The sequence below is a fragment of the Nyctereutes procyonoides genome, unplaced genomic scaffold (genome assembly GCF_905146905.1).
Source record: "Nyctereutes procyonoides isolate TBG_1078 unplaced genomic scaffold, NYPRO_anot_genome, whole genome shotgun sequence".
Lineage (NCBI taxonomy): Eukaryota > Metazoa > Chordata > Mammalia > Carnivora > Canidae > Nyctereutes > Nyctereutes procyonoides.
In genome coordinates, this window is record NW_026575122.1 from 26,150,130 (window position 1) to 26,222,218 (window position 72,089).

At 39.1% G+C, this 72,089-nt stretch overlaps 1 protein-coding gene and 2 non-coding genes across 7 annotated transcripts; all 3 read right to left on the minus strand.

Annotated features, from left to right (window-relative positions):
- Positions 1-13,225: 13,225 nt before the first annotated feature.
- TMPO (thymopoietin) lies at positions 13,226-41,586 on the minus strand. 5 transcript variants are annotated; one of them, XM_055336477.1, is made up of 9 exons: positions 41,002-41,426; positions 33,591-33,717; positions 30,971-31,129; positions 25,647-25,744; positions 18,329-18,448; positions 18,134-18,229; positions 17,590-17,700; positions 16,461-16,549; positions 13,226-15,431 (listed from the first exon to the last, which is right to left on the minus strand). In XM_055336477.1, the coding sequence occupies exons 1-9, from the start codon at positions 41,278-41,280 to the stop codon at positions 15,146-15,148; spliced, it is 1,365 nt and encodes a 454-aa protein (XP_055192452.1). In that variant the 5' UTR covers positions 41,281-41,426; the 3' UTR covers positions 13,226-15,145. The 5 variants fall into 5 exon arrangements, with proteins under 5 accessions (XP_055192452.1, XP_055192453.1, XP_055192454.1 ...); XM_055336478.1 differs by lacking the exon at positions 18,329-18,448; XM_055336479.1 differs by lacking the exons at positions 18,134-18,229; positions 18,329-18,448.
- A 9,141-nt stretch (positions 41,587-50,727) lies between these two features.
- TRNAW-CCA (transfer RNA tryptophan (anticodon CCA)) lies at positions 50,728-50,799 on the minus strand. Its single transcript has one exon. It is a non-coding gene; the product is annotated as a tRNA-Trp (tRNA).
- A 619-nt stretch (positions 50,800-51,418) lies between these two features.
- On the minus strand, positions 51,419-51,490 carry TRNAD-GUC (transfer RNA aspartic acid (anticodon GUC)). The gene has a single exon. It is a non-coding gene; the product is annotated as a tRNA-Asp (tRNA).
- Positions 51,491-72,089: the final 20,599 nt, after the last annotated feature.

Consider the following 72,089-nt stretch of genomic DNA (forward strand, 5'->3'; position numbering starts at 1 on the left):
TTTTTACAGTAGACTCTATGCCCCACTAGTCACCATTTCTGAAATCCTTAGGTAAACAGCCTAAACAAAGGTCTGCTTATTAATCCTTAGATTACGGTGTAAAATGTGGTATTGTTTGGAGTTCTCACCAAACATTATTTAGTATAATAAAAAGATCCAAACAGCTCCAAAATGACTCATTTACAAAAACAAAACAAACCCATAAAATGACTATTTACGGATAATGCCATATAACTTTTTCCTGTCATGCTGATTTGGAAAGTCTTAAAAGTGTCCCCAGTAATAGCAATGATACCTGAGAAACAAACACCTTAGTGTTATGTCACCAAGCCAATGTAACTGAACAAACCTCCCTTGAAGCCCTTCTGGCTCCTTCACTGAAGGAAAAAATTGGACTTACTCCATTTTCTGATTATGACAGCCCTCATTTTATTAATCAAACCAAGTCCTCCCTTCACGAAGGAATTGAATCTGAATGTTTGGGGTTACCTGGTTGTGCCTGGTCTGACATTCCTTTGTTGTAATCACAAGTAAAATCATAAACCCTATAGTCAGCTCTGGGCTTTCACGACTTCAGTCTTGATGAGTAGCTGTGTGGCCTCCTGAAAATTACTTAATCCATTTGCACTTTAGTTTTCTCAGTGGCAAAATGAGGACTTACTCTGCTTCCTATAGATGAGCAAGTACTGATGAGAGTAAGCATTCTTGTTTAGTACCTGAAATAGCCATTTGGCAACTATTTTTTAAAGTCCTATTATTTTCTTTACTGTTACGTGTAATATATTTCTGTAGGTTTTTGATAGTTAGCCTTTATCAGTTAAGGGCCTTCCTTTCCATTGCTCTATTGCTAAATTTTTGTTTGTTCGTTTAAATAATGAGTGGGCCCTGAATTTTCTGGATCGGTTGTCCTGCATATTTTAAGATGATTACATAGTTCAGATCATAAGGAGCAACATGTTTAAAAAGACTCAGGATTAGGAGTCCGTGATTTATGGACCGTAACAAAAATAATTCGCAGAATCCGATGAAGTTTGAAAACATAGTATTGTCATTTGGAACTAAAACAAACATGGCACAATTCACACAAAATAACTGAGAATATTTAAGTAACATATTCTACATTTGCCCCACTCATTTTATTTAGGACACAGCTGACTTTTTTTTTAGAATTCTTAACTGTGGCAAAAAAATGAACATAGTGTTTGCTGTCTTAGCCATTTTTTAAGTATACAGCTCAGCAGTATTTAAGTATACTCAAATTGTTGTGCAATGTATCTTCAAAACTGTTTCATCTTGCAAAGCTCTATTCCTATTAAGTAATTCCTCTTACCTGCTCCCCCAAACAGCCTCTGGCAACCACCATTCCCCTTTGTCTATGAACTTGGCTACTTCAGGTACCTCGTATAAGTGGAATCACAGTATTTGTCTGTGACTGGCTTACTTCACTTTGCACCATTGTGCAAGCATCATCCACGTAATATGGGACATGATTCCTGGACTTTTCAAGGTGGAATAGTATTTCCATTGTATGAACATCACATTTTATCTATTATTCATCTGTCAGCGGACATTTGGGTTGCTTCTTCCGCAAGGCTGCTGTGAATGATGCTGTTATGAATGTGGGTGTGCAAATTTCTTTTCAAGATCCTGTTTTCAATCCTTTTCAGTATATTCCCAAAGGTGGCTAGATCATTCAGTTAACTCTAATTTTATGAGGAATGTCCACATGGTTCCATAGTGACTGTACTATTTCACATTCCTATCAACAGTATACATGGATCCCAATTTCTCCAAATCCTCACCAACACTTACTACATACTGGTTTAATTTTATCAAGTTTTTAATTTTAATCCCAATATAGTTAGCATACAGTGCTGTATTTGTTTCAGGTGTGCAATATAGTGATTCAATGATTCTATACATTACTCAGTGCTCATCAGGACACATGTGCTCTGTAATCCCATCCCTGTGCTCACATCCCTTCCTGTAACCATCAGTTTCTTCTCTATAGTTGAATCTGTTTCTTGAATTCCATGAGTGAAATTATGCATTTGATTATTTCACTCAGCATTATATTCTAGAGCCATCCATATCCTTGCAAATGGCAAAATCTCAGTCTTTTATGGCTGAGTAATAATCCACATTGTGTGTACACACATCTTCTTTATCCACTTGTTAGTGAGTGGACAGTTGGGTTGCTTGCATATCTTGGCTATTGTAAATAATGTTGCTACATACATAGGGGTACATATAGCCTTTCAAATTGGTGTTTTCGTATTCTTTGGGTAAATAGCCAATAGTGTGATACTAGATCATGCGATAGTTCTCTTTTTACATTTTTGAGGAACCTCCACAGTGTATTCCAGTGGCTGCACCAGTTTGTCTTCCCAGCAATTGTGCGGGAGGGCTCCCTTTCTCTGCATCCGCATCAACACTTGTTTTACATAGTGCGTTTTTTTTGATAGTGGTCATCCTGATGTGTGTGAGTGGTTATCTCATTAGACTTGCATCTCTGTACTGAGTAGTGACATTGAGCGTCTCTTCACATGCTTCCTGGCTGTTTGTGTATCTTTTTGGGAGAACTATCCAAAGTTCTTTGCTCATAATTGGGCTACTTGGGTTTTTTTGTTGTTGTTGCTGTTGGGTTGTAGCTTTAAAAAATATATATTTTAGATACTTATTAGATGTATGATTTGCAAATATTTCCTTCCATTCTGTAGGTTGATTGTATCCTTTGGTGCATAGAAGTTTTAATCTCATTTGCATACTTTGGTTGCCTATGGTTTTGGTGTAATTTTCAAGAAATTACTGCCAAATCCAGTATCATTCCTATGTTCTCTTCTAGGATTTTCATCTTATTATTTATTCATTCATTCATTCATTCAAGACACAGAGAGAGGAAGAGAAGCAGGCTCCCAGTACCTTCGCGTTCTGGTGTTAATTTGTGGATGCTACACTTTATGACAAAAGGACTTTGAAGATACACTTATTAAACTAGGGAGATTATCCTCAATTATCCAAATGGGCCTACTCTCATCACATGAAACCTTAAAAGCAGAACAAGGCAGAAACTAAAAATGTGAGGACTCATTAGCTTTTGCTGGGTTGAAGATAGAGAGGGGCCAGGTTCAAGTATAAGAAATTGGATTCTGGGGGCAGCCCCGGTGGCTCAGCGGTTTAGCATCGCCTTCAGCCCAGGGTGTGATCCTGGAGGCCTAGGATTCGGTCCCACGTCAGGCTCCCTGCATGGAGCCTGCTTCTCCCTCTGCCTGTGTCTCTGCCTCTCATGAATAAATAAATAAAATCTAAAAAAAAAAAAAAAGAAAAAGAAATTAGATTCTGTCCCAGTTGAAGGCATGTGAATGTGGATTCTTCTCTAGAGCCTCTCCTACTGAATACTTGATTTTGGTGTTCTGAGACTGTAAGCAGAGAACTCAGCTGGGCCATGCTACACCCAAACTTCTGACTCATGGAAACTGTTAAATACTAAATGTTTATTATTATTTTTTTAATCTCTACATCCAGGGGAACACCTGGGTGGCTCAGTGATTGGGCGTCTGCCTTCAGCTCAGGTCATGATCCTGAGGCTCAGCAGGAGTCTGCTGCTGCTTCTCCCTCTTCGACTCCCCCTCCTCCCACTTGTATTTTCTCAAATAAATAAAATCTTAGAAAAAGATATTTCCATTTTCTTCTAGAAGCTCAATTTACTTTTATTTATTTTTTTATTTTTTATTTTTTAAAGATTTTATTTATTCATAAGAGACACAGAGAGAAGGCAGAGACATAGGCAGAAGGAGCAGCAGACTCCTGCAGAACTCCACGATCATGCCCTGAACCAAAGGCAGATGCTCAACCATTGAGCCACCCAGGCATCCCTAGCAGCTCAACTTATTAGGTCAATGATCCACCTCAAATCAATTTTCTGTTCATAGTAGGAGTCAGGGGTTAATTTTTTCCTATGTAGAGATCTTATTTCTCTGGCCCCCCCCCCTTTTTTTTTTTACTTGGCAGTGCTTAGTTTGTATTTACTGAAAAAGCATAATGGGGGTGTAGGATCAGCCAACTGAAGTTCAGAAACAAAAATACACTGTGTACCTGGGTATTTGTGAACATTTACAACTGCTCTAACAGAAGTGTTAAAAAAGGTTTTGTGATGTGAACACAATACCATGTGGTTCTGCTGATGCTTGGGTGATAACATTTTTTTCTGTATCTCAAATTCCCCTGGGAAACTTTCTTCTAGGGAATTTTTTTTTTTTTTGGTAGTTGACAATGTTACATTAGTTTTCAGGTATACAAGTCTACGTGTGTGCTAGGCTAGCTCAAGTGTAGCTACCATCTGTCATCATACAATACTATCACAATATCACCGACTATCTTCCCTATATCTTTAAATCCTTTCATGGATAGAACCGCATGAACAAATTATGAAGTGACTCCTATTTCTGTGTTAATTGCTATAACTGTATTATAGCCTAATTCTCAAGTTACTCTTTCAGTTACCTAGTTAGTAACTTTAATAATTTTTTAAAAAAGTAGTCTCTATCCCCAATATGGGGCTCAAATTCACAACCCCAAAAGAGTCATGCACTCTACCCAATGAGCCAGCCAGAAACCCCCAATTAATAATTCTTTAAATTAGGGCCCCTGGGTGGCTCAGTCAGTAAAATGCCTTTGGCTCATGGTTTTTCTCTCTCTCAAAAGAATCTTCAAAAAAATTCTTTACTAAATTTTTTGTTCATGTAACTGGTATCATTTCTGCCTCCTGATTAGAATCCAGTACACTGACAAAGGGCTAGTATCCAGAACATTTAAGAACCAGAAATCAATACGAAAGTTGTCACTGGTACATTAGCAGACCCTACGACCAACAGAAATACACACATATATAACCACCAAAGGACACTAAGAAAGGTTCATAGCATTTTTTGTTAATAGCCAAAACCTTGGAACAACCCAAATGCCCATTAAAAGTCAACTGGGTGGGAGGCCTGGATGGTTGAGCCATTTGCCTTCAGCTCAGGGTGTGACCCCAGAGTCTCGGGATCAAGTCCCACATCGGGCTCCCTGCATGGAGCCTGCTTCTCCCTCTGCCTATGTCTCTGCTTCTCTCTCTCGGTGTCTCTCATGAATAAATAAAATCTTAAAAAAAAAAAAAAGTCAAGAGGGTAAGAGTCGGGATCCCTGGGTGGCTCAGTGGTTTAGTGCCTGCCCTCTCAGGGCAGGATCCTGGAGTCCGGGGATTGAGTCCCACATCGGACTTCCTGCATGGAGCCTGCTTCTTCCTCTGCCTGTGTCTCTGCCTCTCTCTCTATGTATCTCTCATGAATAAATAAATAGAATCTTTAAAAAAGGAAAAAGTGGGTAAGAGTCAAATGGGTCAGTTAAGCATCAGGTTTTTTATTTCAGTTCAGGTAATCATCTCAGGGTCGTGAGATTCAGCCCCACATAGGGCTCCACACCAGGCATGGAGCCTGCTTAAGATTCTCTCTCTCCCTTTGCTGTCCTGCACCCTCACTCGCATTCTCACTCTGTAAATAAAAATTTAAAAAGTTAAATGGATAAATTATATCTACGTAATGAAATACAACATAGCAATGACAACAATCTACCATTGCATGCAATTATATGGACTAATCTCACAATGTTAAGTGAAAACCACATAAAGGAGTACATAAAATGTATGACTTTATTTACAAAGCAACAAAAGAAAAAAACAATCCATGCAGTGGTTACTCTAGGTGAGGAATTGCTGAGGGGTAGACACAAGAAGGGAGAGGAGTCTGGGGGATTGGAAATACTGTTTCTCAAACTGTGTGGGGGTGTATGGCCTCATTTTAGGCAAAAACCAAAATCCTCAACATATTGCCAACTTTCAAACCACTGTCCTATATTCTTGGAGCTGTCTACACTTCTGCCCCTGCCCTAACACTGAAATTCTCACGAATTTTCACTGATGGTTAACTTAGAATTCATTCCTCTGCCCACATTTATTCAGCAGAACTATGGACCACTCCTCCTAAAACGCTCTCTTCAGTGACTGCATTCTCCTGGCCTACATCTAGTCCTTACATAGACAATTCACCCTTAGCTCTTTCCCAGTTCCAAATTTGTGGACGGTATTATGTACTTCCATCCCTTTGAATTTATAGATTTCTTAGGACTCCAGATTATTCCCAGTTTCTCTCTTAAGCTTCAGATCCTGCCTGCCAACAGATGATCTCCATTTGGAATTTATTCACATGATATCTGGTGCTTACTAGGTGCCAAGTATTGTATTAGGGGCTAGAATTTCTCATAGGGAAATCAAATTCAATGTATTCAAACCCAAAGTCTATCTTCCTTTCCCCATAGTCTTCCTTTAAAAAAAAATTATTTATTCATGAGACACACACACACACACACACACACACACAGACACACACAGACACAGAGACACAGGCAGAGGGAGAAGCAGGCTCCACACAAGGAGCCCGACGCAGGAGTCAAATCCCGGGACTCCAGGATCACACCCTGGGGCCGAAGGCATGTGCTAAACCGCTGAGCCACCCCGGGGATCCTCTCCCACAGTCTTCCTTTAGAATTTTTTCAGTGACTGGCACCACCTTCCACCAGGTCAACCAAGTAAAAGATTTCTAGGTAATTTTTCAATCTTTCTCTGAACATCTTATTAACCAAGTGTGTTGAATTTACCTCTGAAAAATAAGTCTACTTATCTCCCCAGTCTCATTGCTATTCATTCATATTTAATTCTATAATCAATTTTTGGGATGATGAACAGATGAAAGCGAGGAAAGAAACGAATTCCAAAGCAATATTTAACATTGTTTCCAAGTGGTATAGCATGGCTAAATTATTCACAGAACCCATTAGTTCAAGACAGCTGTGGTAGCCAAGCTACAACATCCTGGTACTCGGGGGATCCCTGGGTGGCTCAGCGGTTTCATGCCTGCCTTTGGCCCAGGGCGTGATCCTGGAGTCCCGGGATCAAGTCCCGCGTCGGGCTCCCGGCATGGAGCCCGTTTCTCCCTCTGCCTGTGTCTCTGCCTCTATCATAAATAAATAAAAATAAATCTTAAAAAAAAAAAACCAAAACAAAACATCCTGGTACTCAATCCTTGGCAGTACCTTCTGCATTTTCAGTTAGCTGTAAGACCAAGAGAATATACAGCAACAGTAATGATGTGTCATTTCCAAGATAATATTATATAAATGCTATAGCTTGAATCACAGGTACGCTTTCCCTTTTGGATTGCTTTGGGAGAAGTTAGCTGTCATGTCATGAGGGGACTCAGATAACCTAAGGTCTTTCCCCAGCAGTTGGAGGAACTTGAGTATGGAACCTCAAAGGCCTACAACTATCCTTTTTTTTTTTTTTTTTAGATTTTATTTATTTATTTATTTTTTTGAGAGACAGAGACAGAGAGAGACATAGGCAGAGGGAGAAGCAGGCTCCACACAGGGAGCCCGACGCGGGTCTCGATCCCGGGTATCCAGAATCACGCCCTGGGCGGAAGGCAGGCACCAAACCGCCGAGCCACTCAGGGATCCCAGGCCTACAACTATCTTATGAGCTTGAATAAGATTCTACCCTAGTCAAGCTTTTAGATGATACTGCAGCCCTAACAGTTCAACTACAGTCACGAGATCTTAGTCATAATCCTACAGACAAGTCATTCCCTGATTTATGATCCATAGACACGGCAATAATTAAGTTGCTAAATCTTGAGGTTACGTACTAACAGAGAACTTATTTCCTTTAATTAAACCATAGCTGTGATAAAACTATAATTTCTGTTGCTAAGACAAATTAAACAGGTACATTTTATACTGTTTCACAACTTCAAATTATGTTATTATCACAAGATAAATATGTTGAATTTTCCACTACAAAATCCATAGTGATCTAGTACATTAGTGCTTGATTAGTATTGTATATTCATAATTTATTCCCAACAAGCTCTGACAAATTTTTGGTTGACTTAGAAGGGTTAAACATTATTAATTGGCCACAATAAGGTAAAGAAAATTGGCAACAGTATTTAAACTGCAGGTAAACCTACACTGCTATTAGTTAATTAAACATATATATTTTTTTCTTTTAAAAAATCACTTCTTGGGACACCTGGGTGGCTCAGGGCACAATCCCGGCCAGTCTGGGGATGAGTCCCACATCAGGCTCCCTGCAGGAAGCCTACTTCTTCCTCTAGGTCTCTCTCTGTGGGTCTCTCATGAATAAATAGTCTTTAAAAGAATGCCCAAGTCAAGTTCAAAGATTTTTTTTTTTTAAGATTTTATTTATTGGGATTCCTGGGTGGCTCAGCAGTTTAGTGCCTGCCTTTGGCCCAGGGCGTGATCCTGGAGTCCAGGATAGAAGCATGGGGCCTGCTTCTCCCTCTACCTGTGTCTGTGCCTCTCTCTCTCTGTGTCAGAGATAAATATAGATAGATAGATAGATAGATAGATAGATAGATAGATAGATAGATAGATAGATAGATAAAAAAGGTTTTATTTATTTATTCACAAGAGACAGAGAGAGAGAGAGAGAGAGAGAGAGAGAGGCAGAGACACAGGCAGAGGGAGAAGCAGGCTCCACGCAGGGAGCCCGATGCGGGACTTGACCCCAGGACCACACCCTGGGCCAAAGGCAGGTGCTAAACCTCTGAGCCACCCAGGGAGCCTCAAAGATATTCCTAAAACTGCATCCTCTATTGCCAAAAATTATACTTGGCACAGAGGCATCAAATAAATATTTGTTCAAGTGGACAGTAAAATTTTATAAGCAATCAATTTCAAAATACTGTGATTATGGCATAAATGCCATCAAATATCAGCTAAACTAATGATTCTATACCGGAGCACAATAGAATCAACCTGCTGGAGTTGCCCTGCACTCAAAATTCAGGGTCTCCTCTACTTCCTTCCCAAGTCTTTGGTAGGAGGATGGTATATAAATTCTGAAAAGCACTCAGTGACTGCTAACTCAAGGTGACAGGCTGGCCACATAGTCTCTTCCTGTTGAGGCTCTATTATTACTGAAAAGGGAGACTGATGTCAGACAATCCCAGGACCCTGGAATCAAGACTTGGGCTGAAGGCAGACATGTATCCAACTGAGCACCCAGGCACTCCTGAGAAGGGAATTTATTTTTTAAAAAGATTTTTATTTATTTATTTATTAATAAAAGACACAGAGAGGGATCCCTGGGTGGTGCAGCGGTTTAGCGCCTGCCTTTGGCCCAGGGCGCGATCCTGGAGACCCAGGATCGAATCCCACGTCAGGCTCCCGGTGCATGGAGCCTGCTTCTCCCTCTGCCTGTGTCTCTGCCTATCTCTCTATCTGTGTGACTGTCATAAATAAAAATAAATAAATGAAAGAAAGAAAGAAAGAAAGAAAGAAAGAAAGAAAGAAAGAAAGAAAGAAAGAAAGAGAAAGACACAGACAGAGAGAGGCAGACAGGCAGAGGGAGAAGCAGGCTCCATGCAGGGAGCCCGACATGGGACTCGATCCCGGGTCTCCAGAATCACACCCTGGGCCAAAGGTGGCACCAATCTGCTGAGCCACCCAGGCTGCCCCTGAGAAGGGAATTTAAACATGTTTACCACAATGACAGAATGAAAAAGAAGTGAGGGATCCCTGGGTGGCGCAGTGGTTTGGCGCCTGCCTTTGGCCCAGGACGCGATCCTGGAGACCCGGGATCGAATCCCACGTCGGGCTCCCGGTGCATGGAGCCTGCTTCTCCCTCTGCCTGTGTCTCTGCCTCTCTCTCTCTCTCTCACTGTGTGCGTATCATAAATAAAGAAAAATTAAAAAAAAAAAAAAAAAAAAAAAAAAGAAAAAGAAGTGAGATGTCAAAGACAATGCATTTCAAAAAACAGTATAAAGATGGAAAACATTAATAGAAAATCCTCAACCAAAAGAGATAAGAATATGCAATGTGAAAAAGATAGTCTTTTCAACAAATGCTGCTGGGAAAACTGGGCAGCTAGCTACATACAAAATAATAAAACTGAACCATTTTCTTACACTGTACACAAAATAAACTCAAAATGCATTAGGAACTAAATGTATGTGAGACCTCAAACCATAAATATCCTAGAAGAGAGCATAGGCAAAAATTTCTGACATCAGCCATAGCAACATTTTTCCTAGATATGTTTCCTGAGGCAGGAGAAACAAAAGCAAAAAGAAACTGTTGGAAGTCTACTTAAAAAAAACAAAAAACCTTCTGCACAGTAAAGAAAATAATCAACAAAACTAAAAGACAACTTACTGAATGGGTGAAGATATTTACAAATGATATGTCCAATAAAGGGTTAGTATCCAAAATATATAAAGGACTTACGCAACTAACCACCACCACCACCACCAAAAAAAAAAAAAAAAAAAATTCCAAAGCAGTATAGAGATTCTCCCAAAAATTAAAAATAGAACTACACTATGATCCAGTAATTCCATTACTGGGTATTTACCCAAAGAATAAGAAAACACTAATTTGAAAGCATATATGCACCCCTACGCATATTGCATTGGGTATATGTATACACCACATCTTTATCTGTTCATCTATGGACAGACACTTGGATTGCTTCCGTAATTTGACTATTGTAAGGAATGCTGAATTATTGTTATAGTAAAGAGTTAAATCTTGCTATTTGCAAAAAATATGGATGGATCTAGAGTATAATGCTAAAGGAAGTAAGTAAATGAAAGAAAAGTACCACATGGGGGTGCGTGGGTGGCTCAGTCAATTAGATGTCTGACTCTTGATCTCAGCTCAGGCTCTGGTCTTGATCTCATGGTTGTGAGTTTGAGACCAATATTAAGGCTCCATGCTGGGTGTGGAGCCTATTAAAAACAAAAAGAAAAAAAAAAAGAAAAAAGACAAATCCATAGGACTTCATTCGTATGTGGAATTTAAGGGGAAAAAAAACCCAGAAGTGAACAAAGAAAAAACAAACAGAAAAACAGAATCAACTATAGAGAACAAACTGATGGTTCCCAGAGGGGAGGTAGGTAAGGGATGGGTGAAATACATGAAGGGGATGAAGAGAGTACCTTTGTTTTGTATTTTAAGATTTTTATTTATTTGACAGAGGGAGCGCACAAGTAGGGGGAGTGGCAGGTAGGAGGGAGATGCAGGTTCCCCGCTGAGCAGAGTCCAATTCTGCTGGATCCCGGGACCCTGGAGAGCACGATCTGAGCAGAAGGCAGATGCTTAACTCATTGAGAAACCCAGGTGCCACAAAAGCACACTTAGCTTAATGAACACTGAGTAATGTGTAGAATTGTTGAATCACTATATTGTATACCTGAAATTAATAGAATACTGTATGTTACTACACTGGAATTTAAAAAAAAATAGAAAATGAGGCTTAGAAAAAAATAGGGAATGTAAATTTAATATAAAACAGAAAATAACATTTAGGGATGCCTGGGTGGCTCAGTGGTTGAGTGTCTGCCTTTGCCTTGGCATGATGCCGGGGTCCTGGGATCGAGTCCCGCATTGGGCTTCCTACATGAAGCCTGCTTCTCCCTCTGCCTATGTCTCTGCCTCTCTTTCATGAATAAATAAAATCCAAACAAAAAACCCACAAAAAACATCAATTAAAAAAATAACGTATTTAAGTAAATTAATCATTTTAAATTTAAGAAAAAAATGATAGTACTTATGCAATTAAAAGTTAGTATATAATTCATGATAGGATAGGTAATACTGATCAATGTATTTTAATGTACTATGATTATGATGCCAAACTAAAAATAGCTTTCAGTAAAATCTGGACTTTGAAAAGAGATCCCATTATTTATGAAAGAATGGCCTTTCGTATAAATAATATTACACCCTAATTACGTGATAAGTTGCTATAGCAGCAATCATATTACAATAAATGTATCAAAGTGGGACACCTGGGTGGCTCAGTGGTTGGGCACCCGCCTTCGGCTCAGGTCTCAGGTCGTGATCCCAGGATCGAGTCCCTACATCGGGCTCCCTGCTTCTCTCTCTGCCTGTGTCTCCGCCTCTCTCTGTTTGTGTCTTTCATGAATAAATAAATAAATCTTAAAAAAATAAATGTATCAAAGTAACACACATTAAATTTATATAATGTATTATGTCAAATTATATATATATATAAAAGAAACTTAAATGGCGACAGAGAAAGATGAAAACCAGAAGCGAATTTTAAGTTTGGAACTTAGAGGCACCAAAATTGTAGAAGGAGCAAGGCTGAATAAGAAAATGGGTACAGAGTATATATGTGGGGTTAGTCTTTCATGTCCCTTCTGCTGTATCGTATGTAAAGAGACCCATCATTTCCCAGCTGTGCAAACTTCAACAAGTCTCTTAACCCCTCTGAGCATTAATTTCCTTTTTGTAATGAGACATTAAGAAAATACTTTCTTGGGACGCCTGGGTGGCTCAGTGGTTGAGCATCTCCCTTCAGCTCAGGGCATGATCCTGGGATCTGGGATTGAGTCCCACATTGGGCTCCTTGCAGGAAGCCTGCTTCTCCCTCTGCCTGTGTCTCTGCCTCTCTTTCTCTCTCTGTGTCTCTCACAAATAAATAAAATCTTAAAAAAAAAAAAAAAAAAAGAAAATACTCTCTTCACAGGATTATCACAAGGATTAAGTCAGTCAATACATGCCAAGCACATAAAACAATAGATATCTAGCACAGGGTAAGCATGCAATAAGCATGGTAATAAGCATTTGATGCTATGTGCTTTCTAATTAATTATAGGATATATATTACTTTAAGAACCACAAATTTAAATAAACTCACCTTTGGGAGACGCATGAATGATGGACAGAGAAAAACACTTCCATCTTATGAACACAGCTCCATTATTAATATACCTTGGCAACATCTTCGCTTAATCTCAAAGCAAGACCAACAATGAGTATCAGAGAGAAGTACTAAGACAGTAAAACTGGGGGGAAAAAAGGAAAGGGAGACTGAAAAAAGTATATTATATTGTACTCTATTATTTTACTGTAGAGTGGGAGAGGTACCTTTGAAAGCTTCCCTCTATCATTGTGAGTATAATGGCTATCCACCACTTATCCGTGAACAAATGAGGAGCTGATTATGAAATGATTAGAAGCAAAATATAAAAGACTGAAATGAGAAAATTCAACAATCTATAAAACTCACATAAGAAACATTATCAGGTATCTTAATAGTTTGTACTATATGAAAAGCATTTATTACAATGACAAAACTAGAGGTTAATTATTTTTTATTATTGAATTATATTGTAAAGTCTACATCTACAATTTAATCAGGAAGAAATGCTTTGCATTTACATCAAGGACACATTTATTCTAGTGGAATAAAACAGACACAGACAAAAGACCAAGTATACATTAAAAGAAAAAAAAAACAAACTACATGTTTTACCTGGTCCTTCTTTTACTATTTTGGACCATACCTTTCTATTAGAAAATTGATCTTACATACATATAAGTTCGATTTATCTTCCCATATTTTTAAACATCAAATGCAGCTTCTCACAATTTCTAATAAAAAAGGGAAGCAAAGTTTAGAAACAAGGAAAAAGTAGACTGCTATTACTGTACTGCAGAAAAGATGAGTAAAACGTGTTCCCTCTGTGGCTCATTTCAAAGAAACACTTTTACTCAGAGAGGCAAGCATTTCTGATGTAGGAGTAAGTTCCCCATTCCCCCCATGGGACCAGACCTACAAATTTCTCATCAGTTGCAAAGTTAAGTGAAAAATGTCTACAAAATAATTCAAAGCCAAACACCAGAATATAGCTAATGAAATAAAAATTGTGTGGTTGGTCTAAATATACATATTAAGCTTTTGCTTTAAAAGTATCTTTTTATTTCAGATGATATTTAAAATAACTTATACTTTTAGTGTGCTTTATGGTCAATCACTGTAAAGTTGAAATTCAAATGAGTAAGTTTAAATTTTTGTTTTACTTGATTCTACTGAAATTTCAATTACCTACTACTTTACTTAACCAAGTTATAGATGAGGTAAGTTTTAACTAAAAAATAAATCAACCACAAAGATAAGTTAACCATTTCAAGAGTATATAAAAATCATAATGCCCACTTCATATTCAGAGATTATAAATTTATGTATTAACTACTTTGTATCTAAGAAAAGTTTACTATGTAATTTTAAGTAAACATTTTTTGGACTTTTAAATCAAATTCTGTTGAAAAATATAGGGGAAAAAATAGCAAATTTTGTTTTTGGTAACAAGACAATGTAATAATGAATCCAAATGGAACCTCAGACCAGTATTTAAAGTTTCTAACTTCTAAACAGACACACACATATATCTAAAAAATATTTTGGTAGCAAACTGGATTAACAGAATAAATGTTTTGTTGTAAATAAAAAGTACAAGTTTCCAATTACAGCCTTATAGCTAGCTAAACAGTTTTTAAAAACATGTACAGCTAGCTAACAATTCTCTAAAACGTGTATGTTGCACTAAAGATCCCTGCTAAAATATCAACAGCATTTAAATGGGTCTTACTGAAGTAGGACATTCATGATGCTAGAAATCTTTTAAAAAGTGAGTACAATAGGACTACAATAATATTACTATTAATAAAAGTTACAGAAGAGATTATTGCTGTATGTTCCCCCATAAACACATCAAACCTGTGGCAGTTGCAAAATGTACAACCCAAGTTACTTGTTTTCTTACCAATTTCATGTTTCACGTATCTCTAAAGTTTTTATACAGCAGAGAATAATACTTAAAATCTTTTCTGTAAGAATTCAAAGTATTTAAATGTGTAGCTTCACATTATACTACCATATTTTGCCCTTCTTGTTTCCCAAATACACAAAAACAATATACATTTTTCTCAAAAGTGAAATAAGATGTCCACATTAAAAAAATAAAGCCTACAAAAATGTTCCAGAGCTAAAAAAGATTATTCATATGGCACGAAGTGATCTCCTACTCGTCCAAAGTCCAAAACATTTAAATGAAGTCCATTTATATATCCTGTTTGCTTTTCAATGAAATCTATATTTATTGAGGTGAAATCACATTAATTTTAGTTCTCAAGTCAACAAGTGTACACAAATTTTCTTAATACAGTTATTAGAAAAAATAGGAGACCAAATTGAGTGTGCCAAAGAGATATCATTCAGATGGATTTACCAGAGTCATTAGAAAGAAAACTACTGAACGGATTTCCTTGGTTGGTTTCCATAGCTTGATAGACCAAAAACAAAAAAATGGCCACAACAACAAACAGCAAAATTTTTATCCACATGGGAATGGAGCGTCCCTTTTTTGTCTTTTCTGACTTGACATCTGCCAAGGGAACATACTTAGGAATATATTTAGTTGAAAAAGATTCTTCCATCCTGAAATCACTGAGTTCTAATGGCCGGCCTGCAGCCCCTTTGATTGGTCTGCGGCAACTAGCACTGTTGGGAGTGAAAGCAGGAAGAAAAAAAATAAATTTAGATAAAAGTCATGATTTCAATATAAAATATAAAATGTTATTACCACTCCTAATTTCAAACACATTCTTTGAAATAATAATAGAAAACTGTCACATGTAAATAATGAGGTCAGTCAGCCTATTTAAAATCTCTATACATTTTTCATTTAAAATGTTGGATGCTGGGATCCCTGGGGGGCACAGCGGTTTAGCGCCTGCCTTTGGCCTAGGGGGCGATCCTGGAGACCCGGGATCGAATCCCACGTCGGGCTCCCGGTGCATGGAGCCTGCTTCTCCCTCTGCCTATGTCTCTGCCTCTCTCTCTCTCTGTGTGTGACTATCATAAATAAATAAATAAATAAATAAATAAATAAATAAATAAATAAATAAATAAATAAATAAATAAATAGTTGGATGCTCATTCTATTAGAAAATAAGACTCAGAACACTAATAGTCACTAAACTTGTCTTCTTTTCAGAGCCAGGATATTTAGGAGATAAGAGAAAAAAAAATAAATTTGTGCTTCTTTCAGTCAGGAAACAATTCAGGTGTTATCTAAACAGTCTTTTCAATTAGTAAAGGGAAACCTTAAGGGAAAAAAATTATTTCCTTCTATGTTTCCGTTTAGAGAAAAGAATTAGAAAGAAGGCAAATTATTTTACTTCAGCTTATTACAGTTAACTTTGAAACTGACTCAACTTTCAAGAACATGAACTGGTGACTTAGAATTAAACTACTCTCAAAAGAACAGTTTAATTCTGAGAACACAGGTACAATAACTGTGTGAAGAATTAAAAACTAAAATTCCCATATTATATGCCAACCACACTTTAGTTAAAAATTAAAAAATTAAAATTCCTATATATGCATTTTAAATAATCATGTTGTACATCCTAAATATATACAATTTTTTATGTCAATTACACCTCAATAAAGGCGGGAATAAATAAGTAAATATATAAAAACGCCCTAGTAGAATACACTAATACTTGTTTTAATGTATCTGAATACCTAATTCCTGTTGGTGTAGATGCTTCAAAGGGAAACATTTCCTTAAGAATATCCCTTTCTATTCTTCTTTCCTCTGTTTTTTCTCCCACCTAATAAGAAACAAACAACAAGTTAACCTTTAGTGTAAATGTGCAATTAAAACACAATCAAAAAAAGAAGTTTGAGAACAGAATGCTTTCAAGTCTGCCCCAGCTTTTACCACTGCCCTTTCTAAATTCATCACCACCCAAGTATTCATATACTTCCGAAGCTCCCTTCAATTTTTTTCAATGTTAATGTGGTAATGGTGGCCTGGGAACTGCCACACATTCAAGCAAGTTAAAAAAACAAAACAAAACTCCACAAAACCCCCCAAAACTAAAATTCAGTACAGCTAATATGGCAGCATTAGGTTCCCCCACTGGATTTTCCCATGCTTTTCATTAATATTAAAAATACACGGTTTCTTCTTCTGTTAAGAAATTTCTAATAAAATAAATAATGAAATATGGAAGATATCAAATTAACATGGATCTTTAACAAATTTTAGTATATCTTTTAACTACCGAGTCAATTCAATCTTTTTAACTTAAAAAAAAAAAACCATAAAATGATTTTTTAAATAAAATAATCTGATGGTTTTTGCTGTTTACCGTTACGCTCAGATCAAAACAACCTTTGGTGAAAATTCATTAAAATTATAATGCATCATGCAGTTAGTACTTTAAAGCTTAATTATACAGGAGCTAATCAATTCAAGCATCATACAAAGTCACATTAAAGTCTCATTATTTGACCTTTTAGTAAAAGATAGTATAGCCTCCCCAACAGCCCAGTAATGCTTTCAACCCACATCAATAACAAAGAGAACATATTAGAAGCAGCACACCAATAAATACTCCCTTGAAAAGTAGAACTTAAGAGACACAGGAGCAAGCAGATAGTATTAGCATATCATACTATATTAGTTACTTTCGATTGTCACTAATAAAGTATGTCTTTAAAATAACATACGCATATATATACACACACACAAACACACCCCACCCAGTTAAGAAAGCTCTGCTCCCTCCCACTGCAAAAAACACATATAAAATATTTCCTCTTTAAAAGATCAATGATAGCATCGATCTAAATTTTATGCATTTACTTCAGCTCTTGTCAATGGTTTCTTTGGTGTTCTTCTGGGTATGTCTGAGAATTCAGTGATTGGCAGAATAGGAGCTGCATGCTTGAAATTTCCAGTCACCCTATTGACAACCTGCCAAGATTCAAATTATTCAGACTCAGAATTATCCACACAAAACAGACATGTAAAAAGAAAAAAAGATACTCTATTTCTGTAATATCTGAAAACTTTCCCGTAATAAAAATTTAGGCAAAAGAACCTAGAAATGAACATATTCAGTGCTTCTCATATGAAGCCTTACCATTCTTTAAATATTTTAGCAAGAAAGTATCCTTACAATACTTAGAAGTAGGATTCTTGGAACAAATTTATATATATAAATTAGCCATACTGAATTAGAGGTTAGAATTTTAGAATTTAGCGAAATTCTAAAATTCAGAACTAGATGGGGAAATTAGTTTAAAAACACAAGTTTGAGATTTGCCAAAATTTACCACCTCCCCAATTCTAATTAAAGGGTAATTTACAAAGAATACCACTTGTATAGTTTATGAAACATATTTACTAAGGTTTCGTTGCTTGAAGCCATTATAGTTTCAGCTATGGGAGTACTCTCTGAAATTATTGCACCATCTATACGAAAATGTTGTGAAGTTTCCACCTGTTAGTTTGAAAACAAAACAAAAACAATAAATATAAAATAATCACTAAAACCCTACCAATCTGAAAACCCAATTCTAAGCAATAAGCCTTGCATCACCCTTTTCCTTGGAGTTCTTCTCGACCCTCTTGTGGATTCCCTAGTTAATGCCTGCAGAGGTCCGCCTTTTGAAGATCCACTTGTCCATTCAGTCTCAGTTACTCCAGCTTGAGAATAGCTCTATTCAAGCATCGACACATTAAAAAGTCATATTCTAACATCAAACACCTTAATAATGGCCATATTAGCTAGCACACTGAGAGGTCATGAAAAATCTCCCAATGCCAGCATTTGCAAACTGCTATGTCCTCAAATTATTTCTAAATGTACTGACTGAGCTAGTAAGTAGGCATTGGAAAAACACTTATAGTAAAATACACTAAAGGAGCTCACAAATCGTAATAAAAGCAAGAATAAAAGCACATAATTTATCACCAGCTCCTTCTGTGACTTGCTGTTTGCTATTTGGCTCTTGTATCACATACAACTGCACCTCTTTTCTGTCTAAACAAAAAGGCTGATCATGACTTTTATAAGAAAGTCATTTATTATAACAAGTCAGTTTCCCTTAAAAACAGTTTCCCTTAAAATTTTATAAATGTTAGCACAAGTTAAGCATTATTCTTTCCAAGTAGTTAAGATTATTGAAACAGGTTCAGTTTAAATTTTAATCTATACACAGCTATCTGAACTTAAAACTTCCCAGTTATCAAACTTTTCTTAGAAACAGATATTAATATTGAGCAACAAAAACCTAGCGGTTACCTCTTTCACAAACAGCAAGCCTATAACTTCAATGCCAAACCTAAGTGCTTTATCCACTCCTTACTACAGAAAGGTAGCAATAGTGATGGGTCATTGTTCTCTTCCAGTCCCAAATTCCTGACTCCTTGAAAGGCCAACTGATTTTTCCTCATTTAAAAAATAATTTAGGGACAGCCCTGGTGGCTCAGCAGTTTAGTGACACCGGGGATTGAGTCCCATGTCAGGCTCCCTGCATGGAGCCTGCTTCTCCCTCTGCCTGTGTCTCTGCCTCTCTCTCTGTGTGCCTCTCATGAATAAATAAATAAAAATCTTTTAAAAAATAAAAAATAATTTACGAGTCCTCACGTATTAGTTTGAAAACCACTAGACTAGTACTTCTCAAACTGTAATATGCATATCAACCACCTGCAGCTTTTGTTAAAATGCAAATTCTGATTCAATAGCTCTGGGGTAGGGCCTGAGATTCTGCATTCCAAGTAGCAAGTTATTATTATTTTTAAAGATTTTATTTACTCATGAGAGACACAGAGAGAGAAGCAGAGACACAGGCAGAGGGAGAAGCAGGCTCCAAGCAGGGAGCCCAACGCGGGACTTGATCCCGGGACTCCAAGATCACATCCTGGGCCAAAGGCAGGCGCTAAACCGCTGAGCCACCCAGGAATCCCCAGCCAAGTAGCAAGTTATTAAACTCTGAAAACACTACTACCAGATAAAGTAACCATAGAATATCCATCAATGGTTAGTATTATACTAGAATGTGCTTATATTGTTACTTCTGCTTTCAAACTAATACTTTATCTAAATAACTGGTATTTTCATTTCCAAGTAAGTTCTTATTATTTTTAAAGACAGATTTATTTTACTTTCATCCTGGGACAAGAGTGCTTATCCAGTGAGTATGCTTACTTCACTGAAAACATTACCACCAAAACCCCGCAAGGCACAAATTTATTTAGTCTCATATCTAAATTTGTATTTATCTATATTTGGGATTAACATTGTAAGAGTTTCTCTGACTCACAATTGGAAACTCTGGGGTCCTTCTCCTGCTGTCAAATAGGAAATATTTGCTGAATGCAAACTTAAGATTAGTCAAAAGACAAATCTGTTAAGTTACCCACAAATATGATAAATGTTCATTAAACAATCAAATCCCCAAATCCCTGATTATTTGAATAGAAAGGAAGAATAGTTTTAATATGAGGTTCTTAATCCTGGCAGCACAGTATTAACTAGGGAGCTTCTGAGAAATATCAAATGCCTGCAACCCTACATTAGTCCAATCAAGTCAGAATCTCTTCCAGAAGTGTCTTGGGCATAGTTAATTTTTTTTTTTTTTTTACAACTTCTGAGGGGATTCTAATGTGCAGCCAGTGTTGAAAACATCTGGTTTAAGATACTGTAACTGGCTTGTGATGCATCTCAAAGTCAAGTATTTTCCTAAAACTACTTTCAATTGTTTCCTCTTTAATAGTAAATTGCTCAATGCCAATAAAATTAATTAGAAGCAATATTTTAAAAATATTCTGGTTTGATAGTCCTATTTGGTACTATCAGTGCATACTAAGTATTTTGTTTTTTTTTTTTTAAAGATTTTATGGATTTATTTAACCCAGAGATAGAAAGAGTCAGAGAGCATAAGAGAGGGGAATGGCAGAGGAGAAGGAGAAGCAGGCTGCATACAGAATAGCAGGGAGGACCGAAGGGCGGGGCTGGATCTTAGGACCCTGGGGATCATGATCTGGGCCAAAGGCAGACATTCAACCAACTGAGCCACCCAGGCGCCTCTATACTAAGGGTTTAAAAACTCTTCAAATAATTAAAAACTACTTCCTTCTCTCTTTTTCAATATTATATTTATTTATTTGAGAAAGAGACACAAAGGGGGGGAAAGCAGAGGAAGAAGGAGAAGCAGACTCCCCGCTGGGATCATCTCTTGAGCTGCAGTCAACCAAACAACTTAGCCACCCACAGGCCCCTAAAAACTGCATTTCTTGAAAGGGCTAATAAAACTGATAAAACACAAAGACCAGATATTTTAGCTTTGTCCAAGAAGGTGGGGATGAGGGGAGACATTGCTTTTCCTTAAAATTGGTTATCTACCAAATTCCAGGATTTTCCATTTGTTGTATTTTGGACTAATCTCTTCATCAAAAATTTTACCAAACCCACTGAAACTATTATGGTTAATAAAAAAGTAACATGTTTACATTTCTGTTATCTTTGATCTTAAAGTCAAGTTCCATTTAAAGATTCTTTTATTTTCTTCTATGGAAGGGAACACAAGAAACATATTGGCTGCCTGTGGGGGAATAGCTGGGAAGGGGCAGAAAGAAACTTTTCACTATAAATCATTTATACTTCCTTTTACCCAGGTTTATTAAATTCTTTGGGTGAGGACTGTCAACTAATTTTACTAGTTCTTTCACTATTATTATCTTAAAAAAAAAAAAGATTTTATTTATTTATTCATGAGAGACGGGGGGGGGGGGGGGGCAGAGACACAGGCAGAGGGAGAAGCAGGCTCCATGGGAGCCTGACATGGGACTCGATCCTGGGTCTTCAGGATCCCACCCTGGGCCAAAGGTGGCACTAAACCGCTGAGCCACCAGGGCTGCCCTCACTATTATTATATAATTCAGAATTAATAACCTTCATAGAAAACTAGTTGACAACTCTTCACACACCAGAAAAGATATTCTGAAGATTTTTTTCTACCAGAATCCACTGCAAACAAGGGAAAATTATTGATTGAAAAGAAATTCATTGATTGCTATGTACTCTGGTGCCAAAATACTAGTAACAGTGTCATCTATTTTCAGCAAGATGTTCTATAGCAACTCCTTAAATTTATCAGGAATACAAGAGGAGAAAGAAACAAAAACCTCACATTGCCTTTCAAGAAGCTACCAGGCAAAAAGTTATTTGGAAGACAGCAGGCAGTTGAGGCACAAAAGAATGCAGAAGCTGGGCTATTAAAGGAGGCTATAGGTCTGTCAGTAAAAACAAGCTCTAAACAAAAGATTTACACAAAACTAAGTTTATAAAAAAGAGATAGTATAATTAATTAAAAACCACGTTACCCTGAAGAACTACCAATTTAGTAAGCTGGTTAACTCATATCAATCTTTTTTTAAAACAGCGTCCTATTCCTCCATTAGAGAAAGGTATTCTCATACATTGCTGGTGGGAATGCAAAATGCATCAACTCTTATGCAGGAGATTTGATAACCAAAACTACCCAGTAATTATGCTTCTAGATTTCCCCAAGATAAATTGGCTAAAATAAGAAATGATACATGTAAAAGGCTGTTCAATTCATTTTTGCATTATCTAAGCAGTATAACTGAAAATAATCTAAGTACCCACCACCAAAAGGAAAGTGGCTGAATAAAAAAACACAGTACATCCATAAAATGCAATGACAGGCAGTGGTACAGAGCAATCCGGAAGACGGCTATATTGTATCCTGATAGAGAGTGATACCCAGGTTACATGTTTAGGTTAACAGAAAGATAGAAATGTGCTAAATTCATTGCCTTTTATGTAAGGAGGGGAGCAAAAATAACTATTAATCTATGTATTTACTTAATGTTTTCAAAAGGAAAATGTTAACCAAAACTTAATAAAAAGTTACCTATAAATGGAAGGAAAAAAGATAAAAGCCAGATTCTAACTCCATCTTATTTCGCCTAAATAAAACTATATGTCCTCCATAATTAAAAAATAGATATGAAAGAAAAAAAATTCATTCAAGTCACTTTAAGCACAGTATTCTGATTTTAGACCCACAAAACAAAAAACCACACTGCAAAAACCCTCCAAAACCGCTGTTTAGCAGCCTTATGATCAGTAGTACTATATTATTTAGAAACATCTATGTAGTGATAACTACGTTAAGTCACATAATTTTAAGAACCAAGATGCTCAGGACAAGAGATCTAGGTAGAACAGCCAGAAGGTAGATAGCTTGCATTCGTCCATAAATTTGATGAATTTGTGCTTGGTTTTCTTTTTAAAAGGTACTAGTAAAAAGGCCTAGAAGTAATGACAACCCAGCAGAAATGCACAACCTAGCACCCAGACTGTAGGTAGTCTCCAAATAATATTTTCATTGAAAAGGATTAGGGTTCTTTGGGAAAATGGCCAATTTGGTAAAAGGCAGGCAAAATACATGAGCCTGAGACATCTTACTGTGGCAGAAAACAAGAAACTATCAAAAAACAAACAGGGCCAATAAAACGACACAGGAACCAACTCAGTAATTTCCAATGGCTAAAGATGGCACAATTTGAAAATGATGAATGTAACTGATCATGAATGAAATATATAAAAACCTTACTAGTTAAAAAATATTTTATTGATCATCTTTCAAAGTGACTAGGGCACTTTAATTTGAAAGCTGGCAAATTATGCTGGCTGTCCTGTGTGAATTTTATCTGAAGATAATATGCAGATAATGAGGGAAAAGTTCTTTATAAAAGAATTCCACTTACAGACATAATGGAATGAGAGAATGAGAAAAATCTCTACCTTACAACCTCAAAATAGTAGATCCAGGCAATAATCATAAATGGCTGTCAAAACTGTTAAAGGGTGACATGGAACTTTAAAATGGATGGATCATGCTTTCAACATCTGAACCTATTACTAATTTAGCATCATTTGCCTCCTGAAGTGGTAAAATATAAAGGGCAGAACACCATTTATGAAATATTCGTGTCAAAGAAACTGAACATCAATCTAACCAATCCTCCACATCTATGCTGTTCAATATGGTAACTTCTAGCCATGGCTATTGAAAAAACATTCCCGTCATCATAGAAAGGTCTACTCTACAGCTCTATACTGCTCTACTACAGGTCTTACTCCAGGCTACAGAAAATACAGAGTAAGAGATTGAATGACACTTGAAGAAGCAATCTGCCAAATCAAGAATGTGGGAAATTCTGGAGAGAACTGACCTGGTTTCTTCACTGAATTCACGGAGGGGAATATTACAGTGGAGATGGATACAGGCTTATGAGATAAAAACAAAACAAACAAAAAAACCACCTAAACAGTATATGCGGCTTGCTTGGATCCTGATTTGAGTAATTTAATCATGAGAGTATTTCTGAAACTGGAGAAATTTGAACAGAGTAGATATGAAAGAATTATTAATTTTATTAGGTATGATAATAGCATTGTTATGTATGTTTACATGAAATAGTTTCTATCTTTTAGAGATATATACTGAAATACTGACATTCTAACAGGTGAAATGTCAGAGACTCGCTTTAATATATTCCAGGAAAAAGCAAAGTAACAAAACCAAAAGGAATTTAAAAAGCTGGAGTACAGAGGAAGATGAAACAAAACTAGTAAAATGTTTAAAACTTGTGAAGCTCTGTGACTAGAGGGTCATTAAACTCTTCCCTCTGATTTTAATGTTCTAAATTTTGTATGAGGCCATCGTCATCTCCTAAATCTACTATTTATCCTGTCTCTCAGTTTATATTCCCCAACTCAAACCATCTTTAATACCATCCTTCATCCTGCCTTTTAACCTATTATCTGAGCAGTCGAGCATTCCTGATGGCTCCATACCATTCCGCTTTTATATGAACTAAAATTCTCCATGCTTGTCTATTTCATTGTCCTTCACTGGATTTTCCTAGTTTCTCTTGCTCTGTTATTTTCTTATTCTTCAGCATGACCTTGTAGTTCTTCCCTAGTAATACTAGATAAAAGGGCAATAATATTTTTATTCCAGTATTTGGTTCTATATTAAACACAATATTTCACTGAGTGCTCTATACATTCTCCATAATCACCAAGCTTATCTCTAACAAATAATTCTGAAATTCAACTTATCAAGTCTATCAAACCAAGACAGACATGGCTTAAGAAATCAAGAACTTCCTCTGAGGATGTGTGACTTTCGAATGACAGAAGATAAATAACCAACTGACACAAGACAAAGAAAAGATAAATAACCAACTAGACAAAGTGATAAGGAAAATGACTCCAGGGATAGCTATCTTGTAAAGGTCAGCCAAATCAATGCTAGATTAGTCAATAATTTGTTCTCTGTAAATTATGCTTTTTAGTTCTATTTCCTACATTTTCCTTTTGAAAAACTGTATCCTGCCTCCACAATGAGACAGATAAATTTTCACCTCAAAAAGGGGAAGAAAAGTGGGGAACAGATTAGCTTCAGAGTCAAGGAAAAAGCCACAGGAGACAAGCAGAAGTAAAAGCAAAGTTACGAATCTAGACAAAGATTAAATATAAAATCCTTTCCCCTTCCTTTAAAAAAAAAATATGCTTAGGCATTTATTTCCACCTTTTAAAATATTTCCCTTAAAAGGCAGTATGACTGGCTTTGAACCATGCTTATTAGCACAGAATCAAACACAAATGAGACACTTATTAACACTTGCTTTAGCAGTAAGCACAGGCTACACTACTGACAAAAAACATGAAGTTTAGATTTCTAATGCCACTTGATGAACAATGGAATTAACACTTCATTGACTGTGCTGGAATTTAACCAAAGGCTAGGACGCAAGCAAATTAGTGTTGTCAGATTACTTACACCTGAACACGGCGATCATAAAACTAAAGATACCTGATTGTGTTCAACTCTTCTTTGCTTGAGTGTTACTGGAGTCTTTGCTCTGCCTTTTAGTGGCTCTCTCTTCTCAAGCTTGAGCTCTATTTTAGAGTCTGGAAATAACATCGGAGAAACATTACTCTCTGAAATACACAGTAAACTACAAGGTCATCCTAACATTACCCTGGAACCTTGGTTTTAGGTACATTCTTGGGTAAAACAAGCTTGCCTATTAGTTATTACCTCAATCAACCATGACTGTTCAGCTGCAATTTCTGTCTTTAAAAACTACTTCCCCATTCTTATTTTATCCCACGTTTACTCCCCTACTCCTTAATCTGATCACTTCTTCCTATAAGTTCTTTCCTTTTTCTGGAACTAATAGCCTAAAACATAAAGTGAATTCAAACTGTTCATGGAGGCTTGTCATAAGTTATACCCCCACCTGGGTATAACTGAGGAGGTAAGGAAAATAAAGTTATACCCCCACCTGGGTATAACTGAGGAGGTAAGGAAAATAAAACTCACAGGTCACTTTTCTTCCTCCTCTCCATTTTAATAAAAATAACATTTCTTTGAGAAGCTAGTGCATATATATTAATTACAATATCACCACAATGCCAAACAACTCAAATATATCTTTTTATAGTCTTCAATATTCCATTCTCCTTGCCTTGATTTTTATCACCATGTGAAGAACTAGTTTTTTGTGTTTTTTTGGTTTTTTTTTTTCCCCCAGTTTTATACACCCAGCATGATGTAGACCCCAAGAGTCACTGCTCTCTACCAACTGAGCCAGCCTGGTGCCCCAGAAGAGCTAGATTTTTAAAGACCTGTAAAAGTTTTAGTTAACCTCCACCTTTCTATGGCCATTTATCATAACAGCATAGCAAAATTAATGTCCATTGTGACTACTAAAACTTGTATTACCTAAAACTTAAGTTAGATTACTTTCCTACCAGAGATAGAAATGGGAGTCAATTCTTAAAAAAAAAAAAAAAAAAGAGAGAGAAAGAAAGAAAAAGAAATGGAATCAATTCTTAAACAAAAACTTAGTTTTGCATGAACTCAATGCACTGGTGCTAAAAAGTAATCAGGATAGTTCTGTTTTGCTATCTAGTCTTAGTCCAGAGTCTACTTGCAATTTCCCCCCAAATTAGTGATTTTTACCATGCTAATTTAAATAGTTCAATTTTACTTAGGATTAAGGTATCAGCCCCACCTTCACCTCCCCAAGCATCTATTAATGGATCTATGATATATTATGTTTCGGACAATCATTAGCATTATAAACCCCATGTTTTATTAACTCAGAATCTAAGAATTAAAAATGACAAAGTAAAGAACCCAGTAGTAATCAAGCAGAAATTGATTAAACAAATAAGGTAGCTGGTTACAGATTTATTCCTCTGATTTAAATTCCAACAGCCAATAAAAACATGGTCTTTAATAGAAGAAAAACCACACAATGATAATTAGAATATTTTCAGCTACACCACTGGAATCTCAAGCGAGTTTCAATGAAGAAATGGAAAAGGGATGTCCACGTATAAATATCTAAATTTGTTGCAACTCCAAGAATAAAAAACACACATACAACATGTTTCTGGAGACCACACAAAACTGTTCAAATTATAACTTTATTGAATTTGAAGATTCTACAGTAATACATTAAAAAAATATATATCACATAGCACTTAGTAGGTACATGTATACATGTACATTCCAGAAGACAAATAACAAAATTACTCCCAGGAAGCTGCAAAGATGGACATGAATACTAAGAATATAGCGATGGCCAGGACTACCAAAGGGACTATATTTTGCTGATACTTAATACTACTATTTTCCATAAAAATACAAAGAAATTTGGTTATTAAATGCCTCTACAGTTACTTATCTTACAATCAGAGAAATGAAAACACAGAATATACTGCTTTATACAAAGGAATATAGTATGATTTCTCAAGAATTTAAATTTGCTTTTAGAATTTAGATTAAGCCTAATCATCCATGAACCATAACTTGAAAGTGTTATAAAAAAAAAAAGGCCACTTTCCAGTGTCTAGTTCATCTGACAAACTACAGTGACAGTGAGAATGCACTATTCCAGAATTTTATGATTTAGAGTAGATTTTGCAAGGTGTGGTCCATGAACTGTTTGCTACCAGTCCTTGAAGAAATGAGACACTTGTACCAGAATGTAAATTGGCACACAGTTTTTATCAATAAAAGTTTGCCATAAAACTAAACCCTGTCATCGATTTAAGAAGTGTCTCTAGATCCAAATTCTGGTGCACACTTCTCTTGTCTATGAATTAGTAACCATCTGCAGTCCGGCACTTTGAATTGCACTGATCTAGAATATTATGAGGGAATACAGAGGTAAAAAACACAAAAGTGAGAATAAAAGAAAAAAAATGTAGCCAAGTTCCAGAAAATAAAGATATATAGTAATATTTAAATCAGTGAAGACTCCACTTATATTCTAGTTAATTGCATTTTCTTAGTTTTGGAGAATTGTAAAATCTTAATAGGTTAGAGTGACCTGTATGAAGCAAAAAATGTGACTTATTATTACTTTTATACTGTAATTTGATGGGTATTAGTTTGACTTTGAAAATAGCCCAATCTGGAAACTATAAAGATCTTCAAAGAAAATTTTTGCATAAAAGCAATTGAAATTCTTAGAGAAGCTTCTAAGTTCCCCATTATCAAAGATCAAATAGGTGTCTTTTATTCTTAGCTTAATTAGCATTTATTTCCACGCTTTTTAGTTACTTTGTATACTTCTCCTCCAAATAAGGTTTCACCTTTAAAAGGAGTAACAACCAGCTTATTTTTAGAAGCTGGATTAATTTTACAATCCTTCAGCCAGAGATAGCGGCGACCTAAAGTGGAAGCTCCCATGCTATGGGCAGCCATCTTTACTTCATCAAATGCAGCTTCACAAAGAAATGAGGCTGCATCATATGTTTTGCTCAGAATCCCAAGCGCCTGGTGCATATGACTAGGGTCTGAGCTAAGAATTTGTGCAGCCTGACTAATGTCTGCCTGCAGAGCCCTAACCACAAAGGCGGTATGGGTTGCAATCTGCAATGCTGATGCTGCAGCTTCATATGTTCTACAAAGTACTAAGTCTAACTGTTTATCACAAGACTCCATGGAAGCTGCCTGAGTACCTACTGGTGGAGTGGCTTCAGAAATAAACTCCAGTATTTCATCATCTACTTTTGGAACTGATAATATCCGTGTTGCCTCTCTGGAAGATACTGGATACTTGCATGCCAATGAAGGCAGTTGCCTGTCAATTTGCTGCCACTCCTCTTCAATTACTTTTAAAATAGATTCATGGAAGGGAAAAGATAGTTCTGGGGCATCTACTTTCTCATGTTGTGATTGCTTAGACACTTCTATGCCTAAGGTGGTGAGTGAATGAGAGACAACAGTTTTGGCAAAGGATGACATCACTCCAGATCCAGGTGTATTTTGAAATGTCACAAAAGAACCTGAATCCTTTTCCTCTACTGACTTTTCACTGAGTCTAGGGAATTTTCGTGGAGGAGACAGGGATTCAGTGTCTTGATAATTAGATCGATCAATTCTCTTCCATCTGTTTTCTACATCCATTGGGGGTGTAGAGTTTGAAGTCCCAGGCAAACTACCTACTCCACCCTGGACCAACAGAGAATTGACATAATCTCTGATTGCCTGAGCAAGTGGAGGAGAAATTATTTGTGAACTCTCGGACTCTTCTAGCCCTTTCCGTTCACTAGAGAGAACTGACTGATCTAAAACATGGGACTTCTCAGTACACAATGGTTGAATTCCACTTTTCTCTCCACAATAAATATTTTCTACTATATCTTTATAGCAAGTAGTGGTGGTTTCTTTAATCAGTGAAGGAGAAGCTGCAGCAGAGACCAACATGGCAGCGAGTTCATGCTGAGAAGATGCCGAAGAACTTTTCTCTAAACATCTACCATGGCTAGACTTGGAGGAAGTAAACAAATTCCCTCCAGAGGCTAACTTCTGCAAATGTTCCCTGCCAGGCAAGGTTGTGGCAATAAGAGGTTCCCTAGGTGGGTCTCCCTTAGAAGTATGAACTTTCTTAGCTGCCTGTAGTTCAGTCCTGCCCAAAGGAGGACGGGTGGAGATTTCAGGAAAAGAAATACCCTGAAAAAATCCACCAGAGGGAGTAGTTGGAAGTTCAGAAAAAGGAACAAAATCCCTAGTGGACTTCACTTTCTTGTGTTCTTTCTTCTTTCCTGTAGAGGCAAAAGAGGCAGGAAGTTTAAGCATTACTTGTGTTTAAGCTGATTTTATTCTTTGCCTCCTTGCTAACATAGTGCTGTTGAAGGAAAAGACTATATTTCATATTCTGAACAACCAATTCAACACACTGTGCCCTGGCAGGCAATGCTTATGAAGATATAAGCAATTTGGGTTAAATAATCATAAATTGACAAGTCAAATGAATTAAAACTTTATAAATATCAAGCGTTCTTTTATAGAAAGAACATTAATTTCATGTACTACTTTCAAAAAATACTTAAATATCATGGTCTAATTTTCTTAAAATAGTCTACTAGAAATACGTTAAAATATTTTTGCTTCATAGCTGCCTTGAAATCACATTATCTAGCAAAAACTATAAATTTAAATGCTTAGCAATAGAGAACAGAGCATATACGCCACATTATAAATACTAGGACTATGTATTAATTCTAATAAACTGGACACATACGTAATTAATCAGTAAGATGAGATCTCAATAGTATAATAGAATAAAGAAAAGTAAGTGATAAGACTTAGCATGGTATTTAAGTTCAAAATAGTACCATGTATAAGATACATATGAAAAAGTGTTCAGGGGTGCCTAGGTGACTGAGTCGGTTAAGCATCTGACTATCTCAGCTCAGGTGTTGATCTCAGGATGTGAATTCAAAAAGTATTTAAAATGGATTGGAAAGATAAGCATCAACTTAATGACAGTGGTAGCCTCTGTGTTGCTAATACTTGGAAAGGGTAAGTGGGGAAAACATTTTTATTTTTAATATTTTATTCTTTTAGAAAAATGAAATTTGAAGCAAAAAAGATAAAGGTACCCCCAAAAACAAAACCAAAAACAATCAGACATTTGTAGTTTTCTGTTTCTTAGAATTCTCAACAAAAGGTATTTAAATCAAATTACTTGGGAGGATTATTGATGATATGAACAAAAATCACATATAACTTGGTAATATTATTATTTAAAATTGTATCTTCTTCAGGGTTACTGTATCTTATGAGTCTGAAAAAAATTACATACAGTTGGTTAACATCATTTAAAATTTTACCTTCTTCGTTGTCACTGTATCTGTCAGAGTCATTACTTCCGTTCTGTCTTGTATTTTCTGCTGAAGAAGAAATCGTAGGCAGAGGAGTAGAAGATCTTGACTCTGTTCCCTGTTCCCTCAGTTTCAACAGTTTTTTCTCATATAGCTTCCTGGTTGTTCCTGTATTAAGGCAGAACTTACTTGAGCATCTGTACTGTTTTATTTAAGATCCTGCTCATTGTGTTTAGCAACATTAAAATGTTACATTCACTCTTTCCTTTTCTAAATGTAAGTGCTTTAAAATACTATATAAAGGATTCTTTTCTAAAATAGGGGTTTTTCTGAGATCTTAATACATGATTACAATGTTTCTATTAGTAACATGGAATACATAGATTGATACAAATCTTATTATAGATCACCTACTAAAGAACCATGTACAACCAAGCATTTTTTGACCGAAAAGTCTTGGACTTTGTATATTTTTTCCCATTACTACGTAGAAAAATATTGCCTTGTAGAAAAATCATTTTTATAAACAGACTGTATTCCTCTGAATACTTTAATTAAAACCCCACCTCTCTCATATTAATATGCCTAAAAAGAGCCATTTAATTATGGGAAAAGAGAAGTCATATAAATCATTTTTTTAGTTGAATATATTTTCATATAACACTGTATAAATTTAAGGTGTTAAATCACATTTAGATATAACTACCTTGTGATTAAAACGACCTTTTATGGAAAATGTGTGCTACAAACAGAAATTACATCATCAATTAGATAGCAAGGTAAAATTGATTATAAACACATTTCAACATGAATGTCAATTTAAAGCCAAAAATAGCTTTTATTTTCTATTTTATACTTACTATATGCCTCTCTGGTTTCTATAAGATGAATAAAATAATATACATATTTTAGAAAAAGATCTCAAAATATTATATATGTAGTTGTAAGATGAATAGCTAGGGAGGGGGAAGTGGAAAGATATTGGTCAAAGTATACAAAATTTCTGAAAGATGAGTAAGTTCTAGAAATCTAACATACAGAATGGGCTATAGTTACTATACTCGACATCTGCGAAAGTAGATCATAAGTGCTCTCTCATCACACAAACTCAAAACTGTGAGGTGATGGATATATTAATTGGCTTGATCACAGTGATCACTTCCCAATAAATAATTTAGAAACACCAAATTACACACACTACATATATATATAATTTGTCAATTATACCTCAAAAAAAGCTGGGAAAACCCAATATGTAACTTAACACATACTAATATATAATACACATTTTTGCAGCATTGCTCTTTTGGAATTTTATTAAAGGGTTTTATTTATTATTCATTCATGGGACAAAGAGAGAGAGAGGCAGAGACATAGGCAGAGGGAGAAGCTGGTTCCCTGAGGGGAGCCTGATGTGGGTGGGACTCAATCCAGGGACTCTGGGATCTTGTCCTGAGCCAAAGGGAGACACTCAACCACTGAGCCATCCAGGCATCCCTCTCTTTTGGAATTTTAAATGAAAAATTTAAAAAGCTATCAAATGTCTGTTGGCAATTATATTCATAGGCTTATTACCAGCTACTTGGAAGTAGTATGTTAAATAAAACGAAAGACAACATTCTAAATTGTTTGCAACTTCACCTATAGAAAAAAAATCCCCAAATCCCCAGTGTTCAAATTTTTAAAAAATCTCAATTCAAGGGATGTCTGGGTGGCTCAGTGGTAAAGCATCTGCCTTTGGCTCAGGGCGTGATCCCAGAGTTCCTGGACCGAGTCCCACATCAGGCTCCCTGCAGGGAGCCTCTCTCTCTCTCTCTCTCTCTCACGAATAAATACATAAAAATTCTTTTCAAAAAAAATCTTAATTCAATTAACATATAGTGTATTGTTAGTTTCAGAGACAGAGTTAGTGATTCATCAGTTGTATATAACATCCAGTGCTCATTACATCACATGCCCTCCTTAATGCCCATCACCCAGTTACCCAACCCTTCCCTCCTCCAGCAACCCTCAGTTTATTTCCTATGGTTAAGAGTCTCTTGTGGTTTGTCCAGTGTTCAAATTTTTACATAACCCAGAAGATCAAGACAGACATTTCTCATCTTGAGGTTACTGTCAAGACCCTCCAAAATTAAGACAAAATCACCGATGGCAACCAAATGATGGAAATCTAGTGGATTTAGTTCCAAGTTTTCTTGTTAGTTTTTCTTTTAGGGATCATTCTTGAATTCAATCAAAACAAGACTTCAAAAATGGTACTTTTAATGTAACTGAAAATGCTAGGAATCAATTAACCTAAGTTGTATTAATAAGCCTGTCACCAATTTAATGACTTGGATCAATCTGGCTAATTATGTCACTTCAGATTTTCTTCAACTGTAATGTAAGATCCCTATATCTCACCAGGTAGTTGTGACATGAACACCATATGAAACAATTTCAACAATAGAGAATCTTGAGATTATCTAAGTTCATTTCTCTCATTTTCTTCATTTATAGTTAAGGAAATTATGTCTGGTCATATTAAGGAAATGCCGCTCCTTAGAATCCCAAATCCAACTGCTAGAAAAGACAGGAAAGCAATGTGTGGCACTCACCGAAAAGCTTACTTGAAATTTTACCAACTTACCCACAATAGGACCAGGATTTACTCCATATTTCACAAGCTGATCCAGAAGATCTTCATTAGTGAGCTCTGTTACATCTAGATCATCTTTATCTTCTGGTCTGGGTTTATCAGTTTTCTTTGTGGCTTTCTGTAAATAAAGTCCAGTTATCATTTCCACAGAGTTAAAAAATGTTCACCTACTTTATAAGTAAGATTATATACAATAAACATGCAAATTCACCCTCCGTCAGATCTAAAGGTTTTTTAGGCCTTAGCAATTAACTAGATTAAACGCAACTCATTATTTGAAGATATTTTGTAAGTTCAATGATAACTCAAATTTCAAAAATACTACTTTTTAAATAGTCAATTTTGGCTAACCTATCTAAAGAGGAGGTGATGGCATCAAAAATTCAAGGGTAAGTAGAATGGGATTAAACATTTTCACCCAGATAATCATTTACTACTGGCCTCTTTCAATAATCCTTTAAAGTTTATTCTATGAAAGTTTAAGATTTAACATGAAGATACTATTTTTATATTTAAGAATGATTTCCTTTAAATAAGCCTATCAGAATTTAAGAAGCCCAAATGAATATTCTTGAAATACAGAGACTTTAGTAGCCAGTTTTTGACCCATGAAGGAAGTCAAACTTTATGGCTATCACCTCTTGACACAGCTTTGTCATCACACTTAGTACTATGTGGCCATTTCACACTTAGAAAAGGTGAAAGAACATGGAACAAGCTTTGAAAGAAATTTCAAAAGAATTTTTAAAAATAACCTAAGCAATGGCAGTATTCACTGGAAAAACTAAACTTTCAAGGATAAACAAGAGAAGAGGGTAGAAGTATGGATGCTTTCTAGGCTTGTGGCAGACAGTCTTACAAAATGCCTCAGTAATCCCAGAAAGCATCAGAGAACTGAACAACAACAACAAAATGGCCACAAATATCAAAGTCAGTTTAGGCCCAAATTGCTATCTAAAGCAAATGAGTCAATATTGTATCCTAGAAATATTTTACGCAAAATGGTGAAACCACAGTTCTATGGACTGCTTACTTTCAATGATGCTGAGGGGGAAAAATAAAAATCAGACATGATTTGGCCATGTATTAGAATTTCTATTTTTTGCCAAAGCAACATTATGAGAAATTATTTTTTAAGGATAACTGCTAATAAGAACAATAACATCAATTCAAGAGAAATATTTAAAAGATGATGATGAAACTTAGTGAAGTTAGTGAAGATATTTTCAGAAGGCTTTAATTATTGCACTGATATACAATCAGGCTCAAATCTTTAAGCAACTTACACACTGATGTCAAAATAGTTGCCATGAGTTCAAGAGTTCTATATATCATAGCCTTGAATTCTTTATAGAGAAAAAGACTAAAAAAAAAAAAAAAAAAAAAAGTCAAATAGACCAAATCCTGTGTTAGTGACCTACTTGAATTTTCCAAAAATTGTGGGTAATTGGGAAATCTCCCTTGAATTAACATACTTATTTTTTTTTAAATTTTTTTCAATTTATTTATTTATGATAGTCACAGAGAGAGAGAGAGAGAGAGAGAGAGAGAGAGAGGCAGAGACACAGGCAGAGGGAGAAGCAGGCTCCATGCACCAGGAGCCCGATATGGGATTCCATCCCGGGTCTCCAGGATTGCGCCCTGGGCCAAAGGCAGGCGCCAAACCGCTGTGCCACTCAGGGATCCCAAATTAACATACTTTAAAGAAAAGCAGTCAAGTACAGATTACTGGTAGATAATCCCTCCCATCATAAAAATTTTCGAATTTTACTATGAAGAAAACACCCAAGATTTTTTTTTTTTTTGAAAACACCCAAGATTTTAAATTTCTCAAACAGCCTGAGGTTTTCAAGAAATCTTTCTTTGGCACTCACCACATTTCACCTATTTATAAACGTACTTTTATCTTCTCCAGATGATGAATTCCTTGAGCAATAGTCCCTAAGTCTGGTTTGTTATCAAAACTTCAAAACTTTAGGAAAAGTTACCCCTATTTTAAAAAGTCTTACCCCAATCTGAGTCCTAATCTTGGGCCTGAGAATCTGTATTTTAACGTGTATCTCAGGTGTTTTGGATGCAGCATTTAAGAGGGTAGCAGAAAGAAGAGGCACTGTCATATTCATATTGTATCCCAAGCATCTAAAATAAAAAAAAAGACTGCCTGACACAAGAGTAGGTATCTTACAGATGTTTTGTGGAATGAATGAAAGTGCCATCTGGGAAGGGAAAAATAAGTCACTTATTTTTAAAAACTCATTTCTTATTAAGAAATAACAAAAGGGGGGATCCCTGGGTGGCGCAGCGGTTTGGCGCCTGCCTTTGGCCCAGGGTGCGATCCTGGAGACCCGGGATCGAATCCCACATCGGGCTCCCGGTGCATGGAGCCTGCTTCTCCCTCTGCCTGTGTCTCTGCCTCTCTCTCTCTCTCTCTCTATCATAAATAAATAAAAATTAAAAAAAAAAAAAAAGAAATAACAAAAGGCTTGGGGTGCCTGGGTGGCTCAGTGAGCTAAGCGTCTGACTCTGATTTCGGCTCAGGTCACGATCTCAGGGTCATTATGATCGCGCCCAGCAATGGCTCTGGACTCAGCAGATAGTCATTTGACATTCTCTTCTTCTGCACTCCCCCCAACCCCACTTGCGCAGACACGCCTTCTCTCCCTCTCTAATAAATAAATATAAAAATAGAAATAACAAAGGCTTATCAAATCAAAGCAGAAAACCAACACTCTTATATTTTCTTAAAACATAATGAAACATTACAGCTATCCAAAGAAATCTTAAGACACCAATAAACTGCATAAGGTAAGTCGAATAAAGCAGGAAATCATAACAAGCTACCTGATTTTTCTTTTAATTTGCAGGGAGAAACGCTTCAGAAATGTAATACTGTTTTTTATGATATGAAATTTAATAAGAAGACAAATTGGGAGACAGGTGTATTATACATAATTATTAAGCCAGCAACTTCATTCAGAAGAAGGAACCATTATTTATACTGATTTCTGCCTGCAGGTTTTTTGTTCAAGTAAATTACATAATCTTAGTTTCATTCAGTCAAAAATACCAACTACCTACTATTTGCCAGGCAATGTTCTCCAGTTTCTTCCCAACTATCAGATAATCTCCAATGTCTCTTTCAACTTTAAAATCCAACAGCTGTTTTTAATAATATCACCTATGAACTACTATTATTTATTACTTTTTAAAATTTTAAGTGGGCTCCCCAACCAACGTAAGGCTTGAACTCATGACCCTGAGATTAATAAGAATTGCATGCTCTACTGATTGAGCTAGCCAGGCACCCTCAGCTACTCTTATTTTTAAATTTCTACCATTAGTAGTAAGATGAAGTACAATAATAATTATTATTATAAAATATATTCTACTGAGCACTTAGTATATACCAAATTGTGTTCTGGGTAACTTCCTTACATGTATTAACTTACAGAATCCTAAAAATTAAATGAGATAGATAACATCCCCATTTTAGGAGAGGAAAAACTTAAGTCCAAAGTTGCACAGCTAACTCCAGCCATAAAGTAACATTTGAACAGACTGTAAGTCTATCACTTTCACAAACTTACCTCCTCCAATTCTGAAAAAAATATTATGGTAACATTGCATTGCTCTGGAGCTAAATAAACACAAAAACATTCAGAAATCACATGTTGTAATAGGGATCAACTGCTGAGCACTAGACACCTTAACAAAATGCAACCTCTTGTCATCCTCAGTTACTAGTTACTAGATTATTCCTATTTTCCAGATGAAAAGCACCTGATAGGCAATGTTCATTGTTCAAAGTCATCTGAATATGCATAGACCTGGAAATTTAATCTACTGTTTAACTCTCTGATTCGAAAGTCTCTACACTTTAACACCTTACTGTAGAGTATGGCAGTCGATTTAGGATTTAATTAACATTTACCATCACTAACATACTTTTTACTGTTCTGCTGCATGTCTTTTTTTTTTAAAGATTTTATTTTATTTATTCATGGAGAGAGGAGAGGGGAGAGAGAGAGAGAGAGAGAGAGAGAGAGAGAGAGAGAGAGGCAGAGACAAAGGCAGAGGGAAAAGCAGGCTCCAGGCAGGGAGCCCGACGTGGGACTTGATCCCGGGTCTCCAGGATCAAGCCCTGCGCTTAAGGCAGCGCTAAACCACTGAGCCACCAGGGCTGCCCCTCTGCTGCATGTCTTTAAATATTTCCTATTAAGAATTCATGATCCACTAGATCAGACCATTCAAGAATGCTATGTTCTACTGGATTCCAAATAGCTATACCTGCTTTGCACCTTGGAATGAAAAAGCAGATTGCCAACTCTGTGAATATTTATTTTTGTGTCAACAAATCTAGGTAATTTCAAAACCCAAAAACATTGGTGTCATCAAGACGCACAAAATAAAAAGCTTAGATACAAAAGTTAAAAAACAAAACCAAATTTTGAACACTCAAGTATTTTTGTCATATCACACCAAATGAATCTAAGAGACCATGGCATGACTAAATGGGAAGTTTATCCTTTTAATTAAAAATACTCCTTATAAACCCATGTTTAAATAGAAGGTACATGCTATGTCCTTGACCAAATCCACAATAACGTTTGATTTGTTTTAAAATGTTAAAAATTGGGATCCCTGGGTGGCGCAGCGGTTTAGCGCCTGCCTTTGGCCCAGGGCACGATCCTGGAGACCCGGGATGGAATCCCACGTCGGGCTCCCGGTGGATGGAGCCTGCTTCTCCCTCTGCCTGTGTCTCTGCCTCTCTGTGTGTGTGTGTGACTATCATAAATAAATAAAAATTAAATAAAAATAAAAAAAATAAAATGTTAAAAATTTACCACTTAAAAAAATCTGCCTTATATACAACTCTCAAACATACTTTGACTTTCTGCTAGATTATATTCTTTAAGAAATGTGACATTATTATTACATGTGGGGCTAACAATGGCGACAACATAAAATATGGCACATATAAGAATAATATGTCATGGATAATAATTTTATTGATTATTATAAATGTCCTAAGGCTCTTTTCCTATAAATTCAAGATTATTTTTTCTATGCTTGATAAAGTCTATCAGATTCCTAAGTTCAATTACAAGTCATTTTTATTTATTTAATGTGTTTTAAAACAGAAAACAGGGCAGCCCCGGTGGCTCAGCGGTTTAGCGCGGCCTTCACCCCGGGGGGTGGGATCCTGGAGACCCCAGATCGAGTCCCGAGTAGGGCTCCCTGCATGGAGCCTGCTTCTCCCTCTGCCGGGGTCTCTGCCTCTCTCTCCCTCTCTGTCATGAATAAATAAATAAAAATTTAAAAAGTAAAAAAACAAAAAAACAGAAAACAATACCTCCACCCAACTACCACCATTAACTTTTTCAAGTTGTGGACGCCACTGAGCCTGGCATTTGAGTTTTAACTACTCCAGACAGTTAAGACTTGAATCTACGGCTATGAAATAGTTTTTCTAAGGATTAAAACATTAAATGAGATATAAAGGGCTTAGCATGCCAACAGACATTGTAGATTCTCTAAAAATGTTAATTCCTTCCACCCAGAACATATTTGTGTGGTGCTGACCAACTCTGATAACATGGGAAATCTGAGATGAAGTATGTAAATAACACGATTAATTAATATCCAAAAAAATCCAACAAATAAATAATTATGGTAGTGGGCAGGGTCTGCAGAAGTCAAACTCTAGTAGTTACGACCACTTGGTAGGAATTTAAAAACGCTGGATAACTAAACTGAAATTTTTATCCTTCCAAGAATAAAGAGTAGATTGTGATATACTTTTTTAAAATTGAAGTATAATTAACATACAATGTTATATTAGTTGGGACACACTCTTGAAAAAAAGTTTTGCAAGGAAAAACATCAAGAATCAAGATTAAGGGTTCTATCCAAAAAGAATCATAAAAACAAGTAAGAAGGAATAATCGTATTATAAACACAACCAAGTATGTCCATGGCTCAAGAACAATACATTTACACAAAAGACATACAGGGTTCTACAGGAGACTGATTAAAATGGAAAATATTTCGTATCTGTCAAAATCTTTAAATCCGTTTCAGTATTTTTTTCATAGGGGTTGAGGAAAAGCAGATAACGGGTATGCTTTACTTTTTCTCTTTTATTTTAAAAAAGTCTCTTAAATTTCCTTTAATTATGGAGAAGTGAACTGGCTTCAAATCCACAAAGACATCAGAAACAATATGGTACAGCTGGTCTTTTCTTTAACGAACAAGAATCTGACACTATTTGCCACACCACTTACTTAAGATTTTCAATTTCTCTAAAGCTCAGGCTAAGATTTTCAGTTAAAAATCTACATTGCATCTTTCTTTCATTTCTACTTGGTAATCCGGAAAAACACACCGCACAGATTTCTTAAAAGCTGAACAGCACAACTTTGAAAGATGCAGTACTTTTATCAAAACTCAACAACTCGCAACTTCGCAACCGGTCTTACAAAGCGAGGTCTATTACACCCAATCACTAGTTTTAATTACACTCAGCAGGATTCGAAATCTGAGAAGCAGGCAGTTCACGCCAACAAAACAGCGTATGAAAACCCCCAGAACAAAAACCAAACTATTCTCCAACACGATATGCACCTGGGAGAACCAATCTGAGATTGCACCGTGATTAGACATTCCAAATCGCTATCGCTCCCGTATCAGAACGTCAAGAAATGAGCATCTCCTGGTTCCGAAATCTCTCCTTTTCTCATGCAAAATTTGCCAGAAAACAAAACACAAACCAAAAAAATCCAAGCCCTCGGTAACTACCAGAATTTCCAAATATCTCAGCGTTTAGGACAACCACTTAAAGACGCTGATCCTAAGCGCTCATTTTAATTTAGAACACAGCCCCGCCAAAAGATGGCCTGTTGCTGGAAAACACGAACACTAACGAGAAAAGCCATAAACGGTTCAAAAAGCCCTCCCTATGCAAAAGCATAAAAAGGCGGGAATTTCTTTATTTCAAATTTTGGTAAGAAATTAGAGTGTCACCAGTTGCCCTCCAGGGAGCGCTCTGAGACGCGGCTACCAGTCGTTTCAGTTAATAAAGCGGGAAAAGCGCTCGAACGTGACCCACAGCAGTTTCGGGCCGACCCTCCCGAAGGAGCGGCTCCCGGAGGGGGCGCGCAGTCCCCGCCGAGGCCCGGGCTCCCCGCGGCCACCCGAGGGCCAGGGCCAGCCGCACACCGGGCACACGCTGCCCCCCCCCGCCCCCCGCAGACCTGCCCGCCCGCCGCTCTCGGCGTCGCGCGCTCCGCCGCCCGGAGGCCCGAGGGGGGGGGGGGCGCCAGGGAGGGAGGGCTGCGAGCTCGCGCGGGGCGGCGACAACCGACAACCGCCCGCCTTTGTGGCCCCGGCCGGGCGTCCTTACCCTGCCGACGGCGGCCCGGCTGCGGCCTGCGACGGCGGCCCCGGAGCCGAGGACCGGGGTGGGCTCGCGCTCCTCGTCGCTGGAGAAGTCCGGGGGCCCCTTGCTGTTGGCGCCGGCGGCGAGCGGCGGCCGGTTGCGCGCCGTGAGGTGCTGCAGGTAGAGCTGCACGTACACGTCCTTGCGCTGCTCCCCGACAGGGAGCGTCACGTTGTTGGCCACCAACTCACTCTTCAACTTCTCTTTCGTCAGGACCGAGGGGTCTTCCAGGAACTCCGGCATCGCGGCGGCGAAGCCCCTGGCCCGCAGCCCTCCCAGCCGCCGCTCACGCCGGCGCGCTCGCTCTCCGGCCGCGCTCGGGGCCGGAGGGGGGGACCGCGCTGCCGCCTCCGAGCCTCACGGCTCCCGCCCGGGAGGAGCGCCGCCGAGCACCGCACACGCTCGCGCACACAAAGCCAGGCCGAAGCCGGACACAAAAGCCCCCCCGCCAGAGCACAAGTGCGGACCCAGCGCGGCCAGGACCGGCGCCTCCGCCAACCCCAGCCCACACACACCACCAGCGAGGCCGGAGCAGCCTGTTTGGCCCACGCCCCAAGAACGCGCGCGGCCATTGGCCCGCGGCCGGAGGAAGCCGCGCCGTGATTGGTGGGAGCGCTCGCGCGGGTTCCATTAGCCGCCGCTCGGGGCGAGGGGTTGTGGAAACGCAGTTTCAAAGCGGCTCGGGCGGGAGCCCCGGACCCAGCGCGCTCCGTTTCTGCTTTCCCCTCGCCCGCCCTTCCCCGCCCTCCGCCTAGGACGCCGCTAAGGGAGCGGCCGTGCCCCGCGGGTGTGCGGCTCCCTCCTCCGCCCCCACGCCGCCCTGCTGGGGAAGCAGCTTTCCTCTCTGGCTCGGTCGCCCTCGGACGGGCCGCCTGCCTCGCCAGCCGCGGGCACCCCGGGCTGGGCCTGTCGCAGTCGCAGTCGCACGCCGCCGCTGACCGGGAACCACCGCAGCCTCTCCTCCCCCGGACGCTCGCCCCGAAGGGAAAGAAAAGGAGCGGGGCGCGCTTCTCGGCGCTCATCTTCCTCGATGCGGTGCACCTGCGGCGGAACGGGCCGAGCTAGCCGTTCAGCCCCCGTCCCTGCTAGCCAACGCTTTTGTTCCCGAAATTCAGGAAAAACCAGACCTCGACTACGGGGCACTTTGAAATGCCCCTGAATTCGGGACAGAATTGTATCGTCAAATACTCCACTCGTTTCTGGCCCTACAGGTTGGGACGTTTCTGAAGGATTTCGTTTTGCACATTGGGGCACAATTGCATTTTTGTTGAGAGCATCTCTGGATTAGATTCGTAGACCCTAAGTATCTTAACCGTAACCGAGTCAAACCTAATGTTTCATAATACAACAGGTCGAAGGGAAACCTTTAGGAATGCCTTGATGGGCAACTTAAGGAAACAGATGGTGCATACCTAGATTTCGACCACAGAAGAGCTGGGTGACCTATGATCAGGCCAGGATACCTAATCACACCCGTATTACTGATTCAAATTAAAAAGTCTCAGAAGTTTCCTAAGATTAAAATGTTTTCCTGCAAACAAATAACCACTGTTTCTTACGAATAGATACATTCCAAGATGCTTTCTTCCAAGAAAAAAATGAAACTGGCTTTGCATTTAGGGCACCTTGATCATTTCCCCAGAATTCTGTACTCCAAACTGCATTATAAGCTGCTTAAATTTTTAAAAATGTTATCTGATTTCTGCATGGTTGTTTGAGTAAATTTTTTAAAAATGCTTTCACTTGGCTGGGGGTTGCGGGGCTGGTCCACGCAGACCCCCAGACTAAAATAAAATAAAATAAAATAAAATAAAAAAATGCTTTCACTAAAAATGCTCCCTATTTTGAGTTAAGTCATTTTATTTTGTTCAAATTGAGGAGACACTGTTTAATGATAGATTCTTTTCCTAGGGGGCATTTTTGTGTTTATTTTCTAAAACTCTCAGTATTACATATATTTAAGCAATAGTAATAAGCTAGTAGTGCAAATTAAAATTGTATTTTAAGTAGCAAATTGTTTTGTACATTTTAAGGATGCCTTGTGAAAGTTACCTCATTTTTCTCCCCACAGCTTCCCTGGGCACCTAGGGAATTGCTTTTATCTTCATAAGGGGAACTGAGCTGCGACTCAAAGGACCATGATTTTGCACCACAAATACATAATCACAGCAAGACCACAGCCTATGGGTCTATTCTACCCTTTTGAATTAGGCCGTGCTAAATTGTTAACTTGCTAGTTGAAGAATTTGGCTCTGTCCTGACTGTACTAACAGTTTTTCAGAGGTAGGTTTTGCTGCTGTACCTGAAAAGGGTAAGAATTACTAAGGCTATATATGATCTGACCAGGGTGGGTACATAGAAGGGTCTCCCGGCTTTGACAGCTGCCCTGTGCTCTGAGGATACCTGAGCAGCTTGGTCCCTGAAATGGATCCTTGGAGAAGGAGGCATCACTGATACCTGAAGATAATATTATACCTAAATTTGATGTGAGTAGAATACAATGCTGAAGTCACAGACTCACCTGAGGGTAGTGCAGTGGCTTTTTTCATAGGGCCCTTGCACTCCAGATATTTTTCTGTTTTTCAGGCTGTGTAGTCCTTAATGATAATACTTCATCCTGCTTTTTGACTTCGAGCTAAAAAAAAAAAAAATCACCTGTTGAGTTCGCAAGGTGTTTGTTTTTGTAACTTGCTTTAAATAGACCCAGCATGGGGGGATCCCTGGGTGACTCCCAGGTTTAGTGCCTGCCTTCAGCCCGGGCGTGATCCTGGGTCCTGGGTCCTGGGATTGAGTCCCACATCGGGCTGCTTCTCTCTCTGTGTCTCTCATAAATAAATAAAATCTTAAAAAAAAAAAAAAATAGACCCAGCATGGAGTGCCTATGTGACTCAGTTGGTTAAGCATCAAACTTGATTTGAGCTCAGGTCATGACGGTAGGATCCTGAGATTGAGCTCCACATAGGGCTCTGAGTCTACTTGTCCCTATCCCTCTGCTTTTCCCCACCCCCACTTGTGTGCCGTGCTCTCTCTCAAATAAGTAAAATCTTTAAAATAAATAGACATAGTACTATGCCCTACAAGCCAACATAAAAGATAATATAATTCATAAAGAACTGCATTCAGATGCTTGAAGTGGATATTCCTTAAGCAAAAACGTTTTCATTCCCTTTAATTATCTCTCCTCTTATCCTTAGACACCATGAACTAGAGGTTATGTGCAGATTCTACATTTCTCAGGAGACACGGTTGATGTCACAAGAGATCAGACGTGAGATCACCTTTCCATATCATCATAAAGTCCTGACTAATCACATTCAGACTTGGAATTGTCCTAGATGCACCCAGTTATAGCCCAAGCACGATAAATTTTCAGTGATAAAAGTAATTTTTGCTTTCAACTCTCCTAAGTACGAGTTATGTTTTCCTCATACCCTGTGTACCTTAAGGCCAAGAGGTTGGGCCACAGGTTTGGGTGGCCTCTTTGTTCTTGATTACTACTTCAAAACTATTCTTCCTCTTTCCTCCTTCAAAAACACTTGAATTTCATATAATCTGGGTAAATCATCTTTTATCATCTTTATCATTTATCCACCTTCTGGCCACTCTCCCTCAGATACTATAGGCTGTTTTTCCTTGCTCTAGGTCTCTGCTCCATCCTTGTCCACATTCTCTGTGAATTTAACATTCTTAGAGATGGCCCATGCAACACCAGCATTTAGCCTCTTAGTTTTATTTTTATTTTTTAAAGATTTATTTATTTAAGTAATCTCTACACCCAACATGGGACTCAAACCGATGACCCCAAGATCAAGATCAAAAGTTGTATGTTCTTCCAACTGAGCCAGCCAGGCACCCTCAGCACTTGGCCTTTTAGATTTTTTAGCTCTTCATCTTCTTCAACAACTTGTTCCTCTATTTCATATCATCCATTCATTCCAAGTGGTAAAACTTTGAGCCTTGTCATCAATAACTGTTTTGCCTTCTAAGTCTCAATTTCAAGTATCCCAATTGTCAATCACTAGTGTTTTTCCTCAGCTCATTTATTATACTCTCACTGACCTATTAACACTTCCAATCCATTAAGCCCAACACTAAAAAAAATCTATTCATATGCTTCTGGCATCATAAACACTTCCAATTTACCCAACTTGGATTCCTCGATCAGTCCTTGCAATTGCTCTTTTGCAGGCATTTTCAACCCTCTTACACCAATGTCTCTTTCTTGCTTGCAGGACTCTCAAGATAGAACCTCAGTCTTGTTTGGACTGAACCCCACTGAAACAAACTTTTCCATTCCATTTACTTGCATCCAAGTAGCAAAGACTGCTATAGAAAAACCATACAACAGGGCTGACTGGTTTTAATTTATGTAAGATCTCAGACCTCACAGGAGCACTTCATACTGGCTGGCAAAACTATTCATTCTCTGGATTAACCATTCATACCTTGGCTTCTCAATTCAAATCTCTTCTATCCTTTAACCCCCACCCATTTTCAGCTGGTGTACTTGCATCATACTTGAGAAACTGGAAACCACTGGCAGGGAATGCCTCAACTTCAGAAGATCACATCCGTGCTCATTTGCTCTTGCATCTTTCTTGTTTCAATGGAAGAGAAAACTGTCAGAAAGAACTCCACCCCTTGTACTCTGGATCTCATTCTTCTCTCCTGCTCAAGGACTTGATTCTTTGAGTCACTGCCCATGAAATTTCTTAATTTTTTTTCATTATTTTTACATTTTAAGTAGGCTCCCTGCTCAACATCAGGCTCAAACTCACAACTCTGAGGTCAAGAATCACATATTCTACTGCCCTGTGCAATTTCTTAATGGAAAAAAAAAAAAGACTTGGCATTTTATTTTATTTTATTCATACAATATAAAATTTTAGAAAATTACCTTTTTTGTTGAAACAGCTATTGGGTTTTATTTATTTTGGTATTGGGTTTTCTTTTTTTTTAAACTCTTTAAAACATTACAGCATTGATACCTAAAAATCTTGGGAAACAGTGGAAAGATAGTCTATGTGAAGCCATGGCTTTAAGAAAAAAACATACCAATGGAATAACTGTCAGAAAACTGTTGTGAAACTTTTTTTTCCCCATAAATCATTTGGATAGCTGCCTTCATTTTCCTTTTTGAAGTTTTTAATGTTCTAAACATACAGCTGACTTTTTTGTTTTTCATTATCCCGTTTTGCATAGGGCTTGGTTGTGAATTTAAAGGTGTCACCTCAAGCGGAGTAGATGACTAAATACATGGTCATAAAAGTCATATTCTTCACATTTTTCTTTCTTTTTTTTTTTTTTCAAAAAGTCCCTGATCCTAGTTTTTTTTTTTTTTGTTTTGTTTTTTTTTTAATTTTATTTATTTATGATAGTCACACGCAGAGAGAGAGAGAGAGGCAGAGACACAGGCAGAGGGAGAAGCAGGCTCCATGCACCGGGAGCCCGAGGTGGGATTCGATCCCAGGTATGCAGGATCGCGCCCTGGGCCAAAGGCAGGCACCAAACCGCTGCGCCACCCAGGGATCCCTCTTCACATTTTTCTTAAGAATATGAGAAGATTTTCACAATACAACATTGAGTAAAAAATAAGTAGAAAAAAATAGAGAACCATATTAGAGTAAGATCTCAGTTCTATAAAGAACTGTAGTGTGTATGGATATATGTTGGATATATGTTTATTTAAAAATTTATACAAAGAAAAAAGACTAAATGGATATAGACCAAAATATTTGTAATAATTTCATCTAGGTGATAGGGAACAAGTAATTTTTACTTTCTTATTCTGTATTTCTGAAGATTTCTCTGATGAACACATGCTTTTATAAATATAACTTCTTTTGAAATTAGTGTGAGAAATTGGGAAATCACTTGGCTTATCAGAATTCAGTCTTTCAGTCTTGTATTTCCAAAGGCTTCATTTTTATCAGTTCATCAGTCTTAGGTAACTGATTAACAGTAATCTCAAAAGAGAAGCCTAGTTTATTGAACAGGTGAAATAAATGCTTAGAGCATTCTATACTAGTGGATAAATCTACTTGGGAGAATAAATGCCTGGAAAGATTTTAGTGAAATAGAACAAAATCACAGATCTATTAAGTGGGAATTCAAATATGGATCTGTATTTCAGAGCCTCTTTTTTGACCTCATTCCTATAAAATATTTGTAGAAGTTAAAGTGTTGGATTTTAAGTTGTTTCAGAGCTATATAGCAAGTCAGCAAATGGGCTATTCTAGGAAAGTACAGATGTCCAAACTTGGAAAGAAGCTGGAACCTGTGAAGTAACAATCTTAGAGCTGTAGCAATATAAATAATGACATGTATATATATTTCTTTACAACATTTATATGTATATCTCATTTGATTTTTTTTTTTAAGATTTTATTTATTCATGAGAGACAGAGAGAGGCAGACGGAGGAGAAGCAGGCTCCATCCATGCTCGATCCTGGAACTTCAGGATCATGCCCTGAGCCGAAGGCAGATGCTCACCCACTGAGCCACCCAGGCAACCCCTTAATTTCGTTTCTACTACTATTGAAAATTCGCTAAATCACATCAAGCCCGTCTGTAAAGTGCTCCCTATGGAGAATTATGAAGGGGTCCAAGGGCAGCTGAAGATTTTTTGTTGCTCAGTCGGCCGGATGTTGACCCCACCTAAGGTTCCCAGGACCTAAGTGCAACAGGGCCACCGGAAGAAAGATGGCCAAGTGCCCTGGGTGACAGAGGGCTCAGCTCTCCAGTCTGAGGCCGGGAAGGTGAGTGCCTCTCCCCGTCCACTCCGCCTCCTCCCTGCCAGCCACAAAGTCCCTATTACCTGTTCATCTTGTCTCTATCATTCCAGTCATTTATCCCCAGCAACAGAATCTACTGTACTTTCACTACATTCCCCATGGTGGCAGCTTTATGGATCTTTCTGAGACCTGGGGCCGGGGTTGTCTTGTTTGGTACCATTCAGACACCCCGAGCCGGCCCTCCGCAAGCTGATGTTGAAGCCCAACAGAAACTAAGAATTTTTTCTTACCCCAGAAACTAAGAATTTTCTTGATCACAAAGCCTACAAACTTCACAGACATCTCTAGAGCCGCCTCTAGAGCTCAACACTTAGCGCTAGAGACAAGCCAAGCCAACCTGGCCGCAATGTCCCAGGGACTAAGTGCCAAGGTTCAAAATCCTGGTTCTTTTTTTAAAGTTTTTTTTTTTTTTTTTTTTTTGAGTATAGGTGAAACACAATGTTACATTAGTTTCAAGTGTACAACACAGTGACTCAACTCCTAAGTTCTACTGTGCTCACCACAAGTGTAGCCACCATCTGTGGCCATACAAGGCTGTTAGAATATCATTGACCATATTCCCTATGCTGTGTCCAATTTGATTCTCAACCCTGTGAGGTAAGCGGGACCTCCAGTCTGGCCTTGTTCTATAGACCCCTGGTTCTCAAACTTTAGTCGGCATTAAAATCACCTGGAAGGCCTGGTTAAAACTCTTGTTGCCAGACCCCATCCCCAGAGTTTTCTGAGTCTGGGTAGGTATGGGGTGGGGTGGGACCTGAACATTTGCATTTCTAACTTGTTCATAGGTTACTGGTCTGGAAACAACAGCTCTAGGCCTTTTTTTTTTTTTTTTAAACATACTTTGTAAAGCCAGAGTTAACCTTGTCATAGTCTTGAATAATAGTTTTGCATTGTCCTCAGAATAAAATCCAAATCAGTTAAAAGATCCTGACGGATTGATCTAACTCCTGTTTAACTCTACAGTTTTTCTCTCTTCCTTTCCAGCCATACTGGAGAACTAGCAGTTCTCCAAAGAAAGTGTATTAGTTTGCTAGGGCTGCAATAACAAAATGATTAACAAGGTAACATTACCTGCTCCGCTGCACACAAAAGCATGATTTCGTACAAATGAGATAACATGCTTGGTCCAAGCTAAGATCAAGTAGGCATTGTTACAGATGTATGCTATAGATTCAAAGGTTGCTGGGGGAGAAGGAACAGAAGTTCTGTTATGGGGAGAATTGTGGCCTCTCAAAATTCATATGTGGAAGCCCTGAGTACTCCCCAGTACTTCAAAATGTGAGTATATTTGGAGATAAGGACTTTTAAGAGGTAATTAAGTTAAAATGAGGCCATTAGCGTAGGCCCTAATCCAAGCCTACTGGGTTCCTTATAAAAGGAAACTTGGACATCAGCAGGGATGTTCGCACACAGAGGAATGACCATGTAAGGATACGGTGAGGTGGCCACCTAAAAGCCAAGGACAGGTCTCAGAAGAAATCACTGTCACTTGGATCTTGAACTTCTAGGCTCCGGAACCACAAGAAAATAAATTTCTTGTGTAAGCCTTCCAGTTTTTTGCTACAGCAGCCTGAGCAAACTAACATAAACACTACTTTTATAGTTGAAGAAACCAAACCCCAGGGATATTAAGTGACAGTGCTTGACTCTTTGAAAGCATTCATGTATGTCTACTAGATAAATAAATGCCTTAAAGTAACACAGCAAACTTGTATTTTTCAAGACACTCCTTTATGGGGCCTTCTTGAACTACCCAGGGCAGAATTAATGTCCCTATTTTAGCACCTACATACCACTCTGCTCATGTTACTTTTATGGCACTTAGCCGAACACATTATGGTATTTGGTTACTCAGTGTATCCCTCAGTGCTGAGCACAGTTATTAGGCTCATCATAGTTGGTGGTTCATATCTGTGGAAATGGATGGTCTAACCTCAATCCATCCAAATAGAGGAAAGAACAAACTACACAAAGTGAAAATAGAATGTCTGGCTATAGTGCTGTATTAGGTTTTAACCTGACATAATTTATCATAAGAAATTAGTACTTGATATTTTCAAAAGGTTGAGCAGAAAAACTCAAGGACTTTTATGGAACGTGGCCAATAAAGATCTAAAAATATTTCTCATCATCTTGTTCATTTTTTGTACAACAAATGTCTGACACATGCCTTCGGGCACTATTCAGTACTGAGCGTCCTGGAGCTCACAAAGGTGATGAAGCTCTGCTCCCTATGAAAGAGATTAATAATTTAACGTGGTATCAGATTTGTCCCCACTCACATGAATTGGTGAAACTATAAAGGGGCTACTGATGTATCACTTAGGTCCAATGCCTTCTAGCACGTTCTTTCAACAGTTTCCCCACCTTTATTATAAAACAGTAAAGAAGAGGACATGTAGTCAGGTACCTTGTTTGGAAACTTTTCCTCTGTGTGCCAGTTTTATCTGTAAAAGTGGGATACTCATCACACGTTAAGATTGTTTATTGGCACACGGGCCAAAACACGTAAACCGCAACAATATTCAATGTTAGACATTTTTACTCTATTGTCCTTGGTTCCAAAAGCAAGACCATTTTTGGGAAAACAACTTGTACATTTCTTGGGATGAGCCGCTGGACTGATGGATACACCCACTAGTGCACAGCAGTAACAATCCACACTTCTAGGTGCTACGCACATTAAATGACAGAAAACTCCCTTCACAAAGCCAAACAGTACAAAACTGAACAGTATGAAGTCAGCCTTGTCTTTTCGCACACTAAGGATTACTAGGATAACTTATGAAGACGATTCAATCCTAAAATCAAAGGCATTTTTAAAAAACGGCGGGAATAATCCTAGATCTCCAGAAGCCAGCGTTTTAAAAACGTCTGGAAAAAAAAAACAACCCATGACCCCGACGTGATTCGAACACGCAGCCTTCTGATCTGGAGTCAGACGCGCTACCGTTGCGCCACGAGGTCCTGCTGGGCTGTGGCTCGCGCGGTTTCTTAGGACTCAAGTAACATGGCGTTTCCTCCGGACACGCGTCCGTCCTTCCAGTTCTGTGCTCGGCCCTCGGCCTCGCGCAGGCTGGAGTTAGACACCGAGCCCTCTGGCGCCCCAGGTCTGCCTCCGCCGACCTTGGGGGCGCAACGAGCGGAGGCGGCAGGAGCGCGTCTCCCTTCCAGGCGGGGCCCCGGGCCCGGGAAGGCGCTCCTCCCCCTGCCACGCCAGGCCGCTTCCGTTCCCGCCGGGCCTGTAGGCCCGGAAACTCCGCCGGCTCCCTCCCCGCCCCCACTCCGGGCTCCGCGCCGGGGTCGTGACCTCCAGTTGGAATTTGGCGGGCGTTACTGCGCACGCGCAGGCGCGGGCGGGCTCTGGCGGCCGCTGTTAGCGCGGGGTCGCCGCGGCTCGGCTTCTCCTCCCGCAACGTAAAGCTTTGCCAGTCAGGTAGCCTTTGTGTCGCAGTGAGCTCTCAGCTTCAGGGTCCCCCGTTTTAAAAGTCACACAAAAGGTATCTGCGTGTTGTATTTGTTGGTCTAGCGCGACGTAGGTGAACTATACGGAAAAGAGCGACGGGAATCGATAAAACGTGCCAACCTCCCCGTCGGGGAATTGAACCCCGGTCTCCCGCGTGACAGGCGGGGATACTAACCACTATACTAACGAGGAGCTGGTGTTCGCTGGCCTCTAAAACTTCTTTTCAAAAGTAATGAAGGTCCCTCCCTAGGCTCACCGCCCTTCCATTTACTGCCCGGAAGTGTGACAACCCGAACCCGGGGCTCGCTCGTGCCCTCGCCGTGCCCTCTGGGCTCCCTGGACTCCTCGTTAGCGGCAAGAGAGACTTATGCAGGACCGGATCGAAATGCGCTTCCGCGCTTACTAGGGGTGCGTTGGTGAAGATAGCGTTCCCGAGCCCTGTATGCTTTCCGGAGGATTTGGGTTTCTGGAGGGAGGTTTTTAATGTAGTAGTGACAAGAGGATGTGAACTGAAGCACAGCGTCACCTTCACACATTTCTATTTTCATTCTGAACTCGAAGTTCACGGCCAGCACATGGTTGCCAGACGTCCGGGCCGTCAGGGCTGACCCACGCTACGGTGCCGCCTCAATCTGTCCCCTTTGGGGACACGAGGGCGCTCGTGCATTGGGCCAGCTGAGGCCCAAACCAAGGTGTGTTAGCTGATTTTTTTCTTCTTCTTCTGTATTTCAGTCTCTTTCCTGAGGCGTCCACAGTTTGCTTGAAAATGATAAACACGTAAATGGCAAAATCATTATCATAACATGTAAATAATTCAAAAACAAGGATGTGCTGTTAATTGAACCTACGGTTAGGAAGAAGGTGGGCTCATGGGATAATTTGTGCCATCCTTAGCCTTTTCATGAACAGAATCAAACCCCTTCCAAAGAGGACCTCCCACAGAAACTTTGACCATGATCCCTAAATAAGCAAATTTCTAGAGTCCCAGACTTGACATGATTGAAAGTTTTCATCGTAGAACTTAAGTGTACAGAATCCATTCCTTGCAGGGTAATGAAGTAATACATTTTTTTTTTTGGCGGGGGATCATAGTTTAGGTGGTGTTTTTCCATGTGATGAAAGGGATTATTTAATGCAGACTTAAAAAAAAAAAAAAACCCTAGCAATTTCTGAGGCCTGTTTGGGCATATATATATATATTTTTTGTGTGTGTGTGTGTGTGTCTGTGTGTGTGTGTGTGTGTGTGTGTGTGTTAAGTACACTAGAAGCCTCAATAAAACTCCATGCCCTATGCCCTCCTTCTACTCCTAATGCTCCAGTAAGTTGTAAGGTCCAAAGGGCACTGTGATAACTACGATGACCGCTTTTCTTCCTTGTAAGATTGAAGGGATTTGTCCCAGGTCTCTGTGTTGGCCAAACTGCAGAGCAAGTGGGAACCCAGATTAATTGAAAGGTCTGTCTTCACCCCTCCCCCACTCTGAGTAGAAAAGGTTTAATCCTTGTCCTTTCAGAAGAGACATCATCCTCTGCACCTAAGCTGTGGTAAAGCTATGCCTGTTTTCATACATGGGTTTTTACTTTTTTTTTTTCTCACTCCCTAGGGAAATGAAGAAGTGGCCTGAGTCAGCACAGATCATGGAGCAGGAAACTGAGCACCTGCTGCCCATTTTCCTAAAATGGAAAGGAAGAGAGGTTGATTAACCTGAACAGGGTAAGGGAGCTCAGAGATTCCTCACCGTCAGCACCGGGTGAACGTAAAGGTTAAAATCTCCTGGCAGCAGGGACGACACAGAACTGTCTTTGGAAGTGAATAGCATGATGACAATCAATGTTATTGAAAGTTTCAGATCTTGCTCTACCTAAATAACTGGCTGTTGAGCTTATCACAGCGTGCAGAACCATTCGCATTCACTTCATCTTCTCCGCAGTCCTCTGAGGCCTCTGAGGTCAAGACGGTGGGTGTTGTATCCCTATTTTACAGGTTGGAGGAAGAGAATCTTGTAGAGTCACTCAGATAGGAAGTGGTGAGAGGCCAGGAATCACCCAAGCCTTGACTGCAAATCTTGTACAAAATTCACCCTGCTCCATGGTTCCACATACTTTATATTAACAAATATGTGTTAGGGAGAGAAAACCTTTTTCACTAGTATCAGCATAATGTGTCACACTCGTTCCTGTACTAATATTTACTAATCTTTAATTGCTTAGGCACTGTAGTTATTCATTCACTATTGAACCTACAATGTGCCGGGCGTTGTTTTAGACATAGGAGGAGGTTTTAATGAATAAATTTTCCTCTTGTGGAGCTTATATCCTAATAGAAGGTAGCCAGCAAACAGTGAATTTAATAAATAAATATGCTACAGGGTGACAAGAGCAGAAATAGAAAAAGATGACATTATAAGAGGGTTTAGAGAGTGGCAAATTAAATACAGTGGTCAAATAGGCCTCATTTTAGTAAGGTAGCATTTGAACAGACTTGAAGTAAGGGCTGTGGCCACATAGCTATCTAAAAGACCTATGGGGCCTTAGAGGTCATTGTAAAGACTTTGACTTTTATTCTGAGGGGAAATATGCTGCTGTAGGGTTTTGGAGAGAGACATGACCTGGTCTGATTTATGTTTTAAAGAGTTTTTGGCTACTGGGTTGAGAATAGATTGTAGGAGGCAGAGCAGAAGCAGGGAGACCAATGAAGTCTGTTGCAACAACCCATGAAGCAGGTGAGGTGGGTCAGGCTAACCTGGGAGTTTTGGAGAACATAAGAGGTGCTGACGTATTTTGAAGGTAGAGCCTTCCTGATAGAACTTCCTGAATGTGAGGCGTGAATGTGAGGTGTAAGAGTAAAAGAGGAATCAAAGACACTTACGGGGTGCCTAGGGGGTTCAGTTAGTTAAGTGTCTGCCTTCTGCTCAGGTCATGATCCCGGGGTCCTGGGACTGAACCCCACATCGGTGGGGAGCCTGCTTCTCCCTCTCCCTCTGTCTGTCACTTCCCTGCTTGTGATTGCACTGTCTCTCCCTCTATCAAATAAATAAACTCTTTTTTTTTTTTTTTTAAAGACGCTTCCAAATTTTTTGGTCTAAGCAACTGGAAGGATAGAGTTGCCATGAACTGAAGTGGAAAATAGTGCACGACCTCAGAGGATACCATCCATATCGATAGTTTATGTGAAGGGAGCAAGAATTCGTGTTCCCTTTAAGGTTCTTCTAGCTAGAGTGAGAATCAAATTGACATGAGGAAACATCTCAGGGTTGTGAGATGGAACCTCCTGTTGGGCTCCGCAGTGGGCATAGGGCCTGTTTAAGATTCTCTCCCTCCCTCTACCCCTCCCTGACTCTAAAGAACAAACAAACAAATTGACATGTGACATATTAATAGGAAAGAATTAAATTTAGTAGCATATGTAGAAGGAATCCATACAGACATGGAAATTCCAAAGACAGGCAAAATAAAAGATACAAATGTTGTTATGAAATAAGGAGAAGATGTTAAGAGTCTTAGTCTTCAAAGGGAAGAAATGCATTTTCAGGAAGAATGAAAAAGAGTCAATATTTGGTAAACGAGGGTTTCCTGGGCTACTGAGAAACAATACAACGAAGAGAGGACTTTAATCAAACAGGCCGCACTTAGTTCGTATTGTAATGTAGTTACTTCTATCTCAATCCTTTTAGGCAGCTGTGGGTTAGCTAAAGAGCTTTTTCTGAACCAGCTGTGTTTGGAATACTTTTTAACTCAAAATAACCTTAATGCCTAAAGTGGCCCATTTTGGGGCAGCCTGCCCTTGGCCCCCAACAAAAGTACACTGGGGAGCCCACAGGATTCACATAGATACTCCGTGGCCACACTCCTTGGAAGTGCACAACATGACAGCTCTGCACCTGGAGCAGTATTTTGGGGGATAATCAGCATTTTGGTTTTGGATGTGTTAAGGTTGAGACAATGAGTAGGCAGTGGACCAGAATGGTTGAGTACTCATTGTGTAAGCCAAGTGTTGTGCTGGGCGCTGGAGGTGCCGTGATGAACAAGGACCCTGACCTCAAGGAACTTACATGTGAGCTGGGGAGACACCTGTCATTAATCAAAGAATAATAACAACAAAACAGTTAAATTACAATTGTGACAGTTACTAAGAAGAAGATGCAGAAGGAAGAGTTTTCTCAGTAGAGAGAATTGTGTGTGCAAAAGTTATAGGAGCTGCGGAAATGTGGCGAGGAGAGTGGTTGAAAAAAGGTGGAAGTGTGTAGGGATCCTGAGAAGGACCATGGGAGAAGAGGCAGGAAGGTCCAGGGGAGCAGGATGGGTGATACAGGATCTCTCAAGCTATGTTAGCTTTTTCTTGGCCTCTTATTCATTTTTAAAATAAATGTATTTAAAATAATGTATTTGTCTATTTACTATTTTTAGGGTTTATTGAGGTCTAATTTATGTCCAGTAAAATTCATTCTTTTTTAGGAGTACTGTTCTATGACTCAAGTTATAGACTATTTCTATCACTCCTATCACCTCCGTCACAAACTTCCATTATGCGCCTTCGCAGTCAATCCCTTCTCTCCAGTCCCAGGCCACCGCTGATAGGATTTCCATGTCCAGAATATCATATCAGTGGAAAGGTACAGTTTGTAATCTTTCGAATATGGTATCTTTCAGTGAGCATGATGCTTTTGGGGAGTCATCCGCATTGTTTCCTGTATCACTGAGATTTTTTTTTTCCCATTGCTGATTAGTGCACCATTGTATGGATGTTTATCTCCTCACTAGTTGATGGACATTTGAGTTGTTTCCTAAATACAGCTATTATAAACATTAGTATTGTTAAAAAGAGACAACAGACCGAAATGGAGTCACTTTTGTTACATGCCTCCCCAAGACTTAATCTTTTTTTTTTTTTTTTCCCCAAGACTTAATCTGTTTGCAGTTTCAGCGTCTCCCAGGAGTGAAATTTTAATCTGGAATTTCCTGATCGGCACTTGTGAGATCATCTGCATGATAAGACTACTCTTGAGGAGAAAGTGAACCTGTCTGAAACAACCCTTTCTTTTGCTAGCAACCGTCCTGTTTCTGCCTATAAAATTCTATTTTGTACAGTTCCTTGAGGTGCCTTTCTACTTGGCAGATAGGATGCTGCCCAATTTATGAATTGTTTGAAGAAAGCCAATTAGATCTTCAAATTTACTCAGTTGAATTTTGTTTTTTTTTTTTTAACAATACATAGGTTTTTGTATCTTTAGTTCTCTTGGGTCAACACCAGGAGTGGGATAGCGAGGTCTTAGGGTGAGTGTATATTCACCTTTATGAGAAACTACCAAACCGTTTTCCTAACTGGAATATTTTGCATTCCCACTGACAATACATGAGCATTCTTGTTGTTCTACGTCTTTGCTAGCACTTGGTATTGTAAGGAATTTTAGTTTGAGTCATTCTAATAGGTGTGTAGTGGAATGTGGTTAATAGATCTTTCCCTAATGATTAATGATGTTGAACATATTTCCATGGGTTTATAAGTACAAATTAACCACCTTAATATTTTGTCTATTTTTCAATTGGGTTGTTTTCCTACTGAATTTTGAAAGTTTTAGAAAATATGTTCTGATTACTTGTTTTCTTTTATTTGAATCGGATAAATATCTTTTTTAAAAAAATATTTTATTTATTTATTCATGAGAGACACAGACTGAGAGAGAGGCAGAGACACAGGCAGAGGGAAAATCAGGCTCCATGCAGGGAGCCCGATGTAGGACTTGATCCCCGGACTCCAGGATTACACCCTGGACTGAAGGCAGGCACTAAACCACTGAGCCACCTAGGGATCCCCAAATCTGATAAATATCTTGAGACATATCAACACATATATGATATATCTTGGGACATGTGTGCCTCGTTTTCTTCACTCTCTTAAAGAATTCTTGATTTTTTGATATCATCTTGATGACCTAGTTTCTTGTGATTCTTCCCTTTCTTTATTATTTTCACTTCCTCAACTTAACCTTTGAACACAATGTAAAAAAGAACTTGGGCTAGCTCACTACCTGTCATTCTCTTTTCCCTTCCCTCCTTCTGGGTAATTGCAAAAGAGTCTAAATTGCTCCTGGGTAGTTTTTGGATTCTCTAATCATTCATTCGCAGAAACATGATTTACATTTATTAAAATGCAAAACTTCCCATGCAAATATGAAACTAACCCTTCATAAACATTCAAATTCAAATTCAAACATGAATGTTTATGATTTGGGCCTGGAAGAGAGACCTAGCTGGGTACAAGTTTAGATTATTAAAGGAAAAACAATTTCTATTGAGGATGCTCATATTTTGCCAGTTGCCCATCTAATTTATCTAAATAATGCAGAGTTAAAACTGAGAGGCAAACATTTTCCCTTCAAGCACAATCAACCCATTAGTCTCCTCTTTTCCCTCTCATTGAAAAAAACCCAAAAAACAACAACAAAAAAATCCCAACTGTATTCATCTATTCTTTGTGCCAGATATGGAGATAGACACTGGGGACAAGGGACAAAGATATGAGTAATATTCACTTTCTGCCCTCCAGAACTCAGATTTCATGGAGGTGGACTCTTTTACTGATAGTTTGTTAAGTGCTTAGAGGAGGTATTGTTCACGTTGACTGACAGCCTACTATGTACAGGCTTTGTTTTAAATGTTTTACAGGTGTAAGGATAACTAATGTTTGTTGTAATCCTGTAAGTTTGGTACTGTAATTCTTCCCCTTTTACAGATGAGGAGACTGAGGCACAAGAAGGTTAAGTCACAAATAAAGTGAGGGAAGTATGTGTAAAATACTCTGGGACTACAGAAGGACTGGGTCTGTGGCGGGGGGGAGGGGGGTGTTTCAAAAAAAAAAACCAAACAACTCACTTTTAGCTGGCTCTTCAAAAGATAATGATGAGGTTTGCAAGAGAAGGGAAAGATTTTCTAGCATTCCCTGAAAGAGCAAAGTACTCATGCAAAGGCTCAGAACTAGCAGAAGAGTGTGCAGGGATTTCGGAAACACCAGGGAGAGAGACTCCTGCTAGTGGGATCATCCGCAGGAGGCAGGAAATGTCTTCACTGCACAGTTAAAAATCACAGATTTTGAGCAGCTGGCAGGAACCTTAGAGATCTTTTCAATCCTTTCATTTATATAGGTAAGGAAACTGAGGCCCAGAGAGCTCTGGCGACGTCCCTAGTTCTCAGGGCCGAGAAAATGTCACCACTTTTCCCTGTTTGTTATAGTGATGAGGGAATTCAGGACATCAGATGGCATCACCTTCCCTGTGGCTTGACTCCTCCTGGGCTGGTATTGGCTTCTGGCCTCAAGGTCATTGACCTTCCTGTTCCTGACTTTTTCCTGCCTTACTGACCACCTGCTGGCTTGGCGGTGTCATTCCCCATGTCAGTAATGGTGCTCATTGACCTGTCTGGCCTTGCGGCAAGCACTGACCCCACTCGGAGGAATACTGGGTCCTTTGACCCGCACCCTCCCAAAGCCCTTTGGGGTCAGTTCTCAGGCAGCCGGGGGGACAAATTCATTCTGCTTAATTGGGGTGAGATGAAATAGTGCCTACTCCTGAACTTTAGTCTTCACCCATTTCCTCTTCTAAATGCAAAGCAACAGAAATTCCTGCCTTAAATGAACACTACTCAGGTCCGACATTGAAATTGCCACCTTAAGAAAAAAGCTGCCTGTGACATTTTTGAAATTTCTTCTACTTGTGAGTCACTCATGTGATTAACAAGGTCATCAGAATTCATTGATAAAAATGAACTTGATAGTACCATAAACAGGAACAAAACTAACACAGAATAGTATGCAAAGTACTCCTTTTCCTGTGCATTTACAAGTATTAAAAAAAATCTTTTAAAAAAGTTTATTTCAGTAATCCTTACACCCAATGTGGGGCTCAGACTTAGGACCTGCCCTGAGATCAAGAGCTGGATGCTTCACGGACTGAGACAGCCAAGCACCCCTGCATTTATAAACATTGAAAGAAATATGGGGCAATATTAAAAGTTACATTACATCTGGGTGAGAGCATATTGATGATCCCTGTTCTATTTGCTTTTCCATATTTCTCAAATTTTCTACTCTGTGCCTGTATTATTTTTGAACTAAAAAAAAAAAAAAAGCAACTAAACCCAATAACGTTTTTAAAAAAGTTACTGATACTAAGGCAAAGGAAATAGCGTAAATGGGCACCTGTAATAAACAGTCTTCTCTAGAACTAGTGACTATTCTCTAATTTTCTTTGCTGGTTGAAGGTTTCATTTTGCTATTTGAATCGTTTTACTTCCTTAAGGTAGGGAGGTGAAGGGTAGAGGAAGCAAAGTTCAACATCCGTAAAACCGGGTGTGCGGCCTTCTTTCCTTGTCCCTTTGTTCCCAGTCTTTTGTTGTTCTCGACGAGGATTTTTGGTTTCAGGATTTAAAGAAAAACAAGCGCCGTCCGTCCGCGCGCCCTCTGGTGTCCCCATGAGGTACGGCAGGTCAGCTCGCTAACACCCACACTCCCCGCACAGGGTGATTGTTGCCTGGCGGCAGGAGGGTCCCAAATTTTAGAGGAAGTCCTCACACACCCAAAAGCTTCGCAGGTTTAGCCTTTGAAACTATAGTGGTTATTGATTAAAAAAAAAAAAAAAACTTAAAATCAGCGTCTGCATATTTAAAAGAGATCTATTTTATTTTAAGAGATCTAATGAGTCAATTCTGAAATCATCCAGCAGAGGTTTCTGGCTCCTGAAACTAAAAAAGCCAAATTTTGTCCTATAATTATAGCAAGTCCGTACTTTGAAGTAATTGCCAACACATTAGGTGAAAGAGATCTGGATACTTAGACTCCAGCTTGACTCCTGTTAATGATTTCTGCCACTTTGAGCTTGATCAGTATCCTACGAGAGTTGATACTGAAAGTCCCGTTGTTGTTTTTTTTCCCAAAGTCTGCGTATGTATGTATGTATGTATGTATGTAAGTAATCTCTACACTCAATGTGGGGCTCAAACTCATAACGCTCATATCAAGAGTTGCATGCTCTTCCAACGGAGCCAGCCACGCAGCCGTGAAAATCCTTTTTGTCCCGTCATTTATTTTGTATTGCATTTTTCATTGAACTATGTGTTTTTAAAACTTACATTTCCACTGGAAAAAACAAACAAACAAACAAACAAACAATAACAACAACAACAAACCGCACAAAGTAAACCAGCATAGGCAAATAATACTTTTGGTTTAAACATTTATGAGTTGATAAGATCACAGGCATTAAGTTTTCTTTGAATAGGTGTTGGGAAGGCAAAATTTAGCCTCTGTTCTCTTAAGGATCTCTGCTGGGTCTGAAAATTAAAACGACATAAAACAGATTAACAGGAGAAAAATCTACAGCTTTGACGTGTGCACGGGGGCCTCCTCCCATAGGAAGATGAAGACTCAAGAAGTGGTAAAACCTAAATAGTTATATACCAGGTTGAATAAAGAGAGGCAATTGTGGACAAGGCCCCAAAATATATGGGGGGGGGCAGCTAGAGAAAGATAAGAGTTATTTTAACAAGATCTGTTTGCCAGAATTCTCTCAGCCTTGACACTCCATTTCTGATGATAAGCATATGTCTTTTCTTGTGGCATAAGAAGGATATCTTTCACATGGGAGTTTTATCTCCTGCTTTTAGGAAGGAAAAGGGGAGGTCAGAGCTCCCTTCTTAAACTGGCTATTTTACAAATTATTTTTCCAAAATAATTCTTATGCCAAAGTGGCATATCTTGGGGTGGCATATATCACAGGCGATTCATGCACAAAATATGAAATTTAGGGGCATCTGGGTGGCTCAGCAGTTGAGTGTCTGCCTTTGGCTCAGGACATGATCCTGGGGTCCTGGGATCCAGTCCCCCAGTGGGCTCCCCACAGGAAGCCTGCTTCTCCCTCTGCCTGTGTCTCTCATGAATAAATAAATATAATCTTTTTTAAAAAATGAAATTCAGTAAGTACCAAGGTGTATACAGAAGAAAGTCTATCTTCCATCCCAAATGATGTGAGGATTGGTTCAGTAGGTCACCAAGGTCACCAAGAGCTCTGGGTTCTTTTCTCCTCAGGTGTTTTTTTTCCTCTGCAACCCACTGCAAATCGACTTTTCTCTTCACGATTGTTACTTCATGGTTGCAAGATAGCTGCAGCAGCCCCAGACACCATGGCCACTTTTGAGGTCAGAGCATGAGGGAAGAGGTGTTTCCATCAAATGTGCCTTTTGAATTTGTCCCTTTTAATGGGAAGAAAACTATTCCAGAAGCACTCTGGAGATTGTTTTCCTATGTTTCTTTAGCTGCTAGTGGATCCCAGGGAGGCTGGGAAAGTGACTATCTGGCAAAAGAAAATGAGTGGTGATTATAATATCAATTTTCAGTATCTTAGTCTTCTGCGCTATTTTTAAGAACTGAAATGTGTTAGGATAACATTGTTTTTCCTTAATTTAACAATAATGTCTTAATCAGTTCTATGTTTGGAGATATGCCCAGAAAATTATATATTGCATTAACATTGAAATCAAAGGCACAGGTTTTGAAAGCATTCTGACCACATCCTTTTCTCTTTTTTGAAATCTTTCCAAGGCTTCTTACTGTTGATTTAATTCTATTTTGCCTCGTTATTAAAGAGGTTGAGTATCTCTTCATATTCATCTGTCCTTTGTACTTTCTCTGAAGTGAGTTTGTGTCCTAATTTTCTTCCAGAGTGGACTGCAGGACTCCTGGTGGCGTCATGTCAGAATGGAAGGGCATTGTTTAGGACAGCATGGACATGGTGGTGGTAGCATCTTTATCTCAGGATTATTTGGGATGACCATATTTCCCAGTTTGCCTGGAACTGGATCCCAGTTAGCACTTTTGTCCTAGTGAATGTTATTAGGAGCACTCTGTTCACTCTCAAAAGTGTCTCAGTTTGGGTGAAAAGTGCACACTCACCTCTTAATTGAAATACACATCAAAATACTACTCGATTCTCAATTAGTTGGTACAAGATTATCATGGAAACTAGGGTTTGGTCTGCTTCCTTCATGGTTGTATCCCCAGAACCTAGAACAGTGCCTCTTACATAGAAAATTCTTAAATATGAATGAATCAACAAATAAACTCATTCCTTTGAGCTTGGCACATTGCCACCTGAGCAACTGGATTCTGTGAGCAAGGAACATGGAGGGATGATTTTGGGGTCTATAACGAATTGTGCCTGCCAAAATATGCATGTTAGATTTTGATAGGTATCGTCAAACTGTTCTCCTCGGGGGTTCAGACAGTTTACACTCCCACCAGCAATATGCGAGAGCATCTGTTTTCCTAACCTTCATCTACATGGTGTTATCAAAATTTTAATCTGACAATCTGGTAGTTTTAATTTGCATTTATTTCCCTTATTATGGAGAAGATTGAGTGTATTTTCATATGTTTAAAACACCACTGGAAATTCCTTTTCGGGGAACTTTTTGTTCATCTCCTCTGCCCATTTTCAATTAAGTTATTGGTCTTTTTCTTATTGATTTGTAGGAATGTAAATTGTTGTTCCTAGTTTTTTTTTTTATGTGTGTGTCTTTTGAGTTTGTTTATAGTGTTTTATTTTCTTAGTAAGATTTAAAAAACGTATTTATATTTAGCTTCTTTCCTCTTATAACTTCTGTATTACACTCACGAAGGTTTTCCTACTCCCAGATTATAAAGTAATTCTTCCGTATTTTATGCTGGTACTTTCAGGTTTTCGATGTTTCATATATAAATCTTGATCTATCTGGAATTTATTTCCACATAAGTTTTGAGGCCTGAATTCAATCTATTATTGTTTATCAAATATCCCATCTTTTTTTCTACTAATGGAAACTCTAAATGGTTCCTGATTGTCAGGGACTTTTTTTTTTTTTAAGATTTTAATTTTTAAATAATCTCTACACCCAACATCGGGCTTGAACACACAACCCTGAGACCAAGAGTCGCATACTCTAAAGAACTGAGCCAATCCAGGTGGCCCAGTCTAAGAATTTTAGAGTCTTTTTAAAGTTTTCCTTTCCATTCTCTTTCCTTCAAGATGTTTCCCCTCCTATTTGTCTGGTTTTCAGGATATATGCTATGGATTCTTCTCAGATAAATGGAAACCATGGGTTGTCTCACTCCTAGTTGAGTGAGCACCCAAAGTGGCAATTTGCACTTTTGAGAGTGTGGGTAAATTTTTTTTTTTTTTTTTTTTTGAGAGTGTGGGTAAATCTTGTTCACTCTGGGAACCTCCCTGCATAGGTGTCTCTATTCCCATGACTGTCTTTTGTTCTTTCCTCTTGAGCTGTTTAGATTACTTACAGGGTTTCATCAGGTATCTACCTGGAGGATTCAGATCCAGTTGCCAAACGTTTCGGGAGACAAATGCAGGAAGAGAGCGAGGGTCTTGCCGTCAGCCTTCCATGAACACAGCTATTTAATACACCTGATTTCAGTATAATAACTATGATGTCAAATGTCTTCAGCTCTGGAGAACACCATTTTATCTTCTCCAGTGAATAAAACATTGATTAGGATTCTTCTGGGGTGGAAAGTGGACGTTGGCCTAGCTGCACACAACAAGTAAAGGGTTTTGGGGGTTGAGTGCTACCTCCTTACCTTATCCTCCAGCTCTGGAGGTCCCCAGTTCTACTGAAACTGCTCAAAAGCTTTAAGTTGAACAAAAATGAAAATAGCTGTACCGATGTCTCAGTGAAGCTCGGTTTTAAACTTAAGTGACCTTTATTCTCTCTTCCCCAAACATCCCCACCTCCCTTTTTAGCCTTTTGTTTTAGGAACTCCGTACTACCCTGAAAACGACTGACAAGGCTGGCAGCACATACACAATCCCTGCCAAAACCAGCTGGATTCTATATTTCCCTGTAGAACCCCTACATCCGTTCCTCTGGGCAGAGCCTGCTGCAGCCCCCTTTTTCTGCAGAGCAATAAGGCTATTGTTCCCCTTTATCCTAAACTCTGTCTTTGAGTTATATTTTGGCTTCGAAGCATAGAGGTTGGTTTTCGACAGTATTACTAGTGTTGACCAGGTTGGTTCTTAGCTTTCCTTACCTCCAGCTTAGAATTCAACTCTCCTGAGTCTGCTATTAGCTCTTCATCCATCTGTTTTCTACTCTCCAACATTTCCTGTGATCGCTTCCTCTTTGGTTTTTCAAGACCTTGTGGATTGATGGTGTGTGTGTGTGTGTTTTTTTTTCTTCTTCAAGTCACAAAATAGCTGCTGCAAATCCTGACATTGCATCTGCACATTACAACACCCAAAACAGGAAGCAAGGAGGTTTTTTGTTTGTTTTTGTTTTTGTTTTTTGGGGGGGAGGGTTATTTGTTTGTTTGTTTTGGAAGCAAGGAGTTTTTATCCGGAAATAAATTGTTCCTAAGTTAGACCACTCCTCGATCTGATTGGTGGGATTTGTATGCCTACCACATGCCCACCCTTAAATTACTTACAGCAAAGGAAACCATCAGGGTATGCCTACCACATGCCCATCCTTAAATTACTTACAGCAAAGGAAACCATCAGGGTTCGTAGCTGGGCCTGGGGGAAGAGCACACCATTTTGGAGCATATTTATGCCTTATGTCTGCACAAAGAGGGGGCTCTGTGACTACGAAATAAGGGGAAATTGGCTGTCAGGTAGGCAGCCAGTACTGGTTGCCGTGTCCCTGATATAAGCACACCATATGTAAACCCTGAAGACTATTGATTACATGACAACCAGCAGGCAAGATCAGATTGTAAGTGTTTTGAATGCTTTGCAATTATGTAGCATCATTTAAGGTGCAGTGATCAATCCATGTGTAGAACAGAAGCAAAGGATAAGGATGAGACTGTATAAAAATGAAATTATTGACCAGAATGAGTAAAAGTTTTAAAGCTTGGCTTTAGGAATAAAGATGGCGGAATAAGAATTTGATCAAATTCATAGGTAGAACCCGGTATGTCACATTAATACCGGAAGCAAAAAAAGCCAAGAAAGAAAATCCTTTCAAAGAGAAAAAAGTATATTTGAAGTTTTTTGGGATTTCTACTCATGAAAGAAATGGTTCTTAGTTGGTGAAAAAGTCAGTGGACTGTTCTACGTAGCTGAAGAGGTTTAGTTAGAAAAAACTGCATGCATTTAAATTTTTATTTTATTTTATTTTTTTAAGTAGGCTCTACACCCAGCATGAGGCTCAAACTCACGACACTGAGAACTGCATCCTCCATTGCCTGGGCCAGCCAGGTGCCCCAAAGATTGTGTGCATTTAAAAAGAAATGATTAATAATAAAACTGAATGTAGCTTATGAAAAACAAAACAAACAGGTGTAAGTCATTCCTTTTGCTATGTTTGTTGAGTTCTGAAGGGATTGTGCCAGTTGGGTTCTTAGTCCCGTGTAACAGAGCACAGAAGCTAGTTTTAGCAGAAATATAACTTATTGAGGTCTAACTAACAGGTCAGAGAAACCCTGAGAGGATCAGAGTCAGGCTTGGCAGCCTCCCAACCAGAAACAAAAGACATGGTGGCCACACCCAAGGCCCATTAAGAGTGTGCTCTACCGTTGTCCACTGTGAAGACTCCCACTGGGACATCTGTCACCACTGCCTCCAGAGGTTGGCTACTCCACCTGCATCTCTCCCAGATGTATGGATCCTGTACACTGCCTCTTGCCTCCTCTTGTTCTGCAAGTTGAGTTTTTGCATGGGTGTATCTGATTAGTAGGGCCTGTGTCATGTGTCAGCACCTCAGCTGCAAGAGAGGCTGAGAAAGCAAGTCTCTGATTTCTGTCTTTGACAGTGGCACCCATAGTGTGAGAGATTCTCCAAACAGAAAGAACATACAATAGATGCTGGGCCACCACAAAGAGGACACATGCCAAACGGAAAGAGGACAAAAGGGGCCAAGAGCATGGATTTTGGAGTCACATGGGCCTTAGCTCAAGACCAGCTCCCCATAGCTTCCCCTGAGTTACTCCGGGTCAGCTATTCAAGCGTGTTTCCTCGTCTGTTAAGTTACAGATAATGAAAGTGGAGATACTGTAGGGGTGCTGTTTCTAGTAAACATGGTAAAGCATAAGGCATTTAACCTAGTGCCTTGCATGTGGTGAATACTCTCTGATTATAAGTTCCTATCATTATCATTGATATCATTATATTATTATAGTTGATGTGAGGACCATCAAAGCTGAGGATATAACATTTGAACCCTATAGAAACCATTTGGATGGTTTATGTCCCAGTAGTTATTTTTGTATAAAATTCTGTTTCCCCTTTTCTGGGTAAAAAAACAAAACAAAACAAAAAGTTGAAAAATAAAAAACAACAAGGGTTAGTGCCCATATCCTGATACATTATAAATGCCCCTGTCATACTCATCGTACTCCTATATATTCTCCCCACTTTATTTGTCCACCATTATATCACAGAATGGCAGTAATAAGTCAACATATGCTCTTATAAAAATCGAAAGTAGAAAAAGCACCACGCAGAGCATGTTGGTATTATTAATAAAGTTATTTTTGGTGTTTCTTGGTGGAGGGGGTCTTTTATATGTGTATATGCTGACCAACTGGTTTGATAAAGATTTTGGTTGAGAAAAAGGATATTAAGCATGTAAACTATGTAACTATATAAACATCCCTGTGAAATAGAAGATTAGCGGCTACATTGCCAGAGTATACTGTCATAAAAAAGAACTAGGAGGGACCCCTGGGTGGCGCAGCAGTTTGGCGCCTGCCTTTGGCCCAGGGCGCCATCCTGGAGAGCCGGGATCAAATCCCACGTCGGGCTCCTGGTGCATGGAGCCTGCTTCTCCCTCTGCCTGTGTCTCTGCCTCTCTCTCTTTCTCTCTCTCTCTCTCTCTGTGACTATCATAAATAAATTAAAAAAAAAAGAACTAGGAATGAGGCAGTGGGATGCTGTCCATGACCATATTTCACTGAAACCTTCCCTCTGGTTTTAGGGCAATGGTGAAAAGATGGTTTGTTACGGTATATAAGCTTTCTGGCCAGTGCTGTGGCTAACTCTTGTAGTGCAGTGGGTGGAGCACGGTGTTTTGAGATAGAGGGTGCCAACTTATTGAAATCTCTACTCTGCCATCTATCAGCTAATCTAGTGTTTTGAGCCTCAGATTTATTATCTGTAGCATGAGGATAAAATGCTTTTCTTACAGACTTCTGTGGATTAAATGAAGTGTATTAAATGAAGTTTTTAGTATGTTTTGTGTTTCATAAAGTGTCTGACACGTACACATTGGTTACACAAGATGAAGTCACACGCTGAAAAAGGGGAGAGTTGGCAAAGATAATTCAAAGTAGATTTACATCAGGGTTTGACTTCCATTGTACTGCATTAGCTGTTTATAGAGAATTTGCTTTTTTAGTTAGTTTTTAGGCTGGCCACATTATTTTAGTCTTCCCTTTAGTCTTAGTCTGTCCAGGCTGCTCTTCCGGGATGCCGTACACTGGGGACTTATGAACAGTAGAAATCTATTTCTTAGGGTTGTGGAGGCTGGGAAGTCGAAGGTGAAGATTATGTCAGATTCCGTGTCTGGCAGGAGTCCTCTTTCTGGTTCGTAGATGGTTGTCTTCTCCCTGTGTCTTCCCTTGGTGAGAGGGATAAGGGAGCCCCTGGGCCTCTTTTAGAAGGGTATGACTCTCAGGACCTAATCACCTCCCAAAGTCCCCAACTCTTAATACCATCACATCGGGTGGTAGGATTTAATATATGAGTGTTGGCAGGGACACATTCTGTCTGTAGCACCCTAGGTGCTGTTGGATTGTGATCTGGTTCTCAATTGCTGCAGAACTAACCACGTACAATTTAGTGGTTTAAAATGACAATTTCATTATGCTTCCAGATTTTGTGGGTACAGAATTCAACTGGGGGGCTGCAGAGATTGTGTGCTTCTTCTCCACAATATCTGGTGCCTCAGATGGGAAGACTTGAATAGGAAAGGACCATGTAGAAGGTGAGGGGCTTGAATCATCTAGAGATGTTTTACTTACATGGCTGGTGCCTGGGCTGGGACGACATGAAGGGTGGGCTTGGCTGGGGCCATTATCTGGAACACCTACATTTGGCCTTCTGGTGGGGTGTCGCCTTGTTACAGCATAGTGAGCTGTTTCCAAGAGAGAGCATCCAGACAGTCAACAATGCAAGGGCACCAGGGGAAGCCACATGGCCTGTCCTGGCCTAGTGTCAGAAGTCACAAAGCGGTCACTTTTGCTACATTCTTTTTGATGTAAGTGAGTCACCAAGGCTAGCCCAGATTTCAGGGGTGGGGGTGGGAATGAGTCTCCATTTCACCATGGCAAAGGGCCAGGTCCTACTGCAGAAGAGCATGTGGGATGGGAGATGTTGTCGAAGACTCTCAGGAAAACGTAATCTCCTGGTCTGGAAAGTTGGAGTGGGGTTAAGCACATTTCAGCCTGGAATTGAAAGTTTGGTTCATGTAAAGATGTTTTGGATGTGTCATCAACTGAGAAAAGCAGATTAGAGAACAGCATATACAGTATGATTCCATTTACAAAAAATAAGCACAGCTGTATCTCTGCATGTATACATAGATATGTGGATCATGCACAGGTATGTGCATGTAGAGGATAGGATGTATCAAGATCACAAAAAATTAGGTATGCTAGAAATGTGATGAAATTCTATTTTAAAATTCAATTTATGACTACTATTGCCAATTTATACACCTAGATTTCCATGCCCTGCCAATTCTTCTTGAAATAGAAAACGGTACTTAGCTGATTCCAATGAACACAACTGGCTTCAGTGGTTTCTCAGTCATTCAGTCTTAAAGTCCTGACATAGTATGTTTCCTCTCTGTTATTCCTATTGTCCCCCTGGAATTGATGCTAAGCCTTGGGGAGTGTTAAATGATAAACTTATTAAGGCTTATTAAGCCTTTTAGGTATTTATTTGAGCAAAAATTGATCCCAGTTGGGGGCAGTAGCCGGACAATTGGCTGTTGCATACTGGGGATCAGTCCTGCATCTAGGAAGGAAGAAGGAAGAGATGGTGTCTATATAAAGAAAACAAAATATGTTCTAGAAACTTCTGGCAGACTTTTGCTCACATGCTATTGCCTAGTAGTGTGTCACATGGACATACTTTACTGCAAGATAAAGGCTGGGAATATGGCACCTGAACCAATTTGAGGTTGCATAAATAAGAAAGTAAGTGGAGGATGGACTGGGTCACAGCTAGTGGAGTCTGTTGCAGGGCCCTATGTATCTGCTACACTCTGTGCTGGGCCTGACTTCCTTTTTTGACTCTCCTCACATTTTTCAGCTCAGAGGGTCTTAACTCGTCAGGGAATTGGGAGGTAGAGTAGGAAAGAGGCCAGTAAAAACTGTTTTCAACTATTTGCATATTCTTTCCAGTGGTTTCTGTCTTACACTGCAACTTGGTATTAAAAGAAAAAGAACATATACATGGTGTGTTCTCTTTAGTACCTCTGCTAAAAATGTCTAAAGCATTGGGTCCCCACCCACCCAGCTGAGGGTCGGGAGTAACAAACAGAAAGCAAAGCAATTAATATTTTAGAAATGATCCTGTTACATATATACAGGAAAGAGAGTGATGGACATCTGGATGGTGAGAAAATTGCGTTTTTTTTTTCTCATTTTCTGTTAGTTTTAAAGTTTTTGTTTATTTGAGGGCGAGAGAAACAGAAAGACCACAAGCAAGAAGAAGGGGCAGGGGGAGAGGGAGAGACAGACCCCCTGGCTGAGCAGGCAGCCTGATTGAGGTGGAGCACACTAGGACCCAGGATCATGGCAGCCACTTAACTGATTGAGCCTCCCAGGTGCTCTGCTTATTTTCGTTTTATCTGTGTTTCTGAATTTTATACTATAAAGTATAATTTATAAAATTATTATTATTTTTGATCCATGCAGTTCTCATGTAGAAAATCAAGGTTTAAAAAATATCAAATAGGGGTGCCTTGGTGGCTCAGTTTGCTAGGCATCTGACTCTCAGTTTTGGCCTGGGTCATGATCTCAAGGGCAAGGGTTGTGAGATCAAGCCCTATATTGCCAGACTCTGTGCTCAGCAGGGAGTCTGCTTGAGATTCTATCTCTTCCTCTACCTTTGCTGCCTCCCCACACTGTGCTCTCTCTCTCTCAAAAAATAAATAAATAAAAATACATCTTAAAAAAATAATTCCAGCATATAATTTTAATTACTGTAATATAATAGCACTCAATTAAATATTAGTATATATTGCCAATGGGATGCTTAGGGAGTTTATTTATTATTATTATTTTAAAATTTTATTTATTTATTCATGAGAGATAGAGAGAGAGAGGCAGAGACACAGGCAGAGGGAGAAGCAGGTTCCTCACAGGGACTGCAAGGCAGAACTCGATCCCAGCACCCTGGGATCATGCCCGAGCAGATGCTCAACCGCTGAACCACCCAGGGTCCTTATTATGATTTTTTAATAGACTTTATTTTTTAAAGCAATTTTGGGTTCATAGCAAAATTGAGTGGAAAGTACAGAGAATACATAAATTTGCCTTTCCCTGCCCCCCATCCTTCCTCACATGTATGTTCTCCCCAACTATCAACCTCCAGCGGCAGAGGGTACATCTGTTACGACTGATGAGCCTACACAGACACATCACTATCATCCAAAGTCCACAGTTTACCTTATGGTTCACTCTTGGTAACTTTAGGGTTACCTTCTCTCTGTTTGGAAAAATGTGATGGTATGTACGCACCACTACAGCCCTATAGTGAGTACCTTCATTGTAGGGAGTGTAGGCAAAAGAGTGGAAGTATAACCCATTTGAGTCTCTGATTAATTTTATCAGAGGCTGGTTGAGTCATTGGCGGATGATTTAATTCAGAAGCAGTCTCTGGTTTAGATTAGCTTAGGTTGGTGGATTTTAACTTGCGAACTTCTGAGTCATTCATTCCAGGCTAGAAGAGTCCTAGGTGCCTGGCCTGGAGCAATTGGTTTGCTCTGGGCTACAAATTTGGATCCTAGTCGAGATGACAAATCTGGTTCAGGCTGACTTGGTGTCTGAGGGAGGGGAGGTGGGAATGCTGTTTTTCTTGGTGGTCTCATAGCAGTTGTTCAGCCCGAGTGTATTCTCATTGCTAGGCTGACATTCTCATCCAGCGTCATCCATAAGAGCATGCTTGCTATTGCTGGACAACCGGACACAGACAGAAAACGAAGATTCCCTTAGAGGTGCCAGTCTCCTTGGAAATAAATGAGATTATTAGGAGAGCTTTAGAAAGGAGAATGTGTATATGTGTATGTCTTTGTGGTTTTGATTTTGTGTTTTAAACCAAGTTGTAATATTCGAAAAGTTTACATAAAGGGAGAATTCAAGGAAGCTTCCAGACTGTGGAAATCAGTACAATAGTAGGATGTAAGCCATAGAAATAATCTAGGAGTGAAACTTTTCAGAGAGGAAAAACCAGGTGATGTGTTTTACTTAAATCGATCTGTTGATTCAGTACATTTTTTTCTAGGAACTTAAGACCCACCTGCCAAAACAAAACCTAAATAGCATTTTGATTTCCAAAGGTTTATGTTCATCAGTTGTTTAAGTTTCAATAATGAAGAGGGTAGAAACATTTTTTTTTTAATTTTATGATAGTCACACACACACAGAGAGAGAGAGAGAGAGAGAGAGAGAGAGGCAGAGACATAGGCAGAGGGAGAAGCAGGCTCCATGCACAGGGAGCCCGACGTGGGATTCGATCCAGGGTCTCCAGGATCGCGCCCTGGGCCAAAGGCAGGCGCCAAACCGCTGTGCCACCCAGGGATCCCAGTA

What these genes read in the sequence shown, in the direction of transcription:
- TMPO (XM_055336475.1), bottom strand. Translation starts at nt 41,280, where the DNA reads ATGCCGGAGTTCCTGGAAGACCCCTCGGTCCTGACGAAAGAGAAGTTG. An exon ending in GCCGGGCCGCCGTCGGCAGG is followed by an intron (nt 33,718 to 41,001) that starts GTAAGGACGCCC and finishes CTTTATTTACAG; the next exon opens with AAAGCCACAAAGAAAACTGA. An exon ending in ATACAGTGACAACGAAGAAG is followed by an intron (nt 29,900 to 30,970) that starts GTAAAATTTTAA and finishes TTGCCTCTACAG; the next exon opens with GAAAGAAGAAAGAACACAAG.